At 40.7% G+C, this 72,089-nt stretch overlaps 3 protein-coding genes across 6 annotated transcripts in view; 1 reads left to right on the top strand and 2 right to left on the bottom strand.

The window, feature by feature from the left end:
- per1b (period circadian clock 1b) overlaps window positions 1-11,306 on the bottom strand; it is a 21,110-nt gene extending 9,804 nt beyond the window's left edge. The window contains exons 1-4 of one of the 4 annotated variants that reach the window (XM_006801727.3): window positions 11,117-11,306; window positions 1,640-2,576; window positions 436-689; window positions 201-322 (exon numbers count right to left, since the gene is read on the bottom strand). In XM_006801727.3, the coding sequence (XP_006801790.2) occupies window positions 201-322; window positions 436-689; window positions 1,640-2,052 (789 nt within the window). In that variant the 5' untranslated portion in view covers window positions 2,053-2,576; window positions 11,117-11,306. Of the gene's footprint in view, window positions 1-200; window positions 323-435; window positions 690-1,639; window positions 2,577-6,411; window positions 6,680-8,302; window positions 8,900-11,116 lie in introns of those variants that run through there. The other 3 variants (XM_006801724.3, XM_006801726.3, XM_006801725.3) reach the window with 3 other exon arrangements.
- A 15,787-nt stretch (window positions 11,307-27,093) lies between these two features.
- On the bottom strand, window positions 27,094-30,627 carry si:dkey-56d12.4 (uncharacterized). Its single transcript, XM_006801723.2, has 4 exons — window positions 29,846-30,627; window positions 29,509-29,700; window positions 29,144-29,413; window positions 27,094-28,480 (listed from the first exon to the last, which is right to left on the bottom strand). Exons 1-4 carry the CDS (start codon window positions 30,084-30,086, stop codon window positions 27,438-27,440), a joined length of 1,746 nt encoding a protein of 581 aa, XP_006801786.2. The 5' UTR covers window positions 30,087-30,627; the 3' UTR covers window positions 27,094-27,437.
- Window positions 30,628-34,379: 3,752 nt separating this feature from the next.
- On the top strand, window positions 34,380-71,013 carry rell1 (RELT like 1). Its single transcript, XM_006801722.3, has 8 exons — window positions 34,380-34,560; window positions 45,060-45,269; window positions 49,503-49,574; window positions 57,668-57,722; window positions 62,431-62,679; window positions 64,697-64,829; window positions 67,884-67,927; window positions 68,006-71,013. The coding sequence occupies exons 1-7, from the start codon at window positions 34,536-34,538 to the stop codon at window positions 67,917-67,919; spliced, it is 780 nt and encodes a 259-aa protein (XP_006801785.2). The 5' UTR covers window positions 34,380-34,535; the 3' UTR covers window positions 67,920-67,927; window positions 68,006-71,013.
- Window positions 71,014-72,089: the final 1,076 nt, after the last annotated feature.

Genomic DNA, 72,089 nt, shown 5'->3' with positions numbered 1-72,089 from the left:
TATCAAATGCTCTGACAGTAACCAGGAGGCAACTCTCCTTTCCTCTGAGTTACGTGTTAAACACCGAGGTGCCAAAAGTCATAAAACAATAATGCCCATAGCTCATTAACAACAGTAATAGTGTACTAGCCCCACTCCTTTAAAAGCCTTTAAGAGTAGTTTTAAGATGCAGGAAGAAGTGGATAAGTATTTAAACTCACAGTGTTTTTGAGGGTGTACTCTGAGGTGATATTATCTAGCTCCTCAATCGTGAAGGTGGACAAGTCCAGACTGCAGCCGTGACACTCCTCCACACTCCACTGGTGATAGTACTCCTTGTTAGCTGGAAACATTAAACATTTCTCAGTTAAGATGGGCCTAAAATTCATCATCTGTGCTTTGCCTCCCACATAAGAACAGCCACCTTCTTAGAAAAGACAAAAAAAAGACCCTCACCTCGGACTTGTTTGACACACTGCAGGGCGTATTTGAGTGCATTCAGAGTGCTGAAGTGGCCCTTGGCCTTGCGCTCAGCTGGCAGTCGGAGCTTGAGCTCTTTGATGGCCTTCATGAGCTCCTTCTGCGTCTGGACCCTGGCTGACTGGTCACTGCTGCATCCGGAGGTGGAGGGGGGGTCGTGCTCCGAGCTGGACGACGGCAGGCTGTAGACCAGGGACCCGCTGGGAGGTGACAGGCTCTGGGAGTTGGAGCTGGGTAAGGAGGACAGTTTCAGACAATGATTATTCAGAGAGTGAGAGGTGAGTGCGTGAACACTGCTGCTGCTGACCAGCCAGACATAAGTGTCAATAAATAAAAAAAATGAAAAGAAACTATTTTAAATAGGCAGTTTCGGCTACTGATGTCCACTCTGACAGCTAGAAGAAGCTTTTCAGATGAAAATGGGTATAAGCAGAGAAGAAGTTTCTCGACAACTTCACCTATTCCAGGGCGCACCCCCCCATGGCAACGACACTCCCAACGGCAGCCGCCTCTCCCGGCAGGACAATGCGCCCTGCAACACCGCAAAAACTGCTCACAGCCAGTTCGACTACCGCAACAAAGAGCCCAAAGTGTGCACCCAGCCTCCAAACTCCCCAGACAGCAGTCCAATAAGGCAACAGTGGGATGCCCCGGAACAAGCTCGATCCTCGGAGGCTCGACTCTGCAACCCACACTCTGCCACAAGCCGACGCCACAGGACACCCTCGGGGGTCCTGTGTCCATGCCATTATTCGAAAGGGGCACCTGAGCAATATTAGGCAGGCAGTTTTAATGTTGTGGCACTTTTATGGCAAACATGAATAATACAATTACATTTCTGATTTTAAAGGACTTACATTGAAAACAGGTGCAATAAAAGCTGAAACATCCTTTCTGCATGCCACACAAAGTTGGTCCTCGCCAGCCACCGTACACGCCCAGTTAAACCAGAGTAGTAATCGTCAGCATTACTAATGCTGACATCTGTCTTATAATGAAAGCAACCAGCTATCTACCAGCTTAATCTTTCTCTACTCATTTCCAGCTTTTACTCTTAGACTCTTTAGGCCTGGCCTTGGTGCAGCCGCTCATTTCATTCACTGTAATCTGACTAAGATCATACTGATTTCACCCTGAACACACACACAAAAAAAAATGAGCTGTGGGTGACTTCTCTTACCTCTTGTTGCTCTCTGTAGTCTCCAGTATCATGCCAGAGTCCTTGCCATTTGAAGAGCTGTGGGAGCTGCGTGCGGACTGATGTCCGTGAGACCTGCTCTCCCTCTCCATCCCGCCCTCGCTCTCCCTCTCCCCGGAGTCGTTTCCGCTTGAGATTCCATCCATATCGTCTGAAGTCGGACACCTCTGATCTCCGGACGAACCTCCAGACCGAGATCCGTCGCTGGGGGATGAACCTCCTCCCTCTCCGCTCCCCTGGTCCTTGTGGGTGACACTGGCACCAAGCTGACCACTGCTGCAGATTTCGTGCACATTTAACCCCTGTGAATCCGCTTCCGGGTCTTTCCCGTTGGCCCCTGCCAATCGCCCCCGATTGCTGCTGCTAGGCATGGATTTAGAGTTGTCATAACTCATACTAGAGTAGGATGAGGCTGGTACAGCTTGATTGAGGGGGGGTCAGCCAAGGCGAAACAAAAAAATTGAACTTTGCTTTAAGTGGGACTACTATGTATGCACATGTGAATCATAGTTGTTGGCTGTTAGTTTAACAAATCAAACAAAGACCATATCATTGTTTGGTTTGGTTTTTTTGGGTGTGTGTGTGTGTGTGTGTGGGGGGGGGGGTGTGCTGTAGACCCCTCGTTGAGAATTTTCAGGAAGAAAAAAAAAAGGTGCAGGCTGCTACAAAGCTGCCTTTCTAAACAAACAGAACAGTAATTATCTCGGGGGAAAAAAAGTGTCACTCAAAACGCTGCAGACAAGACATGAATTTGTGGTTATGAAACAGCCTTGGCATAAGTGCTCCAACAGATGGGATGAGAGATTGTGAGGGAGAGTGAGAAAAACAGCTCTCGGTGAGAGCAAAAAACATTCCTTTCACTCAGTGTCTGGTTTTCTCGCTTCTTTAGAGATGTGGTGCTCTAGGCGCTAAAGGCCACCTGAAATGAAAGAATAAGAGCGAGATGGACAGAGAGAGGGAGAGAAAGGACAGAAATATTAGGATTATAAAACACTTGGTTGTCATGGTCTCTCTCAAGCATCTCTCCAGGACTGCGGCTTTAAAAAGCTTATCATCAGTTTATCATCATGTCAACTTCAGAAAACGAATCAAATACGGCGTGAAATATTCTCCCTGCCGAGCAATGCGGGCTGCGTGTCACGATATAAGAGTGTGTTCTTGTTTAGGGCCCAGCTGTTCTCCTTTTACTCAGATTATCTGGGAAACAAAAACAATCTCCTCATCCTGCCCACGGAATAACAGTAATCTCCTGTTTCTATTTGTATGTTGCAAGTGCGTACGCATAGATCTGAATATAGATCAGGTGAACGTGTGCTGGTGCCAAAGTGTGACATAGGACACTGGTCGCTCGTCAAAGCTCAGTCTCTTTTTACCCCTAAGACAGTCAAAACAAACATTGGCTGGGAGGAGAGAACAAAGCTCACATCAGAGAGCGCTAAGATTAATCGGGAAAGGTAACTCCAAGTATATATATACGGCCCACCTACGCAAGTGAGAGTCTAGTGCTATTTATTCCTTGAGCAGAGGTGATACCCCTTAATCCTTTAAGACCTGCAGACGCAACTAGGAAACGACACATCCTCGTATTCAGTCGCCAATCCTCTCAACTTTATACACCTGGCTGCCCCACAACCCTCTTTACCTGCCTCCGACAGGTGTGCAGTGATGCTCTGATGCTGCATTTGTTCAGGACGGCTTTAAATATGCTCAGATATACCTGTGCTGACGCAACGGCCCTTTACAGCTGAGGGGACAGGAGGCGATAACAAGTGAGGAGGGCCTGTGACGAGGGTAACTCATAAATAACTTAAAACGCAACAAACAGTGGTTGGGGAGAAGAGATTAACAAATTCATGCGCTGCGCCTAAGCTCCCTCCTTTCTGGACATGAAATGCTAATCAGCATTATGTTTGGTCAGATGGATGATGCACACTTGCACATGACAATCTGTATGCGCTATGGCCAGACTGGGCGGAGGGAAGGGACCAATTATGATGAAGAAATATGCAAGCAGGGAGTGAGTGGGTGTGAGGCAGGCTGGCATCCATGCATGCTTCCACAGGTGATGGCAGAGACGCACACAAAGGTGGTGGTGAAGAACTGTGCTCAGGCTATTACAGTACCTGCCTGCACCATCCCAGTCCACTAACTGGACTCTTTAAAGCTCAGCTTTAAACCTCAGCTCTGTTTCCGCAGCCAATCAGATGCCGAGTAAAAACACAGGCTGATAGAGAGTCAGGATTGGGGCGCATGCATGGCTTTGGACTGTGGGAGGAAAGCAAAAACCCACGCAGACACGAGAATAACATGCAAACTCCACACTGCAATGCTAGATCGCTTTTGAACCCATGACCACTAGCTAACGCTGCAAAAACCACTGAGCCAGTATGCCACCCACCTTTTTCGAATTATTCACAGGAAATACACGCTGTAGGACCAAGCTCTGATTATGCAAGATATGTCTGTCGTGCTGTGGGAAAGAATATGTAACAAGGCGTGCTGACTACAGGACTAACACGTTACTTGGAAAAAAACATGTCTTCGGTTTCTTCTTATTTTCTGTATCTGATTTGCGCTGCTCACGACTGCCCCGTGTTGTACACATTTAGCAGAAAGGTTAAATGAATCATTCTGTCTCTGTCTGCGTGACACAGAGGCAAAAATCACTCGCCTACCCCTGTGACACCCGAGTCTCTAAGACATCCAGAGCCGGGTCATAGGAGCTGGGATGAGATTCATTTAATTTAGATTTCTGTCAAATGCAAATGATATGTAGATATACCACAATACTGTAGATAAAACTTCTTCTTTTTTTTCTTTTTTTTTTTTTAAATCTGCTTTATTTTTATATGTAAACATATTAGTTAACCACAGCGCAAAGCAGAAACTACGTCGTCCCAGATTTTTATGAATCAAAGGCTGCATTTGCTGACAGGCCAGTAACAATGTTCGGCTGATATACTGGTACACGCCTAGTGTGAAGACCGGCAGTCACCACATTATATCAGATGAACAATCGCTTTGAATGACAGGTAAAGCTGGAAAAGTGTGATAATAATCACAGCAGCACTTGTTTCTGCGTAATTTCCTGTCCAATTTAGGTGAACTAGCACGTCCTGATCTTGTACCTGTCAAGTGGCATGACTGATAAAAAGACACAAGAATGTCAAAGATCTGGAAATGCAGAAGTGTTGGTATTCAACAGTTTGCATTTATCTTCATTCACACAGCGTTACATAACCAGACCTTAAAGAACAGCATTAATCCTACTGGGACTGCTCTGAACAGGACACATGTTGAAGAGAAAGTAGGAAAAAATGTCAGACACACCCTAATTTGAATTTCTCAGTTGCTTTTCTCTGTCTTAAATCACTGCACATTGATCACCTTTGATGTTTGGACCAACAAAAATACTTCTGAGATGTCACCTTCTACGGGCAGCATGGCTGTGTTCACAATCCTTCAGGCAAAGTGCACGGGCAGAAAATAACTGCTAATGATAAACTGTAAACAAAAATGCAAAGAACTCATGTCTGCACGGGATAAATACACCACACGCTCACTATGGTGACAAATATAGATCAGCCAATGAAAGGAGCGTTGCAGCTTTTCTGCCAGTAAAACAGCACTTCTCCACTTGACACTGGCTGGGCTCTGCTCCAACAGTTGGCCATAAATCTGTTCACTGTGATCGTAATGAAGCAAGTGATCTGATTCAAACACTGTAACTGTAAGGCTTTACACTAAAGACACACTGACATGTCAAACAAACCATAAACCTGTCTGTAGTTTTTATGACAAAGATTTGTTTATTCATATGGAGAATGAATAACGCATCCTGAATAAAGCTTTTTTTGAAAGCATCAGATGCTGTCCAAATTCTTATTTGAAGCATCAGCACAACAATCTCACACTTTGGCCATCTGAACAAGATGAGCTGCCTAAAACATTCAATCACATCTCTAACAAAACCTGCAAATATTTAACACCTGTGGCTGTAAAAGCAAACAGTTGACAACAATGTGTTGAGCCTGAAACTGAACACCAGAGGAGGCTTCTTTGTTGCATTCATGAAGTGCACTGCAGGTAGGGTATGGTGCAGGTTCAAGTTCAAACTGAAACAATAATTATCTACAACAAGCCGGATTTAAGGGAAAGAAATGCACACAGCTCAATGCTTGCTCCTCCTCAAATGTGAATATTTGCTCATTTGGATGCCTGCCTGCACCAAACTAACAATCTGAAACTGTCAGCTTCTAAGAAAATGTTTACAATTTTCTGTCATTTTAACTAAACAAAGAAAAAATATATATCAGCACTTGTTCTTGTAACTGCATTACTGTTTCCAACAGTAGACTATAGAGAGAAAATTCATATCCTAAAGACTCTATAAAACTCCTCAAATTAAGCCAGCAGCTCTAACGTGCATGAGAACCTCTGATGCTGTATATTAACCAAACTAGCTACCCAACAAATGATGCACACAACTACCATATGACACTCCAAGCTATGCACTGGGACAATATCACAAGACACAGACCAGCGCATCTACCAAACAAAAGCCGCCTGACGCAAGCTGGCAGTAACATGAAATACTTCCCTGCTGTAAAGCACAGATGGAGGCTGCAGGAAGGTGTGGCGACGCTCCGTGCACGGACATGTGTGAACTACTCCTCTGGGCTCAAGCTAACAGCTCCATCACTGCAAACCCAGCGAGCGCGTTAAATAAGTGTGTTAGTTCAATTTCCCCTCACCGGCATGAGCGCCCACTGCTCCACATCTCAGCACAGTGCAGTGTGACAGCGCTGGCTCAGCATCCCCGCTTCTCTTGGCTTTTCTGTGTACATGCGGCACGTGTACACGGCGGTGTTTTCCGCAGGTCTCGCCGGCCGCTGATTGGTCGAGCGAGCTGACCAATCGCAGAGCGCGCTACTCAGAGGCTGGGCTGCAGCGTAGGGAGTCCGGGCTCCCAGACGGCCTGCCAGACACTGGTCTCAGCTCCGCCCACAAAGGTTTGCCTATTAAATATGCAACACTGCGAGCAGACGCGCGAGCTGATTCTAGACCAGCGGTTATGAGCGACAGTGATAAACGTACATGGTGTACATCTGTGAGGCATGGGGAAGCACGAGAGAGACGGGCACACCCCTTCACATCACTGCCACACGATCGCATTATAATATAATAACTTCATTACACTAATAATACAGAAATATGGGCTTTCGTTACGTTTATTTACATTTGCTGTACCTCTTGAAGTATGTTTATTTAATAAAAGTATTTCACCATTAGCTGATTTAAACAACAGCAACAATATCAAATAATAAAAAATAAAAAACCTTTCAGGTTAAGCCTATAATTGAAAGGCATATTCGGACTGCATTTCCAAGCTGCAAAGTCTGCAGGGGACTTTAAAATTCAAGCTGTGCAAAACTATGTTGCAATAACCTAGTTGGAAGGTTATAAATGTGCAATAAAGTGGTTCAGCAACAGCTGAACAAATGGAAATAAAGCCTGATAAATATTCTGTAAACTAGTTTGATTTTCCTTCTGCTTATTTTCTTTTTAATCTTGGCATTACATGCACAACATCTGGCTACTTTCTCACTGGGTCTTGCTTACATTGCAAGCTTCATCATTCTCCAAGATACTGTCAGTCTATTGTCAACAAATGGCAGGAAGCTCAATTAGCACTCGTTGTTTTGGCTAGTACTACCCAACCACAAAGAAGGCTCATGTTCTTCTTATGCCGGACCACACCTGTACTACTAGTATGTTTCCCTCTAATATAATATGTGCCAACCAAATAAAAAAACAAACAAAAAAAACACACACAAAAAAAAAACACAACAACAGCCAGCCATGAACTTACTCAAACTGCATCTGCATGAACAGGTTTTCATTTTAAAACACTGTTTTCAGAAGAGCTGATGGGCAATAATGGCCAAAGCCATCACATTAACCAATTATGCACACTTTCCTTGCACACTGGTGTACACAGGAAGTAGTCAGTGGGTTGATTCATGGCACAATGGCACAAAGTATGATCTGAGATATCTCTGCTTAGACCTACAAATAAGTCAAACTGTGTATGGGGGTCATGACAGTAAAAAACATGGAATGGGACTAGTTGGAATCAAATACTGCAAAATAATAGAGCAGTACTGCACAGAATCAACATGTACTTTTTTATGATTCCATTATCCTTTCCAAGCAAACTTTCACAAAAATGTACATAAAAAGACAAAGAAAATGTCATAAGTCTTGCATAAGTTTTGCAGCCTTAACATCAAATCCGGGCCCCTTATCTAACAAAATTGATTGCCAAACACTTGTTCATGGATTTCAGTAAATCTTCTATGCAGTGATCTGCGGCCTGGATTCAGCTGGAAATATTTCCATTTATGAGCTAAGACGCTTTTGAAAATAAATTTTATAACAACCCAAAAAGAGAGTCATGAGGTTTTCCAGAAACAAATCCAGCCTGCCTTAAATCCTTCTTGCTGATGGTGTTACTGCAGGTTCCCAGTGTTTCTATGCAGTAACGTGATCCTTAAGGTACAAATGCTATTGATTTTATTTTATTTTTTATTCTTGGACTCTATTGTCTTTTTTGCATGATACACAGCTCAAAATAATTCTTACTCATATTCCTGGCCTTGATCCAGTCCCTCACTTCCTTCTCTGAACTTTCTTCCTGCTGGAAAAGATAAGATTTTAACAGCAGGTGGTGGGGTTGTCATACTCCAACACAGGACCATATAAAGGATATCCCCTCTCTCTGACATCACACAGAGCAAAGAGTAAAAAAAACTTAAATAGAAAACAGACTCAATCCATGTGTTAAGTACGGTCTGTAGCCCAAGCTTTTGGCTCACAGCGATTACATCCACATCCATCAACATCATTATTTAAATTCTGGCCATGTTTAATATGAGCATCCTCCATTGTAACAACCTATATGTGACAGAAAATAAGGAAAAGCATAATAGGTCCACTTAAATCCCCAAAACAAAAATGCTTTTCATTAGTGTCACTGGCTAACATTAAAAAAATCAAGTGTCTGGTGTAAATTACTACATTCAGACATCAACATGTGGCAACTTGATCATTTAATAACAGCACCGGTTGCATGAATATATGCATGACTGCACACACTCTGGACCGCCTGCCAACAAACCTCAGCACATAAGCTCCTGAAGAGGGTAAAATAAAAGCCTGTAAGAAGCAGGTAAAAAACACTACATCCACAGACTTGTCCACGTGTCTGTTGTGAACATCCTCTGTAACAAGTTCAGCTGGAAACTTTAACAATGAACATGTAATACAAGAGTGAAAAAAACCTTCTGAGGCAATGGCAGCTTTTAGTGTAAAACCTCAAAACCAAATCAGAAACAGAGACATTTAAAAAGAAAACCTGAGACATTTCCCAGCAGCTTGCGGTCAGTCTAGTAACCTTGATGTTTTTTGTTTTTTCTTCTCTTATCCAAAACTAAGACAGACACACTCCCTCTATCTGCTCATATCCAAACCCTCTTTGTCTTTCCAAACATACGTGACCATTTTAAAAGTGTATAGTTCAAATAAAGAAATAACTTACATCGAACTAAAGATTCATCTCAAACATTTTTATTTTTTGTGAAGTCATAACGGGAAGAACGTGGTGCTCTGTTTCTGCTGACTAAACCGCTGGTAAATTAGTCATTCGTGCTTTGATGTATCACTGCGAGGGAAACTAAAGATTGTTTACTTGTCTCATGAGTTGAGTCATTACCCCACATATATGTGATCAAATGATTGCAGCACGAAGAAAATTACCCCTGCTGCCACTGCATGTTTCTCTGCCTCTATCAACCTCGTGCAACATTAGCACAGCTCGCTGCTGCCAAAAATCAAGTTTGATTTTTCTTTATGAGCTAGGAGAGTCATTGTTTCCTGCCCGCTCACCGACTTTCTGATAGGTCACTTATTGGGTGAAAGACATTGATATTGGAGTCTTCTTTCTCTACATTTTCTTCTGGAATAATAAGTAGTTTACACATTTGCCTAAAAAGCAAAAGATTCCTGGTTTGATCCTGGAAAGAGACACCAATTCTTTTAGGGTTGTGTCATAAAGGGCATTCCATGTAAAAATCTACCCACTGTGGCAACCCCTTGTGAATAAGGGAGCGGCTCAGAGTAGATTCTGTGCAGCTTTTTTGCACTCTCAGTCACTCAGGAGGGTAAGAGTGCACAGAAGCTGCAGGTTTGCATTGTGCAGGCTCATGTTTAACCCTCAAGCCTCTGCGGTGTGGTAACAACGATCTGGTGTGCGCCACACTGTTTATGGAAGATTTACTGTAAAACTACTCAGCGGGGATTACAAGCCTGGGACAGGACACCATCGCAAATGTCACAAGGTTTTGGCACAGGTGCCAACTGAAACTGGTTGAGTGAAAACACCAACTCCGTGTGATGGTTTCTTATATTATTATGATGCAATGATAAAGTTATGCAGCCTCTGGGGGCGACAAAATACAATTCACAGGCATGAGTGGATCGCCACTGTTCAGTCACAGGAGCAGTGGCATGCAATTGTCTACAGTGAATACACAAGTCAAATAGTCCTACATCAAATGAGAACAGAGCTGTAAAAACTGTGTTTGGCTTTCAGTAAAATCTGCCAGCACCAAGAACAGTATGTGTACATTAGGAGAGAGGCCTCTAAGAATCCCTTTTAGCTGGACGTGCAGTTTACATTAGCCTGGCTAAAACACAGAGTAAACATTTGCTATGTTGCTTTAGTACCTCAATCAGAGCCCAAACGTAATGCTTAACATAACTAACATATCTGCCAGACGACCACCGCACGTCACAAACCCCTCCCTTAAAGTAATAAAAAAGGAGGGGGATTACTTTGGGAATCATGAAAATATGGGTAGTTAATGAAGCTACGTATGACTAAACTGATGATCAGTCACAATATATCTTAAAAACAATTAATGCAACATCGCTAGCAAGCATATCGTAAACACATGGGGGCAAATTTCCTCCCCTTTTAGCACACGGTGCAATATTCGTGTATGCAAGTCCACCACGCACAAACCAAAGGGGCCAGGTTCACACAGTTCACAAAAAATAGGTCTTGGAAACTGGGTGGGATGTAGTAGATGTAGATTACTGCTGTGTTACATTAGTTCAAAGTGTTGGCCTCTTCTTCTAAATACATTTACACTGCGAAGTCATCAGTTCACATCAAGTTAGCCGAGGAGGTTAAAAGAAAAAAGCTCGCGTATGATCTGTGAGATGAACAGACTGTAGTTGATATTAAGTTATGTACAGTAGCTATAATGTGAGGCAGTTAAATGTATTAATCTCTCCAATTTGTACACTGATGCTCAGTAATCATAAAAACAGCTCATATGCTAGCTACAAAGCTTCACAGACTTGTAAAACAAAGTGCCAAAGGCGCCAGCTTACCTTAAATATGCTTCAAAATAACAATAACGCAAGTGCTTCAATATCCCACGGTGGGGAACTCAAAATTCTTGAAAGAGACGGCATAAATCCAGGTAGCAACGACAGCCTTCGCTTAGCGGTCTGTACTGAATGTCCAGACATTTTTTTTATTCTTCCCCCAACTGTAGTTTACACGCAGGGACACACGTGCAAGTACATGGTCTGGTAACTAATATTGAAATAGCCGTTGTGATTGGACAACAGGTGACGGTTTCTCCGCCCAAAGCCCGCCTCGACTCGATATGATTGGTTATGAGGGGCGTGGTTAGCGGCACGGGGCCTGGCGGTCACGTTGCAGAGTGACTGGTCCTGAGTTCCTTTCAAAAACACATTGGAACACGAGAGGGCGTAGCCCCTGCCCACAGTTGGTGCAGTTGGCCGTAATGGATGCCGTAGAAGCGCAATTATAGTTTCAGCACGCAGCTGGTTAAGAGATTACCTGTTTTTAATAAGTAATTTTGTGTAGTTCCAGAAATATTATGCTTGTGATTTTTTGTAATTGTTTATTAAATTCACTGCTGCTACCAACAGAAATTAATCCTCATCATCTGTAGGCATCTGTGTAGTAATAGTTTTATATTATTATTATATTTAGATATATTTTTTGTTATACTATGAAAGTTACTTTTTTACAAGTGAAGAGTTCAGCCCTACAGTCAATACCGCTTAATCCTGGAAACAGACAACTAACTGAACCCAAGTTACTTTTATCCAGTATCAATCAATAACATCATATCTATTTTTCTTTCCATTTAAGTCATAATGAACTTTGAACAGCAGATCAAACAAAGTCCAGGCTATAGTGGAGCATCTAATAAAAGATTTATTTATGAAAGTGTCGCCACAAAACTAAAAAAAAAAAAGATTCAGCTTTGTTGTTTGTTTGTTTTGTCAGATTGCAGGCGAATATCAAATGACTTGGCAAATGAGTTATAAACCACTGACAGCCCGAGTTGAGCAACAATTCTACCTCTGCAAATATATTAAAGATGCAATAAAAGTTTAACTGCCCAAGTTATTTGCACCCAACGCTGAGAAACGCGAATCGCCTTTCATGGTGCGCTTTTGTTTCGTATCTACGGCTGCGGCAAGGCCCAGACATGTACACTTCAACGTGCTCCATGTACGATGACGTCATTCGCTCCGTATGCCCTCTCCAGCGGCACGAGGCTGCGGGATGGTGTGTCGGTGTCTGTAAACAGCGCAGATGTAGGGCACAGGTCCGTGTGCAGCTCCCATAAATCAGAGACGAATTCAAAGGAAAACACACGATAAAGCGTGTAAGTGAGACTTTACATGTCACCAGAACAGCCTGCTGCTGACCAGTGACCACTCCCAGCCAGGCAATCACAAAACAAAAAGCTATCATTTACACAGTATTTACAAAAAATCAGACAGAGCCCTTCATCTAGTGTCACTCAGATTATTAGTAAACAAGCAACAAACAGTGTATTAAGGCTTTAACATCATATTTATCCCATCTTCGTATGGAAAATGTATTTAAATATTAATTCACTACCCATATCTTCATAGCTCAGTAAGACAGTTTAAAATGGATCTTTAACACAACTCAAAGAATGTATTTTAATACAAGTTACACCTTTGTGCATTGCACAGATCAACAACCCCCCACACAATCCTGCTGTTGAAATGCTCCACTTTTCGTCCTCAGTCACTGGTTTAGTTGGCCTCTCTGCCTGGCTGCCTCTGGTGGAAAGAAACATGCACATGTCCTGTGTGAGCTCATTTGCTGGGAACGTCAGAGGAGCTGTGCAGCTGGAGAGAGCAGCAGAACTGCGTGCCGTATACCTATATTAAATATGCATTCATGAGTGCTCTTCTGTATGTTACATATCAGCAAAAAATTTATTTGATTCCACTGAGGTTTTATTTATAATGTTTTTATATTTCCCAGACTGTGGCTGTCAGCATTGCACTACAGCAGCAAGAGTTTCAGTCTGGCCTCCATCGCTTTAGATTTGCAAATAAATCTGATTCATCACAACCAAATGCAACTAGGAATGTGTCCTACAGAGGGCAACGATGCATAACAATTATAATGTATGAGGAAAAACTCCAAGAAGCACTGAACCAGTAACATCAACATACTTTTTAGAAGTATAAGCACTTACCAGGGACTTTATCAGGTACACTGTGCTACCGTCATACTAGACCCCCTTGTCCCTACAGAACTGTTTTGATGCTTCATGGCACAGATTTAACAAGTTGCTGGAAAGATTCCTCTGAGATTTGGTCCATGTTGACAGGATAGCATCACGCAGTTGCTTTGTTGGCTGCACATCCATTAGATAGGGGTTTGTGTTGGTGTGTGAGGCTGTAGCCTGTAGGTTTATGTTGTTATGTGGTAATTATGAGACAGTGTGTTTCAAATCATTTTACAGAGTAACATGAAGAAAACATAACAGATGTCTTTCTCCTGTGTGTAATTAAGTAATGTAATGCATTATTTTAAGAAAAGTGTTCTGTGTAATATACACATATTACACAGAACACTATAAGATATACATACACATAGTTAAATACATTAGGTTGATGCCATGTGACTGGCTGTTGAGACATAATGAACAATAGACAGGTATACCTAATAAAGTGGTCTGTGGGTGTACACAGTCTTAAAAATAGTAATGTCATTAATAAATAACCTCAGAGACAGTCTCTTTCAGCAAATGATGAAATCTTTTATTTATTCCTTTGGCCCAGCCTTTTTCTTGGCTGGTATTACCTCAAAGAGGTGGTGTACGTAAAAATAAAAGAAGAAAAAAATGTGTTGCTGCAGATCTGTGTCCAGACTCTCTGAAGCCTTTATAGTGCTGCAAAGAAAATACAAATGAACTCAGTGTGAGTGTTTTATTTCAAAATTTTGGCTATTTTAGATTTTACCTTTGTATTTCACCTTTAATTTTTGTTGTCCCTGCCTTGTTTGGTATCATTCTTTTCAGCACAATCTCACATGTCTGAATTTACAGTTATTTTTTCAATGACATGCTGAATTAACACAACTGATCTGAAATCACACAGAAAGATTAAAACTGAGTATGAAAATGTTACTACCAAAGCTTTCCCCCCTTCCTACATAACCAAATTCCACGTGTTACCAAATCCTTTCTGTTGGTCAACAGTGTTGGGACTAACGCGTTATTAAGTAACGCGTTACAGTAACTACGTTATTCTTGTGGTAACGAGCACGGTAACTAGTTATTATGCCAAAACCAGGAACGCGTTACTCGTTACTGGCATTTAGATAGGCTCGTTATTCGTTACTTCGTGTGGTGGCATCGCGGAGCTTCCACAGATTCAGTAACATTAGCAAGTGGTGGAAGCCAGCAGGTGGATGAAGGAAAAGGGAGGCAAGAGGAGAGACCCGAAGCGGCCGCTGGTCCGAGAGTGTCAGGTGAACTGAATTTCAGGTAAGAAGTTATAACCTGCAGTCCATCTGGGTCAGATATGAACCAAGTTTAGGTGGAGTTTATTTTCGTTATGCTGACTTTTTCGTACTGCGTGCTAGCTAGCATGACGGAGTTTTTATACAGCTGGGTGGGTGCTATGTTACTGATGTTGAACTTTATTTTGTTCATAAGGTTAATTATTAGAGTTGCCAACCGTCCGTAAAAAACGGAATCGTCTCGTATTCAGAGAAAATATTACGCGTTTCGTATTGAGGTGAAAAGGAACACAGTTTGTCCCGGACTTCAGCTACAATGAAAAAGACACAAAGTTGGAGTTATTCTGTGTTTACGCTGCACAGCTGCCTCGTCTTCTCTCATCCTCTCACCCCCCCTCTCCTGTTTCTACTTCAATCATGAAACTGATCAATGATCAGCTGATCGGCTTTTCTCTCTTGTTTATTTATCGCCCACTCACCAAAAAGAGGAAACCAGTGGATGTCGCGGTAAACAACAGCAGCACTTTTAAGCTTGATCAGCTGTTGTTAGAATTTATTTAATATTAATTAAGTATCAGCTGATGTTTGCTGGAGCCACAGCTGTAAACCTGCTGGTCATGATATCGGTTTGAATATGTGGTGAGAGGGAAACATGAAGATGAAACCAGGAGATGACAGCTGGTAACTGTGCAGGGGCGGGTCTAGCAAGGTGTTGCCAGGGTTCCATGTAGGGCATTAAAAAGGAAAGGGGGGCACAAGGAAATACTTTCTTATTCTCATTTAAAATGTCTCACTTTTAAAAAAATAATTATCTGAGTCTTACAACAAACGATTGATAGATTGATACATATATACCATCAGAACAGTGTACATCACTGTCACAACAGTGTTTATTTTCATTCAAAGGCTTTATGATTTTTCCTATAATGGTGGGCCGGTCTCCAGTCAAAATGCCCGGGACGATTTTTTGTCCCAGTCCAGCCCTGTATGCAGCTCATCTGCAGTCTGGTGTTGCCTACATCTTCCTATTCAGAAGGCAGAATTTCCGAGTTCTGAGTACAATCGAAAGCACCACGACTGCAGTTTTTGTGTTGGATGTAAAAAGCAGGCTAGGATAGAATCAGGTGTGGGATTTCTCTCGTGGAAATGTGCACATTATTTTTTCCTTTCTATTGGTAGGTGGCACAGTGCACTTGTGGCAAGTAAGCAAGCTAGAAGACTGGCAATCTTGCTGGGTATCCAGTTACGGAAGCAACACATTAACAAGAGAATTCTGAGTAAAACCAAAGTTACTTTCCCTAGTAACTAGTTACTCTGAAAGTAACGAGTAACTTGAAGTAACTGAGTTACTTTTGATAGAAGTAACTAGTAATGTAACTAAGTTACTAATTTAAAGTAACTTACCCAACACTGTTGGTCAACATGGTACACTTTTACACCAATAGGAAAGGGGCGGCATTTTTTTTTTCTTTTCATTTTTTCTTGCATTGTTTTATGCAAGTTTTATGTGATTTACTGGTGAAATGGTATCCAAAAGAAAATCATACAGTGATAAGGAAGTTGCTCTGTTGAATATGATCTGGAATGATAGTGGGACACAGCTTTGTGTGGAAGATTCATCTTCTACACTCTTCTGTGACCTATACCAAAAAAAAAAAAAAGGCTGTTGTGGCACCATTAGAATTTAATTTATTTTTATTTAGAAAGAGGGACAATACATATTAATGAACATTTTAACAAAGGTAAAGAAAAAAACAGACTGGCTTTCCGCGCACAAGCAAAAACGGCTTTCCTAAGAAGGCAGAGAGGGGAGATGTGCGCTGGATAAGGAAAGACGAACTGCTGTTTGGGAAGTGGACTGACACTCGAGAGGTCACAATGTGCTCCACGGTGCACAAGGCCGGAAAGAACATGGGTGGTGTTGATTTGTCCGCTCCTCTGATTGGTTATTACACTGTCCTCCATAAAACTATGAAATGGTATAAAACTTCTTTTTTTTTTATAATTCCTTAGACATTGCTGTCGTTAACAGTTTTCTTTTGCATATGGAGTTATGCGAGAGCTAGGGGTAAGGAGACAATGACACAAAAAAGTTCCGGGAGCACGTTGCCAAGGAGATGCTTGACTTTGCTGTTACCTCAGCATCACCAACACCAATGCCTAAACCCAAATGCATGTCACGTTATTTTGGCAGCAATGCAACAGTTTCAAGGAGATATTGCAGGACGTGCCAGGATGCTGGCATCCCGAGGGTGAAAACCCCAATTTATTGTAAGGCTTTATTTCTCTGTTCATGTAAACAGTCATCCAATAATATTTAATATTCAATTATGGTGAGTAACCATTAACAATTTAGAGGTATCAAAGCCATGTGCTTAACTTCTCCAACTCTACAGACCTATTCATGACAGAGAACTGCTCCAAAAATGACCCCTTAGTTACGTTAGACTCACTTGGAAATGAAATAAATTCTTTTTAATAATTTGCATACACACCCAGAGACGCAGAGGCTTGGAAGGACCTTTGATGATAATGTCATAAGGCCAGGGAACTCATCACTGTAAAAAACAAGTTTATGTTATGGTTCTGAGTCTGAGGACTCAGTGTTTTGTTTTAATTAATATTATTTTATGTTTCGGTTTAATTCTGGTTATGTCTTCTGCTAAGATTTTTAGTTCTTAGGTTTTGGTTCCCGTGCTCCCTCTGTTCTGCATCTAGTCTGTGTCTCTGTGCCTGTCGTGTGCTTCGTGTTTTATTTCGACAGTGCCTGCTCTGCATTCAATCCTGAAGTTTGTTTTCGACCAAGTCTTTGACGAGAGTTGACATTTTTGGAACACCATATTGGAGAAGAACACGGATACTGATTCGTTTGAAAACGTGAATCAGTCCCTGGAGGCTGATTTAACTCCAGATCCTCCAAGTACCAAATCTGAACTCTCCTTGGAGAAGGGTCTTATGGCACAGTTGCAAAATGTGTCAGAATGGCTGACAAAAAGACTGTAGCTATTAAAATAATGAAACATCAAAACCCAAAAGACCCGTTGGAAAACCAAGAGGTAAAAACAGCTGCCAAAAATTTCAGCTAGAAAGAGTGAATGTAAGGACTGTGATGAAATGCCTGTAAAATGTTTGTTTCTGTTACACTAATGTAAAACCCATCTGTAACCTATTCTAGCTCACTGCCCTGTGAAAACTTAACACCTGTAACTCCAACAAACACAATATACTTGATTGGTACCAAGCTTTTGCAGACAGTGGATGTCTATGCCTTGAGTTTGAATATCTTGAAAAAGGTCTTTTTGACTTTATGAAAGAAAGAAATTCAAATGGCTCAGTTTCAAGGCAGTTTGTCCCATTGTCATGCAGGTATGTTTAACTCCATGGTTCTCTACATTAATAAATGCGATACTGATCAAATTTGATCATAACATGACATATTCTTTGATACCTTTCAGATTGCAACAGCTCTTAGTCACCTCAAGTCTATTGGAACAGTATACGCAGACCTGAAATTAGAAAATGAAATGTTGGTGAAACATCACCAAGAGCCGTACTGAATTAAAGTAATTGACTTCGGCCTGGCCTGTGACACCTCAGCTGCCAAAGTGGGCTCTTACATTCAGACCCATCCGTACCGGCAAGTAGCTGGAATCAAATTTGATCTCTTCCTCGCACTATGACACAAAATCCAGTGTTTGTGCTTTCTGTTATGGGTTTGTCAGCTGTAGTACAAATCATACTCATCCAAATGGTCAATAATAACAAAAAATGTAACAATCATTTCTCTTTGTCATCCACCAGGTCTCCGGAGATTATTCCAGGGCTTCCGTTTACAGAAGCCATAGACGTATGGTCTCTGGGCTGAATGGCACTGGTTTCTTGCTGTACCCTTGATACAGTGAATAAGTAAAACAATATGACTAAATGCTGCTTTGTATTTCTTCTGAAGAACTTGATTTCAAGCTTTATTGAAATGATTGACAACAAACTTTTAGTGTTAATCCCTGTGATGGCATCAGACATGTCTTCCCAGGACAAGTTAGTCCCTAGAGGCTGATTCACCTCCAGATCCTCCAAGTACCAGATTTGAACTCTCCTTGGAGAAGGGTCTTATGGCACAGTCGCAAAATGAAAACAAAATTTCAAGCTTTATTGAAATGATTGACAACAATTGTATGTCACTTAAAAGTCTGTGTTTGACTCCCAGTTTGATTAAATGTTCTGCTGTCCTCTCAGCTGAGATACATAATCGACACCCAAGGACAACCCCCAGAGAAAATGTTAGACTCTGGGCAAAAGACTGTCCAGTTTTTCTGCAGAGAGTTAAATTCCTGTCACAAATACCACTAGAAACTCACGGTAACTACCACTTCACCACTGCTCTGGTTAATCCTGTATACCAGTCTTTAAACTTATTAGCATATTTCTTATTTTCTAACCTTTAATTTTTAACATGTTGTAAAACATAAATCTTGTTGCTGGTTTGGCCAGAGCCAAATATGAAGATGGCAAGAGCCACATCTCTGTTAACACCTTCAATGACAGTCGGGCTGAGGACCACTGCTGCAGAAAAGCAAAAGGAGGACAAGCAGAGTAACACGTGATTTTTCTTAAGTGACATGAGTGCCTCACTTCATCAAATTTATAAATTTTGGCTAATGAAAAACATACACTGTTAAAATTCATATCTGCAGTAATGAGGTCAGTAAAGCTAATACTGAATTAGTGTGTTATGTCACTAACACTGCCACACTCTATGGGTTTCTCTGGTCTCTTCGTCTCTTCCTCAAACTTGTCCCTCAGTGCTGCCACCACTGCACGTCATTAACATCCATCTTCTCTTTCCAGTAGTTTTTCCTCATCTCTATGCTCCCCTCCCCCTTCCCCCCCACTACTGGTTGCAGTAGATGGCTGCCCCGTAAAAGGTAGCTTTTCCTTTCGAATGTCGCAAAATGCTTGTGCAGGGGGTCACTTGATTGTTGGGGGTTTAGTGCTTTCAGCTGACTTTTGTTGTGAATTGGCATTTTTATTGAATATTTTTTTCCCACACTGATAGGCATAGAATGGCACAGCACATATTCATCTGATTTCTGGAAATATAATTTTCACTAGTTACTTAGAAATGATAACATCAGAACCCATTTCAAAAAATTCCCCAACAACTTTACACCAGATGCCCTTACTGACACAACCCTCAAATTTCCAGCTCTAAAGTATGGCAACAGTGTGAAGTTTCAGGAGGGGAATGACACTCACGGGTGTTTGGATTTCACAAGGAAACGGGCAGATCTAAAGAAATTTTCTTTAGGTGGCATAAGGGTGGCAATTAAAATCAAATGGGGTGGCAAAATCAAAGCCATGTTTTTACACGCTGGTGTTACGTCCTGCAATATGCATTATATGTGGTTAAAAACACCAAATGCAGTAAGTATACACATTTCAAATAAATATAGTCTATAACTTTATGTCATTTGGCCCAGATAGTTATACATTTCAGTTACATAAAAGATGTGAATTTTGATTTTATGTACTGTACAGCCTATATAATAAATAAGTGTGTAGCCCAATTAATATAAAATCCAGAAAGCTACACAAAATGGGGCAATTCATTTGGTTCAAACCCAACTCGTTTTATTAGAAATAATTAAATTGTTGTCTAAATTTACACAAAATGCAGGAAATCTGCACTGTCATGAAAAATTCTTGACCAAAATATTAAACCTATTTTTTTTATGATTTACTGGGTAAAACCTCTGGGGTCCAGGGTATAACTAGCCATTTTGACTACTTTTGATTTTACCTTTGTATTTCAACTTTAAGATTGTTTTTTGTCCCTGCCTTTTTTGTCATTCTTTGCAGCACAATCTCATATGCCTTAATTAACAGGGTTTTTTTTTCCCCATTAACAACCTGAATGAACACAATTGATCTGAAATCACACAAAAACATAAAAACTGAGCTTAAAAACAGCAACAAGCTGCTAGCATCTTAAATCGGTCACGTGATTTGGAGGTGCGGCGTGTCCATTGACCCCAGAGGGCTAATAACACTTGTGTTGAAATATAAAAATGCCCATGGTATTGATTCAGAATGTGCTCTGGCACAATTATAAACATTGGTTTCTATGGGCGGGGGACTTTAAAGGGTTTAAAATCAAAGAATATATATAATAGTTGATGTTTATGGTTCAGCAGGCTGAAATTGTTGTAAGAGACAGTCATTTAAAGTGGAAAAAATTATTGCTATATTTTTTACAGTATCTTTGTTTTAAATTTGACAGTTTTGTAGAAACTACCATCTTTTGGTCCTCAGGATCACGAATTCCAGTTTTATTTTAAATTTGACGTAACAGAAAAAATAAAAATGCATTGAAAGTCTATGTTACTGCCAATCCTTGACCCATCTTAGGGTCTAATAAAATAATAATCATATACTTTACTATACTAATAGTAGTAGTTTACAAATTTTAATGACATTTTTGGGAGGTTTTTTCGAGTAAAAAAAAAAAATCCCTAGGCCTTTAAAGGGTTAAAATTCCCCAAACTATAAATACTATTTGATATTTCTAGTTCAGCCTGAAAGTATTTTAAAATACTGAGTCATTTAAAGTGGAAAAAAATAGTGCGATGTAATATTTTTACAGCAGTTTTATGGAAACTACCATTTATTGGTCAACAGGATCATGAATACCAGTTTAATTTTAAATTTGATGAAACAGAAAAAATAAAAATACATGAAAATCAATGTTACTGCCAATCCTTGACTCGTCTTAGGGTCTAATAAAGTAATAATCATATGCTTTACTATACACTAATAGTAGTAGTTTACAAATTTTAATGACATTTTTTGGGAGATTTTTTCAAGAAAAAAACAAACAGGCCTTTAAAGGGTTAAAACCCCAAAACTATAAATATTATTTGATATTTATAGTTTGGGCTGAAAGAGTTTTAAAAGACTGAGTTATTTAAAGTGGGAAAAAAAACCCCAGTAAGATGTAATAATTTTATAGCAGTTTTGTGGAAACTGCCATTTATCGGTCCTCAGGATCACAAATGCCCTTTTTTTAAAAAATTTGACATAACAGAAAGACTAAAAATGCATTGAAAATCTATGTTACTGCCAAACCTTGACCCATCTTAGGGTCAAATGAAATAATAATCATATACTTTACTATACTAACAGTAGTAGTTTACAAATTTTAATGACATTATTTGGGAGGGTTGTTTTTTTTTTTGTTTTTTTTAAAATACTGAGTCATTTAAAGTGGAAAAAAATAGTACAATGTACTATTTTTACAGCAGTTTTGTGGAAACAGCCATTTTTTTGTCCTTAGAATCACAAATGTCAGTTTCATTTAAAAAATGATGTAACAGAAAAAAATAAAAATGTATGAAAATCAATGTTGCTGCCAATTCTTGACCCCAAAAAACCCATGCCTTTAAAGGGTTAAAAACCCAAAACTATAAATAATATTTAATATTTATAGTTCAGGCTGAACGGGATTTAAAAGACAGAGTCATTTAAAGTGGAAAACAATGGTACGATATAATACTTTTAAAAGCAGTTTTGTGGAAACTGCCATTTTTTTGTCCTTAGATCACAAATGTTAGTTTTACATTTGAGATAACAGAAAAAATAAAAATGCACGAAAATCAATGTTGCTGCCAATCATTGACACATCTAGGGCCTAATAAAAAACAATAATTATAAAATCTATGAAATGTGTTTTATGGAAATTTTTATAAATTAACAAAAGCAAGCTATCTAAACATACCAGCCTTTAAAGTGTTAAAAATACATTTTTATATGTAAATTTCAGGCTGAAATAATTTTAAAAGACATTCAAAGTGGAAAAGAATATTACTATATAACATTTTTACAGGTGGAAAAAGAGTCAGCATTTTCAACGTTTTTAACCTCTAATGGTGTTTTTTTTTTTTAGGCTAACCAGTAATGGCCTTAGGCTACGTCCACACGTACCCGGGTACTTTTTGAAAACTGAGATTTTTCTATGCGTTTGCACCTTTCGTCCACACGAAAACTGCGTTTTCGGTCACTGAAAACTGAGATTTTTAAAAATGCCTGCCAGGGTGGATATTTTCGAAAACTCAGTTTTTGCATTTACGTGTGGATGAAGAAAACGCAGCGTCAAAGGTGTTTTGACGTCACACAGTGCGCCACACTATTGTTTCGGTGAAATGAATTTCTACAATACGGTTACTGTTAATTGTACTCTCTGCAGTGTTTAAATGCTTACATATACACACACAGTTACTGTCCCTCCACACATACGACTCGGTTCTACTTCTATGCCCCAGCTTTGTTTACTATTTCCCACCTAGGCTTCTAGACTTCTGATTGGCCAACATGGTTAGGAATATATCGCCACCTGTTGCCTTGGGATGTTCCTAGCAGCGTTTTTGCTTCATTTTTGCGTTTACGTGTGGATGGGATTATTTTTTAAAACGAAAATGGAAAATCTCAGTTTTCAAAAATACCCGTGTACGTGTGGATGTAGTCTTAGTTGGCTAGGTAGGATGAGTAGTTGGCTCTCAGGGAAAGCCGTGGCCGTGAATTTACCATGACTAAGGAAATTGCTCTGAGCTTAAACGTAATTCAGAAATTGGCTCTGCTGATCTGACTGAACTGAACTGAAGGATTTTCAGACATGCAGTTGAAGTTGAGGCACTAAAATATTATATATTAATATTATTATTATTATATTAAAAAATATTAAAGATTTAATTTCATTTTTTTATGCTGTTACGTTCCATATGTCTGTTCAGTAAGTCCTCTAACACTATAATATGCCAAAAAACGATACCTACCTACCTTAGTTTAATCAAAAACACTCAAAATATGTTGGATGTTTTTTTTTATTTCTGACTTCCTGGTTGGGAGAGGGGAAGAAGAACCAACTGTTTACATTTACAGTGCCATCTGGAGGATTTTTTTCAGCATTACATACCTTAACCAAGTAATACAGATGGCTCAATTAGTTGGATTGAGGTTAGGCACTCTTCTTATTGAAATATAGGGACTCAAAGGCATCTCTAAAGGTGGTCAGGGTGTCTGCGTTGTACCTGATCAACCAGCCCCAGTCTTAAACTCCACAGCTGCAGCTTGCTGTGGAGCTCCTCAGTAAAGAGTCTGAGAGTTAGCAGAGGTTGCAGGATGGAGTTCATGTATCACGTCTGCTTCTGGTTAGTAAATTCTTAAACATGAGCACAAAGAGGATGAAGTCAGATTTTCTCCTCCTTGTATATGTTCCTGTTGCTCTTCAAATCACTGACTTTAACCTGATATTTGGCTCAAAACTGGCAGGAACGATTTATCTGTCACGGCTTCTTTCTCAGGTACAGCTTTTAGGGTTAGGAGATTTTAGGCTCAGGCGCTGAAGTGACGAAGCAGCAGAGTCTTCTTCCGGAAAAGCCCAAAGCACTTTCTCTTCTTTTTCAGGCACTGTTCCTGCAGATCCTTGTTCTGTACTAAGGTTGGTCATCTCACTGAAAAGTTCCTCATGCTGCAGCTCCAGTGTGTGGGACCGTTTCTCCAGTTCTTTCAGTGCTTCTTGCTTCTCTTGGTCCTTTTCTTGAAGTTCTTTGTTTTTCTTCCAGTTCTTTATAATTCTTATCCTGTGCTTTCTTTGATGTTGTCATTTTTAGTTGTAATTTCTGACATCTCTTCTGTATTTCTTCAAGCATGTATTTGTGTTTTTTCTCCCGACATTGTTTCTCCTCCCACATTTCAGTATTTGTGTACTGACTTTATTGCAAATGTGTATTTTTGGTCACCATTTCTTGGGTACTGCACTCAATTTCTGTGCATTTTGTCTCCAATTGTTTCTCTTGCTCAAATCCAATGTTTTTCTCCTTTTCTTCATTATAAAATACCTCCAAGTCAGAATTCTTCTTGTCAAACTTGTGGAGAAGATCCTGCAACTCTCTCCGTGTCTCTTCCAGTTGTTCCTTCTCTTTCAACATCTCTGTGTTTCTTCTGAGTGCTTCATCAAACATCACTCTCAGCTGTTCATATTTTTTTCTCCATGTCTTCATCTTGTTGTGTTGCCTCTTGCTTTTCCTTCTCTTTCAGCATTTGTGAGTTTTTTTTGAAGATCTGCATCAAACATTGCGTGAAAGCCTTGATTTTTCTTTTCCATGTGTTGGAGCTTGCATTGCATCTCTTGATTTATAGCTTCCATTTCTTGAATTTTGTACTTCATCAGCTGGCATGTTGCCTCCTGCTGTTCTTTGTCTTTCAGTGTTTGTGTATTTTGTCCTTCATCCAACATTACTCTCAAGCCTTTCACTATTTTTTCTCTGTGGCTTGGAGTTTGCAATGCATCTGTTGTTGTATTGCCTCCTGGTCTTCCTTCTCTTGGAACAATTGTGTATTTTTTGTTCCACGGTGTCATCTCTCTCTCTCTCTCCCTTTTCCTTCCAACTGCTGTCAGATTCTACAACATGGTCTCTGCAGATGACCACACATGTGCAACACACACAAACATCCAATACACCATGATAGCCTTCGCCCAGTCTCCCTTGTATGCGATATTAGGTCCAATACCAAGTGCGTTTTTTTTTTCCTGCTATAACAGTTACTGTTTAATTTTATTTTATACAGTATTTTATTCATGTTGTAAAGTCTGTTATTCTATTTTATCTTATTCTATTATGTTTTTCTTAACTTTTACTGCTCTTTAACTTGTACTTTCTGCCGTGAACAAGAAATTTTCCACACATGGAACTAACAAAGATTTGTCTTTTCTTATCCACAGTATTCCTGAGTTCGCACCATTACCCCTGATTCATAGCAGAAGATGGCTTTTTACTTCCGCTTGCACTATTGTTGACAATTGCGGGGTTACACCTTCACTGTCGATAAAGGTTTCTCTCACTGCAGTTACTCAGCATCAATGGCAACACGTGGTTGGTGGATATGTTTTAAAAGCAGTGAGGACAGTGCAGTAGTATGGCGTTATTTTTGTGCCACTATTCTGAGCGCACATAAAAAAAATGTGAGCCCACGTAAAAAAAATTTGCAGGTGCAAGTGTTGCATTTTAAGGAGAGCAAAGTTTGAGCAAAGAAAAGCTAAATTTGAGTGAACAAAATGCATTGCTGCGTGCAAAAAATGTATTTCAGTGTTTGCTATTATCCGTACACACCAAGCCTCTTCAAATGGTGGCCTGCGGGCCACATGCGGCCCAGAAGCAACCTCCAAGTGGGCCTGCCCATGGTCCTAGCAGAAACACAGAGAAAACAAAAAAATATATATATAGAAAATACATTACAGAAAATACAGCATAGTGTGGACAATGAATGCAACACTCCTAGTAGCCTAGCAATATTACACCCACAATGCACCGTGTTGTAAACATATCAAGCTATCATCGTAATGTATGATGCGACATTAGCATGTCGTTTTCAATCCACAAGCGTAAAATTGACAATGAAAACCGTCGGTTTAACCCTGCCTAGACTGACAAGTACTTATTCATTTTACCGCAAAATCCAAATGCCAAACCAATGTGTTTAATTTGCAGTGAGTGTGTTGCTGTACTTAAAGATTACAATTTACGAAGACACCACAATGACAAACACCAGACTTTCTGCAAAAACTTTCCAGAGGGATCTCAGGAGAGAGCTGCAAAAGTACGGAGTTTAATTGCATCTTACAACCGGAGCTGTACTACCATGGTGAGGTCATGTACAGCCCAAGAGAGAGCTGCAGCAGCTTTCCTTCGTGTTTGCTGGATCCTGGCAAAGAAGAAAAGACGTTACACAGATTCTGAAAGAGTGCATGCTGAGGTGGATGAGGTTAGCTTAATTATAAATAAATTATTTCTCCTAATTATGTCCTGGGTTTTAAGTAATTAATAATACAAAAGGAAAAATCACAAAAAACACTTAAGGTCATGAAAATTAATTGCGATATGCAAATTCAATGACACATCCACCTTATTTATTGAAAAGTATCAGTATTGGTATCGTTTCACTTCATCTGAGAAGCTTCTTCAGTTCTAGGGTCAAATGGTGAAGAGTCCCAGATTAAAGCCTGTGGGAGTGTCCCCCTGAGAGGGACAACGGACCCCCTAATGATCCTCAAACTAATCACATAAGCCAAGGTGTGAAAACGAGTGTGGGTCACAATCAGCCAGGGTTTTGGGTGAACCCATTGCGAAACCTAGCCCCACCCTATCATTTGACTTATCGGGTCAAATGGCCCAGGATGTGAGTGGGCGTTAAGGCATCTGGGAAGGGATCTCAAAACTGGATTATAGATGGCAGACAACCGTTGTCATAAACCACCGCCTCTGTTCCACTGGTCGCTCACTGTCCCGTCAGTTTTAACTGCTCTTAAATTAACACAAGAAACATTTTTCACCACCAAATTCAGTTCAGTGATTGGGTCAATGGGTCGTTCAGTAGGTCGTAAAACTGGGTCTTTCATTTTGTCATTTAGTGGCAACAACAACTACATTTTAACATATGGTGGGATATAAATAACAAACTGACAACACTAACTGTTGAAAATAATTCTGTATTTCTGTAATTTTCCAAGACAATAACAAAATGTCAAGAATGCACAACTAATTATTGTAGTTTTGAGAAAAACATTTGTTTCCACTTGAAGAGCACGTTGTGGTTGAATAAAAAAAAGTACTAATTGTTCAGTTGATTGCACTATATGTGCACTTTTTATCACATAACCTTTCTTCTACAAAAATATTTACATCGTGTAGAACAGAAGATAAAAACAGAGACCTGGAATCATTTACTCTCTCCAAATATGTACATCAAATTTCTACCTTAAAATAAAATTACATTGGGTAACGATCTTGATATCCCTGAGTTTACACTTGTTTACAACATGCACAGTTATTCTGTATCACGGATGAGATCCTCTCGCAAGTTGACTAGAGCAGCACATATCCTCAGAATCTTGTCTATTTTAGGAGCCATGCTTATGGGAACGATTTGTGAGAGTATTTTGTAGACTTTCAAACGTCTGATTGCTCGTTCAACGTGGATTCTTACATTTGCAATCCGACGCGTGTCTGTTACCTGTTCCTTAGTTAGCTGTCCATGTTTTTTTGTGAAAGAGGGTATTACTAATCCAACTTCTCTCTCAAAGAGCAAGTCTTTTAATGTTAAATCTCCACCTGTCATGACTTCATCACCAGGTTTAAGGTATGTTAACATTCCAGAGTCCATTGTAATAAATTTGTCACTACATTGACTGCCATATGCCGCAGACACAAACATGATTAGACCAGATGGTGCAACAGCAACCAAATATTTGACTGTGTTGCGTGAGTAGTAATGGCTGTACGATCGCCTTCTTGAGCCCAGATTTCTGGGTTTCTGCAAAATGGTCTCACTGCAGTCTATAATGCATGTAGTATTTGGAAAGGTCTTCTTGAAGGCTGCAGGCATAGTTGCTTGAATAGTTTCTCTTGGCAGCCATGGAATTAATGGCCGGAAAACCTCCTCCAGTTTGTCCAACCAGTGTAAGATGATCTTGCTGGCCATGCTCTGTGATATACGAAACTGGCGGCTTAGGTCGCCTATTACACGGTTACTCTTTAATTTCATAAGAGTCATGAGGACTTGATCTCGCACAGGCATGGTAAATTCATTGTCGTCACATCCTTCCAGTGTCGACACAAGAGTGTTAAATGTTTCCAAGGGTATTCCAGTGTACAGCAAAGCGTCTGCATCATTTTGAAGAATGAAATATGCAACTTCATCACACTGAGTCATCTGATCCTGCACTTCTTTTCTGGGAGACCTGCTGCAGTATTGGTGATCTTGTTGTGAAGGATCCTCCCACTGTGTGTGGACTGAGTGCACATGTGGCTCAGGGGGTTGTTTGGAGATGCTGGCCTGGTCTAAGATGACTGAAGGTGCCACTGCACAGTCTGAATGACACAAAAATTTGATCAGATGTGCACTCAAAAAAACTGTAAGCATAAGAGAAACTGTCGAGTTGCACGTATTGTATTTTTGAGGGAAATTTCTCATTCTACAATCTCTCACACACATGCAAAATCAGAAACATTTTATGTTGACATTTATAAATCCCCTGAAAATGTGTCAGAATTTTATTAAATTGTGACTGTGATTAGATTTTAGTTTTCATTTTTAAATGAAAAAAAAAAAAAAAAAAAAATCACAAACTTTGGTTTGCAAAGGTTGCATTTAAATTATTTTACTTGGGTTTTCATACAGTTGCAGTTGCTTTAAATACACGATAAAATAACTGCCTCTAATAACTCATTAGCATGTTCTTTATAAACCCAAACCTGAGACTTTTACAGCCATTGGGGCTAATCTCTATGGGACAAATAAACGAAGACATAGTTTTGTCAGCATGCGGCTGGTCTTGATTACTAACCATTGGCCTAAACTTTCTTTAAAATTAAGAATTAGCTGCTAATAACCTGCTAACATCCAGCCTAACACACTTGTTACTGCAACCAGCTAGTGCCGACTAACGCCATTCACCATAGCCTATTATTTAGGAAAAATAAAGAATTGCATGATTAAAATGTGAAACGTGGACACACCACATTTACACTCACCAGGTAAAGATTCTGTGTCTTTGTTTGTGTTGCTGGAAGCTGTCTGACTCACAGTGGTCTGAGTGAGCTTTCTTTTCTTAGGTGGGGGCCGATCATAGCCCAGACAATGCTGCGTTGCTGCTACTACCTCTGCCTCCACTTGTCCAACACAACTCTTGCCCACAGCCTCCATCACGTGGTGATTATGGTGTTGGTCTTCTGTGGTGTCCATCTCTGGCAGCTCTTGTGCGCAGGCCTTACCCTCAGACTCTGCTTCTTCATTACCAAAGCCTGTGAGATATAATAAGTGCATACATATGAGGCAAATGTTCACCAGAAGTCCAATGAAAAGTGCATGAATCGTCAAAAAGCTATGTGCTGATTACCGGACAGTGAGAGAATTTTCTCTATCTTTGAAGTGGGGGGGTTGTATCTTCCTCCGACTGCTGCTCTTTGTTGTTTTCGTTGCATTCGCCGACGGTGCCGGTCCAAGCTTGAAGCAGGGATTTCAGAGTGCCCCATGCGTAGCGTTGGAACCCAGTCAGGATTAGTTTCATCCATTTCATAGGCTGGTTTTCCTGCAATAATGCCAAATAATTAGCAACTCTAGAAATAGAACGTCGTTCTGCGAAAATAGTAATTCATTGTTCTAATTTGCTATGTCCTCGGAGCGCATCGAAAATAAAACCATTAGGCTATAAAAAGTACTTATTTAGAACTTACCCGAATGAAAATGTCTGGAACACACCAGCAGATATCTGGGGATGGTAGAGAATTGGATATCAGCTCGTCCCACAGCTGCTATCCAGGCTTGACGCCTTCTTTTGGTAACATCCGATACATGAGCTCCCTCATGTTGCTTCCAGGCGGGGAAAGAATGAAAAGAAAGCCCATTTTCAAGCTTATTCCCTTGTCGGTCATGCGATCGAACATTACAGAAGACCACGCAGCAAGTACGAACCATAGCTGATGTTATTCGTGTGCTTTAGCTTCTCTTAATTGTTAGCACGTTGTTTGGCCTACACAAATGGCGCCTCAACCAAAACTCCCGTCTACGCCCCCTCCCGCGACGTCACGCTCAAAGCCCTATAAAATGAAGGGAGCAACCATGGGGGCTGTCTCGTACGTACTTGCGTTCACGTGTACTCGTGATACGTCATCAGTCGGAAACTAAGTACTGTTACGAGAACGCGAAAAATTTCCGGATGTGTTCTCAATTCTCTTCGGAGGGTGTTTGAGTCTTAAAGCTTCCAGCCACGCTAGTTTCCGATACTCCTTCCGAGGCATAGCGTGCAGTGTGTATGGCGCTGGGCACGGCCAGACCTTTCGAAGTTGTTGATGCTCTAAGCAAAATATTTCTAACGCGTTTTTCAGTTTTCTTGAATTACTGTGGCAGCCGATAACAGCACACCTTGAACACGATATCATCCTCGAATAGGTAAAGCCGCTAATTACAGCACAGAGTAACCGAATGTGTTGTTAGCAACGAGTGAACGCTAGCTCTCGCTTTGAGTAACCGGAAGTATTAAAGCGAACGGCGGAAGTACTTGTCTGTTGTGGCAGCTTACATACGCTCTTACAGAAATCTGTGGATTTAAGAAAGCCATTGCCAAAGTGAATAATGCGGAGGCCAATTAAAAATCTGACGGAGCCCACCAAAACTAAAACTTTATTTATTCAAAACAAATGTAAATGTTCCCAAAGATACTTATTTCAAGCCACAGATTTGACTCACATGTCCTGAATGTGCAGAAAGTTTTGAACATAAGCAGAGACATATCCCAGACATAACCCCAGCTAGAAGTATCTCGCCTCCTTTACAGCTGGAAATGGACAGGATGTCATAAAAAGCTCCTGGAGGTGTAACGTGTTGGTGGTCTAATACTTCTGTTTCAAATTGTGCACGTGTACGTATAATCTAACATCTTAATGTACCAGAAATGGAAGTCAGGTTAATAAAAGTGACTTTTCTGCTGCTTTCTGCAAACCTACTGTATACCCAGACCCCGCCCCTTGGGAGGCACTGCAGTTCATTACTAATTAATTAAACGTGAATTGTAATTGGTTGTTTGAATTCAAGATACGGTCAAATAGTCAGTTTTCCAAGTGCTGCAACCAGCTGCTCTCTTACTGTATCACGTATTTGGAGTCAGTGCTTTAAATTTGCATGTAAATATGTGTCAGAAATGTGCAATTGACAAAACACCATGTTATCACACAGAGCAAATCTGTATTGTGTTTTATTTCTTGTTAAGAAATGCTGATTGTATTTTTTTTAAATAAAAGAATCTGTAAATGAAGTAATAACCGCATCGGTTCTGTTTATTCTGCTTTTTAGTTTAAGTACCTTTTTCAGTGTTCATTCATTATGGGTAAAGTGCGCCACCTTGTGTACAGTCATTTGCAGTTCTATTTGAAAATGAACATTAGAAGGGATAGTTTATGCTCACTGGATCGGGGTTGGGCTTTTTTAGTGATCGGTTAAACAATACTGAAGTGTCTGTGTGGACCAAAATCTTTAGGTAGATCATTGACTGATGTGTACAGTAGCGAGGTACTAAATTATGTTTATTGGAAAGGGGAACTTTCAACCCATTTGCATTTGTGCTCAGGGGAAGGGGGAGACTGTCTTTGGTGCTGTTTGTGTGTTTACATTTTTGTCACTGTACAATAGAACCAACAAGAAAAAGGACATTTTCACCAATCTGTAAACATTTTGATCTCATAATGCCAAATAAGGTTGGTGTTTTCCCTTTCCTGTTTCCATTTTTGCTCACTTGTCTTTGGAGTGAATTATGTTCCAATTCCTCCCTGAAGGAATCTTCAGGAATGAATATTATTATTTAGTTTATTATTAATTGATTATTCATTTTAGAATATCACAGAAATAAACTTAATTTAAACTCATTCAAACCGCTCATCCTTAATATACATAAACCCTGCCCTCACATACATGTACACAAGCACTCCCACTGTCACGAGAACTTATATTTCACGTTTTTCACTTTTACTTCCTTGCAAAGATGATTTTTTTTTATAAATTTTGCATTTGATGCTGTGTTAGTCAATGATATATTTTTTGTTAAGATCAAATTCATTGGAATATAGACACAATATAGCACTTCATCACAACCTGGTAATGTGAAGCATTCATCACTCATTTGGTGTCCAGACATCAGAATGAATGAACTTAGTTCAGTCTCTCCCCATGCTCTTTATCCAGGTTGCCTGCAGTGGTTTTTGAACTCCTGCAGATGTCGCTCTTGAGCGACACACCAACACAGTGTCGACACAGCATGGGGAATGTGCCACAAACTCCACGAGGCGTCATCTACCCGTCACTAGCTGTTACTGTCATGTGGGGAACAACACAGAGATGAACAGAGTGCATTGACTCATTGTCACCGATACCCAATTTACATTCTGGACCAGTGTGTCCCAATCTTGTACAATAAGGCTAATTTGAGTTTTTGAACACAAAACAGGCTCTTGACCTGCAACTCAGAGGAACACATTCAAAGCACATGAGTTCATGTATGTGCTTGATGGATTTCTATACTCTTTCCACCACTGAAAGCCAGTGTTCAAAAATGAACAGCAGAATTATGCACATTTGGTCAGATCTTCTGTACATTTATGATTTATTTTCTGGTGGTTTTCTACATGCATGTGCCTATAGAGACACTGTGGATGTGTACGAGGATGAGTAATAAGCACTTAACTGCAGTTAATAAAAGTATAAGGAGTTTATAACAAAAACAAAATGCCTGAAAAACTAAATCAAAAACTGATTAAACAGGTTGTGTTTGATAGTAGTAAAGAAAATTGGCTCCATCTGCGAGGATGAAATGACCTGGAAGAGGGTGACAGACCTAATGGTACAGTGGGATGTTGCGGAGCACCCTGGAGTCATGCACTGACCCAGGAGGCAAAACCAGGCCAGCCCACATATGTATCCATGAAGCAGCCCTGATGGTCACAAACTGCCCGCAGGATTATGGAGGGGAACAATTTCCTGTTCCTGTAGCACTGACCATCAGGGCCACTGGGAGGCTTGATGCAGACATGGCAGCCGTCAATTGCATCAGCAGCTTTCAAAAAGACTCTGTGTCTTGCCAGCCCTGCTAACTCATGAGACACGACATCTAGTTCTTCAGGTGTCTGAGGGAGGTTGATGACCCGATGACGAACAGCATACCACCCCCGTCTATGACCCCGTGGATGATGCAGTGAACTGTGTAATGAGCTATTGCAAACACTCTGGAAACAACTCTGTAGGACGCTCCACATGTCAGTCAGAAAAGAAAAACAAGACCTCAATTGTGGCACCCCAACCATGTGTCCCATCCTGGTTAATCAGATTCAGCAGCACTTTTAGAGACTCCCTGCCCAGGCGAAAATCAGGTCTAGTGTCCTCATTATTAAAAAAATCTGTCCAGGACTGGGACACTCAGTTTAATCCTGCAGTACAGTGGTCCGTAGTCACTTAGTAGTCACTCTTCAAAAAAATAAAACACACACACACAGTGTACTGAGCGTTTTGTTTTATTGCAATCCCTTTTGGGTTGGAACACACTTCTGACTTTAGCTTTCTTCCGGTGTTCTGAAGGAAAAACCTCCCATCCTCTCCACTCCAGCTTCACTAAAAGCAGTAGAGAGCTTCTCAGTGCCATCACCACCACCTGTTCTCTTACCTGCCTGGCACCGCCTCTTAAACTCACGGCCACCCCTCCTCTGCAGCTGAGCCAGGGGCCACACCTCTGTCACAAATACATTTTGTCAAATGAATTTTTTTTTACCTCAAACATGCGCTATGAACATTTTTTTTTAACCTTTTTGTATTGTTTTTGTGACCCATCTTTTTTTATTTGTAGCCAAAAACACATTTAAAGTTGACCCAAAGTGCTTCAGAGACAGGCACATTTACATTTCAGGTTTTACAACAAACAAAAAACAACAACAACAAACCCAGTTTCAAAATACACGAAAAGGTGAAAGGTGCGTTTTGTTGTGTTAACTTATAATTGTGGGGAAAAAATAAACCAGTGATTTTGTGGTCACTAAGTGTGTTTAAAGCTTGCAAATTGATGATGATTCATCTCATAAATCATGACACATCAGTAGTTATTGGTATCGGCATTTTAAAAAATGTGCAATTAGGCACGGCATCGCTTAAGGCGACAACGAAGGCGGAAGTGTCGGTGAGTGAGTGCTCTCGCTCCAGCTTGACTCTCTGTCGGGGACAGAATACAGACTACAGGGCGTATCCGCTCTCTGAGAATCAGGAAACACGTTGATATTCGCTGCAACTTTCCGCTTTATTTTGATCAGTGTAATCGCTCCGTAGTGCTGACCGTCAGCTGCTGCCTACAACATCGACACCGACACCAGCCTGCTGGATATCAGCCCAGCAATGAGCAACACGACCCCTTCTAACGGTTGGTTTCTGAGCTTTCTGTAACTTGTGTGGGAATGAAACCGTGTTTCATCGCTGCAGCTCATGGTATATGGTACATATATTGCGAAAAGACCTCTGTAGTTTTCCATGTCGTGACATTGATGTCAGCCCTCCTGGAAAACGAACTTGTTAAGCCCGCGTGTAAAGTTTCAGGAGGATATTGCGCACCTACATCAGATGCGCTGCAGGGCAGAGGAAAAGGAAAAGCTAGTAGAGTCTCGTCAGAGGCTTTGGGAAAACTATTGCTTTTGAATAATCAGACATACCTTATTAAGCTTTATTGAGCTATAATGACTTACATGCTGTCCCATTGTCACAGAAAGACTGTTAAACTTTGGGTTTGAGCGATTGAAATATGTTTTTGCAGGTTTGTGGTATTTCGGCATCATTTCGGCGCTTGCAAAGTTAACGTGTTATGTTAAGTTAACTCTTTGTATTACTTATTCTATTCTGCTTTTTAATATAATAACTCTTTCAAGATGTCTCTGTAAGGGGGCGATCGTGGCTCAAGAGTTTGCCTTGTAATCGGAAGGTTGCCGGTTTGAGCCCCGGCTCCGACAGTCTCGGTCGTTGTGTCCTTGTGCAAGACAAGACACTTCACCCGCTGCCTACTGGTGGTGGTCAGAGGGCCCGTTGGCGCCAGTGCCCGGCAGCCTCGCTTCTGTCAGTGCGCCCCAGGGTGGCTGTGGCTACAGTGTAGCTTGCCATCACCAGTGTGTGAATGTGTGGATGATTGTGTATAGTGTAAAGCGCTTTGGGGTCCTTAGGAGCAAGTAAAGCGCTATACAAATACAGACCATTCATTTACCATTTAAATGTACTCACTGTTTGTCCTGCTGCAGATTTTCCATCACAAAACTAATATTGCTCAAAGCTGACTGAATAACCTGTAAGATTAAACTAAGTACTGATAAAATGAGTGTGTCGTTGAATATTTGCTCATCAGATAAGGACTCTTCCAGCTGTTAATAACGGTTTCACAATGTCAGATCACGCTTTACTGCTTCCCGTGAGAAAATGTTTATTTCTTTCTTCTTCTGGTTTAAAACAGAAAAGCATGAGTTTTGTGGTTTACTGTATTAATCAGCAGATTAAGAAATATTAACCATAAATGTCAGCTGCTTCTCCAAAAGTTTAATTTTATGTCAGAATGTCTGTGCCTAAATGTGTGAAGGTTGCTTTAAAAGCTCAAAACCAGAGCCAGACTGACCCTGGATGTTTGAGGGCTGAGATCAACACTGAACTGCCATCAGTGCGATGCCGTCACATCTAAATAAACCGAAGCAATTATTGTTGCTTGGGGCAAATATAAATCATTGCTGCAAAAGGGATGGGGAAAAAGCAAATAAGAATTTGGAGTTTCTCATTGGCTCTGCTTTCAGAGTTTCTAAGCAGCATATAAAGACATTACATTCGCTTAAATAATTTGCACGTAGTAAAATGTTTGTGCATGTTGGCGATATTTCCCCTCTGTGTTGTGATCAGTGTTGGAGTCATTACTACGCAAAATGATTTTTCTTTTTAAAAAATAATGCAGTACCTCACTTAATTTCTCCCAGGACAAAGTCTGCAAATGTATTACTCCTTAGATTACTTTCATGTTTTGCCATAAAATAACCTGAAAGGCATTATGCATAATTACCACTAACATAAATCCCTATCCTAATGAGGACACGTGTGATCTTGTATGAGCACAAAGCCGACAACAAAAAGGAAAAATGAAAACGAGCACAGAGACTTCAAAGTGATCTCCACGGTGATTCTACCTTAGAAACATAGACGAGTAGAAATAGATGCCTGACTGCTCATCAGTTTGTTACCTGTTGAAGTTCATGGTCTGGCTGCTGGGCAGCGGTCGGATTTACTTGACTTTCACCCTGGGTTTTTGGCTAGCTTAGCATTAGCATGCTATCTGTGCAAGGTGCTTGCAAAGAGCTGATTTTGTATTAACAGCATAATGCAGCTGTTTCTGTCTTGGATGTTTGCACCATACAATTACTCTGTCCTCCTTTTGTGCAATAAAATATAAATGTCCATATGCACGCTGCAGACTGTGCCCCGATTTTCCTCGAATCAATAGGCAGGCAAACTTACAATTCCAAGGAACTGAGCTACTGGAAATTGTCTCTCTGTAAGAACTGGTTCTCAGTTGCCATCTCTACCCGTAATATTGGGCAACATAGGAAGACATCTCATTTGGTTAACCAAAGCTGTTTAGAAAAATACCCTTCTACCCGTGGGAAATTTCAGTGAATATCAGTGTTTGGGTTTGTGCCCATGACTGAGATGGTTACCCCGCCTTCCAGAAAGACCAGAAAGTCCAGGTGGGAGCTTTGCAGCAAGCAGGAGTGCTTAGTTAGTAGGTTGCCCCTAGATCAATGTGCAGCTGCTTCTCTGAACTTTATCTGAATTTGTTAGCATATACCAATAATCTGTGCTTTTAAAATGGATCTCTGTTGTTATATGTTTGCTGACTTCACCCCTCTGAAGTTGCCTTACATAAGTGTGGCGTTGACCGCCTGATTGAAGCTTTGTTCGGGCTTGCCCTCACAGCCACAAGGAGGGTTCAGTTACGGTAGACAGTAGAAGTTGTTTTTTTAATTCTTTTTGTTCCACATTATTTATAGTTTTTGACGTTAGATGAAAACACACAAAACGGCACAAAACCCTGATACAAATCAGAGGTGCAGTTCACTATCCTCCAACACTGTACAACCATGAAGCTCCTTATTTACAGTGTCAGAGACTAGATGTGAGTAGGAAGAAAACAGCTGATCTGTCTTACATAAACTTTTATGTATAATCTTTAAAATATTGACTGTTTGACTGCAACAGCTTCTGAGGCATTTCCTTAGACCGATAATGAGCTTGGGTTTTTGTTTTTGTCACTTTAGTCTTCACAATCTGATCTGTGCATTTCATTATGCTAACTCTGATAGTATTCTGTTTTTTTATGAGGATCGATGGAGATAAATAACTTATAAGCAGTGATTATTGCGATGCCTGTTGAACGACAGAGTACTGTAGTGTCAGTCTCGCTCATTTAGTTCCAGACGATGTCTTCATAACCTTTAAAAAGTGGGGACTATTTCCATTTTTCCATAAGAGGTCTGTGGCTTGAAGAAGGCCAAAGCTCATTCAATTAGACCCACTCATCCAGTCCCTTAGTTTGGAGACAGGAAAACACTCGTATCACATGTGTTTGTTTATGTGTGTGTGAGTGTGCAGTACAAGTGTATGTCTTGGGGTAATTTAAGCTGTCGCCATGTCTTAATCCTGTCCTAATTACCAGGCAGAATGTAAACTCACTCCAGATTCAGCTGGACACTCAGGCAGTCACTGGTGTGTGTGAGTCTGAGAGTGGTTCCCAGTTTAGTCGAGCAAACTCCCCCAAAGTGATTCAAAGAAAAGAAAAGTTTGTCTCAAAAGCTAGAAGGAAAAAATGAGACTGGACTTTTTTAGATTTTTGAAGATGTTTCACCCAAGAGGTTTCTTTATTTCTTTTTTCTTCTTTAACTGAACTTGATTTAATTAATCATTTGTGTCCTCACATGAGCCAGCGTGTGCAAACAAAAGCGCCACCAGAGGTTTGGAGTGAAACCATTGTGACACCTTGCTCCACACTATTGATGTCACCTGAAGTAAAGTGTTAGTGAGGGTTGAAGGGCCTGGGAAGGAACCTCAACGCTGCACTGTAGGAGGACATAGATTGCCTTCTTTACTCCTCTTTCACACCGTTGGTCTTCTCGAGCTAATATGTGAACACTGGCAAACTCAAACGTGTGCAGGTGCAGGTGTACAGTGTTGAGTACACCTGAGAGTTGAGTGTTGTCCTGTCGAGGTGGCTCTTCTCGCTGTCAGCCACAGAGTTTAAACGACCTCCTAGTGATCTTTCAAATTAAAAGTGACTTATAAGTTGTACTACATACATAGCTGGTCTCTAGCCACGTACATCAGAGAAGATTAGGTTGAACGGCAATGTCCATCTTGGCCACTGTGTTAAAGATGGCGTGGCAACCTGGTGGCTTCCACGCGCGCGCACACACACACACACACACACACACACACACACACACACACACACACACACACACACACACACACACACACACACACACACACACACACACACACACACACACACACACACACACACACACACACACACAAATAAATGTCACCACCTGGATTTAACTAAGCAAATACTTAAAACCCTTCCACTGGTTTGGAGGTCTAAGTTTGGGTAATGTTATGTCGTTGTGTGCTTGAATAATGTGGTCAGCTGACTGCCTGAATATACTGAATGACCAGGTTTTTCCGTCAGCCATATTATTCCAAGATGTAATTGCCAGGATTCATCTGGCTTAAATTGTGAAAGAGTGGCTCAGGGACAATGAGGCAACCCTCCAGTGTATTTATCATCTCTTCACATGTCAACGATGAGCATCCTTCAATCCAGCTGGGTAAGCTTGAGCCAAGATGTTGGAAAGAGTGACTTTTGGTCAGCTAGAAGCTTCTTTTTTTTTTAAACACTTTGGTGTCAGTCAGGGGAGGAACAACAAATGCATTTTTTGTGTGTTAAACATTGGGAACTGGTTAAACTTTTTAAAAGTTCAGACTAAGCAGCTCAAATTGTTAGCCACGTCAGCAGCTCACCTTAAAGCTTGACTCTACCTGGCTGCTTTACATTGTTGAAGTTCATCAATACAAGTTGCTAAATTTCATTATCATCTGTCGCTGTCTGGTTGCCACATCGCAGCTCGTCACTTCCTGTGTGGACAGTCATGCATTTTCCTGAGTATGTGGAAATGAGAAGCCACAGTGAACTCTTTAATTTCCTGAACAGTAGCAGTACTGTGCTCTTTCTTTATTTTGCTGGGAAAATGGGAAATAGTTTCCACATTTGTTAAAACTTGTACAAACATACATGGTAGGGCTGTGCGATATGACCAAAATCTCATATCCCGGTATAAGAAATTTATCGTCCTGACGACGATATAAATCACAAAAATGTAACATTTTCTGTAAATGCTGTGAATCTCGGGCAAAACGATATATATTGGATGACGATATAAAAACGTCTGTAGTTTCATTTTAGCTATCGTTTGTTTCATGGTGTCGTAAAATAAACTGTTTATGGCAATATTTTTTCATCGTTTTGATGGTCACTGTAGTGGCTATATTAATTTTTTAAAGTTCTCTCTTTCTCTTATATTTAATATAACCACACTACGGACGGACAAGCGCCTGTTTTTACATGTTGTCGTTAGCAACAACGACGGTAACACCATCGCGTGGCTCCGCTGTCCACTTGTTTGTGACAGTACCAAAACGTCGGCTGCATCCTCCGGAGGCCGCATTTGAAGGCCAATTACGTCACAGCCAGGCGACGAAGGCTGTCGATAAACGATAAATGTCTTATACCGGGATATGAGATTTTGGTCAAATCGCACAGCCATATATATATATATATATATGTACCAATACATCTAAAATTGGTTCTTTGCTAAGTTGTCTCTTATGTGTAGACACAACACTGAGTCATCTGTTGAGTTAAGGTGACCTTTTAATACTTGAATGATTTACAGGTCAGTGTTAAGTGGTTTAATAAACAAGCGTTCCTCTTAAAATGATGGACTGAAAATGAGTGAAAATGCAGCCAATGTCCAAAGAAAAAGAGTAGGTAACCATGTTTATGGTCTCAGGCGATTACGTCCATGCATGTCAGTACCTCAGGACCAAAACCTAGTGAGGAAACATTACATATGGTGCATTTTCCTATTGTATCCATAATATTGTTGACATTTTTAGTTACTCCAATAAACGTATGACACTAATGTTATTTAGGAAAAACAAATGAATCCATTTGAGTGCAATCTGTGGAATTTCCCCCATTGAAAGAGAGGATATTTAAAGGTTAATGTACAACGTTGTGCTCCTTACTCATTGTGCTTTCACGAAATCCTGTGGACTTTTGAATACAATGAATCATCAAACATAGACAAAGTGCAAAGAGGAAGCGATGTGGAGTAAACGTCATTAGACTGAGAGGGCACCGAATCCACAGGAATAAATAGCAACAGAAGGCTGATTATTGCATGTGGTCGCCTGCCGTAAATATTTCCCTGTAGCTGGCATCCAATAGTATGAATATCCATAAATGGCATGAAAAGTGCTTTAATAATGTGCTTTTTTGCAATCTGATATTTGTTGAGGTGTTTGAATTCTTGGTTGAGTCAATATATAAAGTAAATACTTGTTAAAAACCTTATCATGACATCAGAAATGGGAGATTTGGATAGAGTTTGATTGGTGCATGCTGATTGCATTGTGTTTGCAATCAGGACAGAGTGAACAGGTGGAAGGAGCAGAGAAAATTAAGAGTGCAGCACATTGATGAGACACCAAAACAGCTGGAAAAGTGAGGAAGAGGTGAGCATCAATAAAAGGCAAGACAAAAGCGACTCGGCAGGAGCTGCGATAGCAGAGTTAGTAAAGTTTAAAAATTAAACTAACACGTCAGCATAAAGTCTGGGATACTCTCTGAGTGCTTCATAGACACGGTTTTAATGTTTTTCTCAAGGTTTAGTCCCTGCTGCTTAACAACAAAGCTGAAGAACTCAAAAAGACATCATGAAATGTCTCTTTAGACTCTTTCTTAACTAACTTCAATCATTTCTTCCTGTAATGATCCACGTGTCTCGTAGGCTGTTCAACAAAGTCTTGCTATTAATTAATGCTACAATATTACATACAATAGAGTTATCTCTATCAGCAGAGTGTGCGCCATAGACTTCCAAGGTGGCTGTAATTACAGCACTACTTTAAAGTCTGTCATGGAGCCACCTGTTTTAGTGGATGTTCACAAGCCGAACAAGGGTCAGCAATCAGATGACACGCACTTTACATTTCCACCCGTGTGAGGGTGTTGCACACAAAGGGTCAGATTACTAACTGAATGTAGCTGAGTGCTTTAAATCTTGCAGCCGTCTCCGATTCCCTAGCTTACACTTTTTAATGCCCAGTTGCCAAGAGGTGACTCACAGAGTTTGACATTAAAACGAAAAACTAAAATGAAACTAAAAATATCAGCCCATGTAATAGCAGGGCTCAATGAATGCAGCGACAGCCAGCGCGCTGCTCTTTTGTACAAATGACCCCAATTTAATGGCCTGTTCTTGGTCCCTCGTTGCCCTCCACATCTGCACCATTAATCATGAAAATTGAATATGTTTTGGTCTGCACAGCCGGTTGGATAAAAGGAGAAACTTTTAGATATCAGCTTGAGTTCTTGTAAATGGTTATCGCTGCTGATATTTTATCAGTAATTTAAAAAAAAAAAAAAAAAAAAAAAAAATCAAGAACAAAAAGAAAACGACCTCTTCATTCTACAGAAAATCCAAAAAGTCCAAATGTTTCTTAGAAGTTGTAGCTGGAAACAAATGTAACCCCCGCCCCGCTGTTGTTGCCGTTTAAATTCATTTTGTTAATCCACCTCTGTGAAGTGCTCATGTCTCTAGCTTTAGTTTGTAGTTCTCTCTCTTTTATAGGAGCTCCACCACAGCACCAGCTGTGGTTACAGAAAAGATGTCTGGCTCCAATTCAGAAACTCCTCAGTGATCAAGCCATTTGCTAGTCTCCAGTCTTATTTTATTTTAAAACAGTCATCTAATTGGCCCGTGATTACTTCTGAGTCATTTTAGAGGCGCACAGGACCGTGCTGTTCCCACAGTGTGGTTGCCACTGTTATTGCAAGCTCATAGACATGCAACTTTTGGTAACAGGCTGGTCAGTCAGCAGACAATGATCAGTGTGTTCAGGCTTGGGCACCAGGGAACTGGGACAATGGAGGAGCACAAATGTGTTTATGCATCGGGTGCACATAAGCTAGTATTTAGATACATGTCTCCGCGCGTGGTGCTGTTCTATAGTTCGTGCAGATTAGCTGTCGTGCAGCCCTCTCTGTCTGCGTCTCTCTATCAGACCCACCCCGAGTCTCTTTGTGCTGTGCACACACAGACCTGAGCAGACAAAAGCACTATTGTTTGTAGAGCTGGAATGCGTCATGTGGTACCTCACCTTTGAACTTTGACCTGATCGAGATGTTTGGTTCAAAATGTAATATTTCATAGTATCATCTGATTTATTCACACTTACGCTTTTTTTTTGTTTTTGTTTTTACATTCAAACATTTACAGTTTTAGTCATTTTACAGTTTTACAAAAGTTGTGTTCTGAAAATATTGGCATCAGTAGCATTATTGACATTTCATATTTCCTCCATGGCTTAAAATGGGGAGTGGAGTAGTTAAGGTAGTGATATTACTTTACTGTAATAGTCATACTGCAGTAGGCCTATGTTGCTGGGGTTGCCCCATGATGCACCTAATGTATTCACCTAATGTATATAATATATATATATAATGTTCTTCCTCTAGCGCCCCCCCCCCCCCCCCCCCCCCCCCCATTTTCACACATGTCGAGGAGCGTGTCAGGTTACATTTCATTGTGTTATACTTGTATAACTATGCATGTGACAAATAAAAGTGAGCATTTCTTTTTCACTCTCTGTTGTATTATACACCAGTATTGCAGTTATTCATTACTGAACTGTGGCTCTGTCACACATAGTGTGTCTTTTGTCCTGTTCTTCTCTGTGCTCGCTTCCCCCTCCCATCAACCCCAACCGGTTGTGGCAGATGGCTGTCCCTTCCTGAGCCTAGTTTTGCCGGAGGTTTCTTCCTGCTTGCTCATAGGGGGTGATGTGACCGCCGGTGTTTCTATCTAATATTGTAGCGTCTTTACCTTTACGATATAATAAAAACCTTGAGGGGACTGCTGTTGTAAACTGGTGCTATATAAGCTGAATTGAATTGAATTGAAGGGACTTGTATTGTACTTGCAACAGCAAATCTAATGGAAGTCAGGTTAAAAGTTATTTTGCTCATGGTGTATTTTATTTATCATAATTAGCGGTGACACCATGGGTGCAGTGGGTGGCTGGTTTGATGAGCATCCCTGCTGTCACAGATTAGTGCAAGCAGTCCTCTGTTGACCGTGCAGCGTAAATACAATGAATTATGATTTTTAAGCAATTTTTTTTCCCCATGAGCTTTGGGTGAGCTTATAAGTTCATTCAGTGGAAGAGTCATCACTTGCTATCATGTGAATACTACAGTAAAAACTTACTTAGATCAGGTAAACATTAACACTGTTTACCTGCTTCAAGTACAGGCCTACCACCACTAAGGTAAATGTTACTGTTCGAGGAAATGTGGTATCTCTGTGTCTTTTAACAAAGTAATTAAGTAATGAATACACAACTAAATGACAGATGGGTGCCTGTTTTTCACAATCTACTTTAGAAAGCTCTGTTTTTTACAATAAGTCCACAGTTTTGGGGAAAAGGACTTTTTTTTTTTGTGAAGAACAAAAACGTTCTGTTTTATAATTACTTAAAAATCTGGGCACCGAGCTACCAGCACATCTTCTTAAATTTTGCACATTTATTTCTTACAATTTAAATGTAAGAAATACACGTGCAAGGCCTGCTGACAGGTTTCCTTGATTTACTGCAGCAATATTTCTTTGTCATGTAGAAAAACGGAGACATTCTGTTGAGTGCACTTCTTTTTTTCTGATATGAAGACGTCTCAGGGTTTGAATGTGTAGTAAACTGGTTTGGGATTTGAGATCAAAGTAGGCTGTGTGTGGCCAATGATGTAAAGTGAGTTTGACATCCCTGGATGACAGTGGCAAGACCTCCGGAAATTTTTTTTATCTTCAAAATATATTTTTGTTGTTTTAATTGAAAGTACAGGATTTGGAGCCCAGGAGATGTTTATTGTACCCAATCCAATAATCTGGACTTTAGACCCCCGCGTAAGCAGGTAGGAGTGGGAGCAGAGGCAGATTGAGCTAAAATGGTGAGATGTTTATGGTCCTTGCGTCTGCTTTCTGCAGTAGTCTGTCTGATGATGTAACCGCCCCCTACGCCCAGGTTGGGTTACATCTGTTATGTTTAACATGCATTAAAGTCACCTTAAATAAAACATGTGACTGACTGCTATCACAGTTTATGGGACCCTTGTAAAGCTGGCTTACAGCAGCCTTACAGGAGTACCTGCTCTCCTCTCTCACTCAGAAATAAATCAATAAAAGGGGGAAAAAACAGTCGAAGACAGAAACTAAAAACCTTGGAAAACATTCCCAGTGTTCTTCACAGCTTTTTTGTTTTTTTTGAAGTTTGCTTCCTAAATGCGTGCTCAAAGTTGTAAATGCGTCAAGTTCATGTTGCAGCGGATAACATTTGAATCCCATCAGCTGCTCGGCTCACCCTTCATGTGTTCCCCTCACACCCTTCGTAGAGATCAGGTTGCAGTGAAAGGTGCTGTGAGGACAAGGGTTTTGTTTTTCTGCGCCGCCTTACAAAAATGTATTGAATTACTGCTTTTTTTTTTTTTCTTTTTTCTTTAAATAGTTTCTCATCCTCCAGCTGGTGACAATGGAAAGAGCGGCGGGACCAATCCGTACTACATCGCCTTTGTGCTGGTGCCTATTCTCTTCCTTCTGGGCCTGCTCGGTGTGGTGATCTGTCATGTGTTGAAAAGGAAGGGCTACCGGTGCACCACAGACCATGATGACGAGGAGGAGTGTAAGGAAGAGGTCAAAGATCCCGAGTTGGGCGGAGGTAACGTTTCAGAGATTCTGGTGGTCATTGGAGGTTCTGAGAAATTTGACAGTATCGTTGGATTTATGTTTTTATTGAGTCTAAGGCTTAAATCATCCATCGCCTATATACAATACAAGCCAAAGATTATCCCACAGCCATGTCATATTAATCCAAGTGGACGTGAGGGAGGACAAAGACGATTGTTACATCGTGTCGTTGTGTTGCTGATGTGTCTTCTCAGAAAAAAAGGCCTTTTTTTCTCTTCTTTAAATAAGCCAAGGTAACACCAGTTCATTGTCAAAGATAGGACCGGTTAAATTAAAACAAGCCTTACAGATTCAATTTAGTTTTGACTCAGTTTTAACAGGAAGAAACCTCCAGCAAAACCAGTCTCAGGGAGGGCCTCGATCATTTGGTGGATGCAGGGGAAAGGAGGGGGGAAAAGAAAGAGAAGACAAAAGAGAGCGCAGGGAGACGGGACAAAAACCCAGACTGATGGAGACAGAGGGCAAAAATGTAATGATATGTTGCAGTGATGCATAAACACGCAGGCAGTTTGAAGAGGTGAGTGGAGGAGTACCGCTCGGTGCGTCACGTGAAGTCCCGCAGTGGACCGAGCCTGTCGCAGCATAACAAAGGCAGGCTTCTGATTCAGCCCTGACTATCAATTTTATCAAAGAAGAAAGTTTCAAGCCTAATCTTAAATGTAGAGATTGTGTCTGTCTCTCAAATTCAAAACTGGGACCTGGCTTCACAGTTTCAATAGCAGAACATGACTATGATGCAGATCCAGGTGTACCCGGCCTCCTGCAGGCAGTGTCAGTGTTGTCGGTCCTTTAGCTTAGCCTCTGCACAACCGAGAAAACAATGAAATCATTTCTCTTCACCCACTGTCTCTATTTCCCCTTTCTTTTGTTTTAAACATTTGTCATCTTTTTGGACCCCGCTGACGCTCCATTTTCAGCATGAGACCGTGATTCAGGTCTCATGACATGTTGAGCTGGCAGCAGATTAGAGCTGTAAACCGAGAGGCTCTATTGTGTGCATTGTTTACCTCAAATCTCTTACTCATCCAACGTCCACATGATTCAAGGCACTGCGTAATTACGCATTGCTCGTCATAAATACTATCGTTAACTATTTCATAATCTAAAGGATTTAAAGTATTTATGATCACGCCTGTCCACGTCTCAGTAAATCCACTGTGATGCTGTCGCACAGCAGATGATTTTTTTTTTTTTTGCACGAGTTTCCAAATTAGTCATCGGCCCATGTGAACTTTTCCATTTGCCTGTCATGTGGTAATAAGACGTCTAGAAGGCAGAAATCACCTTCGTTCTGGTGCTTTCAACCCTAGACTACATTCCTGAATCTAATTACTTCGTGTGTGTTACTTAACGTAGACGCAGGCGGTGGCGTGTGACGTGAATGGCATCTCAAAGCAATAGCATTTCAAGCTCTTCCTGTATAACAGACAAACAGACTGAACTTATTACGTTATTCAGTGTTTATGCTTTCAGAAGAGAAATAGACAAACGTGAGCTTAGAAATGCTTTTTTGGAGGTTGGGGTGCATTTTTAGAACGTCTCTGTCATTTTATTTGGAAGCAGGCCAGCAGAAACCAGGAAGACTTTTCCCTTCATCCATTCATGTGGAGTTCAGTGAGGTGGAACGTAATTACTGTGGGATTTGTGTGCGCACTTCACTCAGTTTTCCTCCTCCTACATCTGCCGTGCCTGCTCGTCTGTCTTTCTAGTAATTCTTGAGCGCATATGTGAAATCTCTGCAATCACCCTGGCTCTGTCGCAGGCATGAGAAATGTTATGGAAAGAATAAGCTGTTTACTCTGCGCTGTCCAACTTCCTGTCATCACGCAATGCACCGCACGCCAGTGTTTTCCCTTACATATGATGTCCCCACCATTCCCACTAATCTTTCCAGTTAACTGTGTGAATTACAACAGCGGTCTCCAACCTTTTTTGCGCCACGGACCGGTTTATGCCCAACAATATTTTCACGGACCGGCCTTTAAGGTGTTGCGGATAAATACAACAAAATAAAACTAGTACCAGTACCGAAAAAAAAGAAGATTTATTCATAATACACGTGAAAAGACCCAGGAAAACCGACTTAACGATAAAAACGATAACAAAATAACGCTGAAAACCGATAAAAACCCTGAAAACCATACATTTCACACCTGAGCCTCAACTCTCGCGGCCCAGTGCCAAACGACTCACGGACCGGTACCGGTCCGAGGCCCAGGGGGTTGGGCACCGCTGGATTACAACTCAGTTTCTTACGTCAAGCGCTGGTATTGGAAAAGTACAGGCGTGAAGTGAGTTTCGCTCATTGAGTAAGTGCAAGCTCCCTCCCTGCCGGCAGCACAATAGTCATGAGTCCATTAGGGTTTTTCCTGCCATCTATTTGTTTGTGTGTGTTTGTTTCTTCAAAAAGCCCTACCCTATCGTACGTCAGAACAAAAACACAACACTGCTTTTGTGTTGCGGCCTCGCTCGGTCAGTCAGTCAAGTGTTCCATTTTTTTTTCTCCTCAGTGTCAGGTTTCCTGTTTGCAGTCAGCCTCGGCATACCAGAGGATTCCAATTTACGTTTATCAGTAGCGAGGAAAAACTGAGGAAGCGATCAAAAGGAAACTCCAGGAAGTGCCTCACAGGGGTGTGTGCTGACCAGTGGATTTGTTCTGCATAGTTGAATGATTAGTGCGACAAATTTGCAATATTATAGAAATCGGACAATTTCCTTCTGAGAAATGGCAGGAAGTATCGTCCGGGGACGGCGTGAGCGAGGGACAGTCATTGATTCTTCCTGGCAATAATCACTCAAAAGGAACATTTTAGCTCTGTGTGTGGTCGATAAACATCTGCCACAGAAGCGTTACAGTTGTGCTAAAACATATTTCTGATGTCAACAATGGATCAAAGTGCGATACAGTATAAGGGCCACAAACAATCCACTATGAATTTTCCCCTTCCCTTTAGCTGCACGGAGGCTTTTAGCATCAGCTTGGCTTTACTTTGCTGTTTCGAATGCTGACTTTAGACATAAAGAAATATGGAAACCAGAATTCAGTCCTAAAGAATGACCCGTTTTAGGTTATAGGCAACCTAAATGCGCCCTGTGCATCATTTTCCTGTGCCATTAAGCTCAACCCCAACCGCCTGAGCTGAGCTGTTTTTAGCTCCTTTTCCTTTAAGGCCACCTTCCCCTTTAAGCAGACTTTCTTCTTCTTTTTTCTTCCTCTTCTTCTTCTTCTTACAAACGCAAAGCTTTATTCCTGAGAAGTTATAGAAATCCACTAACTTCTCTTTGTGCCATCCTGTAAAGCTAAGAATAGAAGACCATGCATGAAGAGAGTATTTTTACTAAAGTCTGCGCTTCTAATTCTCTCTATGCATACTCTACACACAACATTGTCGTGTGTAATGTGTATATATATGTAAATCTGTATATTAAAATCCGATCAGTAAAGTAAAGGAGAAAGTGACTGGAATTAGTTCAGTGCAGCGTGAGCAGGAGACTGCACTGACTGAACTGGTGCTGTGCTTTTACCAGCCTTGATTTGTTTATTGCTGACCACTACTTACCCACGATTTAAATACCAGCTTTTATATGAAAATTTACTGAAGCGCCATCCATTTTTTATCCTCTGATCCAACTCAAGGATGCCGCCTACCCCAGCTGTCACTACTCACTTACATGGACCAGTTTCTCTTTTCTGATCGTCTCCATAATTTTCCTTATAACTGCTTTGATCGTTTGCTCATACCGAGGCTGCTTGTGGCTAGCTCTGAGCTCTGGATAGCTTTAGCTTCAGCCACGTTGCCTTTGTTAAAATTCTGGGTGAGGGTGATTTAGGTGTCTGATTAAGATTAGGATTTTCACTTTGGAGATTTTTTCCGTTTTCACTCATGTAGAAAACTTCTAAACAGTGGAAATCAGATGATATCGGCCTCTAGCCAGTCAATCAGTGCATCTCTGCAGGAGGTTATTAATATAATTCAGGGTGAGGTTGGATGTTGGGTCCTCAGGAAACACCTTTAGACTTTTTTCCTCTTCAGACGCAGGATTTTAGGTTTTAAGCTGCAGGAGTTGTTTGCTCCTCAGTGCCTGGCATAGTTGTGTGAGGCTGACTTTCTTTCAACATGTATCATGTTTCTGTAGCGGGCGACCCTTCAGCTCAATGCCTAATAATACTGATGTTTCTATTCCTGTGTGTTTGTTTTTCCAGAGCTCAATGACACCTTCAGTGACAACAATGACACGGTTGGACAGATTGTCCACTACATCATGAAAAATCAAGGTATGTATTCAAGGCTTTGTGTTTGTTTTTTACATAAGAGCACCTGCCATTTCTGGTTGAAGGTGTGAACCTGTGACTTTGGGGAAATGGCCCCTGTTTGTCCTCCTTCCCTGAAGCGATTACAGCTGGCATTATTGTTTGGTACATTGTCACACGCTACTTGGGAAGGAAGTCAGTTGTGGATTCTGAGCTGTGTGTGTTTTCTCAGACGAGTCTGGCTCAGAAATGAAGCTTTTAGTGGAAGTTCACATTCAGGACAACGGCAGAAGAATCTGAGACCATTTGTTATGACGTAGGTGTTTTCACGCTTTCGAGTACAAGTCACACGAGTGTTTCATCTGCGATTTCATCCCATTCCTTCCCTTTGCAGGAAGCTAAATTCATGATAAATCACTGCAAACGCTTTGTAGCGTGTTATCCTCTGTAATCCTTTGTTGAGCCGCGTTCAAACGCGGCAGCAGGAGAGACGAGGATCGATGGCAGCATTGTGCGAAACACAAACCAGCTTGATTTGTGGCATCCTATGTCTTTACTGACAGTGTGGATTGTTTTCCACAGCACCAATTAACTTCCCATAACTGTGAAGCGATGTTGAACTCAAAGAAGGGTAACAGCTGTCTGTGACTTGACTCCTTAAGAGAGGATGCTTTCATGTAATAGAAGACGTCCTGTTCCACTTGTTCACCCCCACCAAAGTCAAATATGCTCATTTTTTTTCCACTGGCCTGCAGAGCAGTTCATCCATCTTGATTATTTAGTTTTGAGTTGCTCCGGTTTTGTAAATACTGGCTGTAGATGTTTGCCTGCTTGTGAATAAAATGAAACTAAATTGCAGGAGCACTTTGCATTGTTGTGCTCAAGAACACAGCACCTCTTCAAGAAGTCACGACCCCATTACTCAGGGAAAAAGGAATGCACAAGGTAGCGTTAGCATTATTTTCTTTCTTTTGGACTGAGCAGTGTTTCTATCCTGGCATAGCTTGAGCCTCGTTTCACAGGTAGATGGACGCTTTCTTGTGCACAGTGATGTGACTGGTGAAAGACAGCAGTTCCTATATATTTAGTAACCAGGTCAGGCTTCTGCAAGGAGACATTGCTGCAAGAAAGGTGTCATTTAGTTCCATTATGTTCAAGAGAAGACAGCTGATGGCTCCAAAACTTGGCATCTCACACCGATCTATGGATGGCAACTAGCACCACAGGGCAAAGGAAAAAAAAGTTTTGGGGTTGTTTGGTTTTTTTTTCACGATGTGGTCTCTTTAAAAAGTTGAAAAAATGCAGATGACTCAGTCTAAAGTTCAGTTTTAGGTCATTTTTAATCTGGAATTTTTCAAACGAAATATTTACTTCATAGGTTTTCTATTTTTTTTCTCTCTCATGCTACAAACAGACCAGCTGAGACATTTATTTGCCGTTAGCCGTGATCAGCATTTTAAGAATTAGGTGTTTAACACAGAAGTGGCACTACCTCTTGCAGCGGAGGAGGACAAAAGGATTTATTCAAGTGTTTTTGCGGAGCCCAGTCTGAGTTCAGGATATATGTCTGTACAAACTAAGAGTCAAAACAGGCTTTTAAATGCTAAGGTCGAGAATTATACTGAGGCAGGAAAGGAAAGAGAAGAAAGAGACGGTTATACTTTGAAGATTATACAGTAAAATTTAGCAGCGTTCTGCACCAGCTGTTAGGACGCTGTGTGTAGTCTGAGAGGCTGGAAAAGTAGCTGTTCACCCCGGTGTTTGGAGGGTTGAGGGCAGACAGAGGACTCGGTCTTTGACAGCGCTGCTCAAACTTTCCACCAACACTGTTACCTCACACCTCTGTCCAAACGTACTGGTAGCAGGACACAGCGCTTAACACATTTATCAGAACGCCACCATAACTGAGACAATTATTTACTTGAATTCTCGAACACGAAAAATTAGTCTTATTGGTTTAATGTTGTGCTTAATTAATTACTGACAAGAATTCCAGTGTGCCTGCTCAAATTTGGTATAAAATGCATATTTGCCTAATGAATAATAATAATATTATTATTATCAGTGGAACCCCGACTTACGAATACCCCGTTTCATGAAAAATTCAAGTTACGAAGGCACTGAGCGGCAATATTTTTGCCCGCGTTACGGCAAAATGCTCGTGTAACAAAATCTGCTGGCTCTGATTGGCTGAGCCTACAATGCCCACAATGCCTTCCAAATCATGTGACAACCCCTTCGCTGTTCCACTTGAACAACGTATTGTTGTTGTAGTTAGCAATTAGCCTGTAGCCTATCGTTCAGCATCGCCTCAGTCAAAACGCGCTATGGGTGCTTCGACTTACGAAAGACCCTCGGGAACGAATTAATTTCGTAAGTCGGGGTTCCACTCAGGGGCGATTCTAGGATTAGAGCTTTGGGGGTGCTGAGCACCCAGAGAGCTGGCCAGCCAGGCAAGATAAATCATATGATTCTTAAATTCATCAAGTCTCTCTGTGCCTGGGTCCTTGTCTCAAAACATGACATCACTGTTTTGTACATTTTAACACAATTTAATCCCACATTTGTGAAAGAAAAGCAAAACACTTTTTTTGAAAAGTCTGTAACAAAACCATCAAATCTGATAAAGGTTATTTAAATGCTGCTAAAGAAGAATGGATTGGAATAAAAAAATACATATCCTAACCTTAATTACTGGGGGAGAATAATGAATGATGCTCATAGTAAAAAGTAAACTGAGTGCATTTTTTGGACAGAGATTCACTTTTAATGTGTGTGTATAATATAATACAGATACATAAAAAACAGAATAAATTATTACAAATAAAAATCTTTACTGCAGATACTAATTTTACTAATTTAATAATACTAATTTTGTGTTGTAAGATTTATGGGTTTCATGCTTTCATAGTGGTACTTGGGAGAGCCTGACATTTTTATCAGGTGGTACACACTGTAAAAAGTTTAAGAAACACTGATAAGTGTATGTGTGCTTTTGGAAAACATTTAAAGCTGCAGTACAGAATCTTTGAAACAAGCTTAAAACATTTTTAGAATATAAACAGAGCACTCTGCTTCTCTTTACAGCTCCTCACTCCACCAGGGCTGTTTGGCACCTTCTGATAGTGTGCAAATGTGATGTACGTACTGCGGCAGTCATACAGACAACTGGACGGTCCAAAAGTTGGCCGACCTATTACTGGCTGAGGTTTCAGTAGAGTTGTGGCTGAACCACATAAAAATATATTATTAATTTTAATCTCCCCAATCCATTATAATTTTATGTTGGAATGTTGTTAAAGAGGGTCAAAAATGTTTCAACCCAGTTTGTTTAGCAGATTCTGTACAGCAGCTTTAATATAGGGAGGACACAACTTCCAGATTGTGTGAGTAAAATAAGTTTTTTTCTCTTTGTCAGTTTAATAGTTTCTGTTTTGCCTGTCACTGTTCCCTGTCTGTTTTCTTACCTGGTTCTTCCTGACCTTGTACTTTCTCCTCACGTTCCCCTCTTTCCTCTCTCCCTCTTTGGACTGACAATCATACACAAATAGATTGTATTCAATTAGATGATAAATTACATTAATATGAAAAAATTCTATTAAGATCACTAACAAAAAGTCCTCTCTCAGTTTACTTTCAACCAAAAGGCAAATAACCAAACAACATGAACATCTAATAAAAGATATAAATATTGAAACACTGATCCAACATTATTCTTGATTGACGGATCATTTGATTTTACACTTTTACCTGAATGTGGCTCCTTTTTAAAAAAAACAAAAAACAAAACTACCTTATATCCATTATGAACCTGGCTGTCTGTACAAAAAAATGGTAAATGGCCTGTATTTGTATAGCGCTTTACTAGTCCCTAAGGACCCCAAAGCACTTTACACATCCAGTCATCCACCCATTCACACACACATTCACACACTGGTGTTGGCAAGCTACATTGTAGCCACAGCCACCCTGGGGCGCACTGACATGTGTGCGCCCCAGGGTGGCCCCAAAACACACACACACACAACAGGAGTTATAAGGTTAATGGGCATTTGGTCAGTTAGCTAGTTAGTATCCATTTAAAACAGGACAGTGGTAACAACAGTAGGCTACGGACAATTTTAAGTTTTAGATTTTAAATAGGTTATATACATTTCAATGGGAGCAACACGATGGTCAAATGTCGCTGACCATCGCTACTACAGAGCAGGACGGATTGTAGGGTAGCAAACATCGTTGGAAAACACGTTTTCAACACTGCAGGTTACCTGGTGTAATGTTTTTCAGCTAAAAAGAAACATGGCCTGACTCCTACCTAACTATATAAAGAGTAACTGAAGGTTAAATGCAGCTAATATGTCCTGTTTTAGGCCAGGCACTTACAACTCCGCTCCTCTGCGTTTCAGCCACCATCGCTCTGGCAGCAACGGCGCTAGAGCCAGAGCAGGGAAGAGGGGAGCTGGAACAAACCATTTTGGGAGAGGGGGGGAATCTATACTTTTGTTGTTAAAATGTTACGTCTCAACGAAGTACTGTATGCTTTTTATATTTTTAGCAGTGTGTCACACAAACAGCAAATATTGTCAAAAAAAGTAAGAAATCTTTGGGGGTGCTTTGATTCATTTTTGGGGGTGCTGAAGCACCCCCAAAAATGGGCTAAAATCGCCCCTGGTTCCACTGTAATATGATTTTTTTTGTTTGAAAGAAGTTTTTGACAGGCTTGTAAAATATTTCTGTTTTATTGGTTTTATGACAGGTTGTTTGCTAAATGTAAGCTCTGTATAGAGAATTTATAAATACTGTATAGCAGCAATCCCCGGGCCACAGACCGGTACCAGTCCGTGAGTCTCGAGAGTCGAGGCGTGAAATTTATGGTTTTCAGGGTTTTTATTGTTAACTCTGTTTCCCTGGGTCTTTTCCCGAATTGTAGTTGTGTGTCTTATTTTAAAGAAATATTTACACGTTACCATAGCGACCAGAGAGCATTAAGGGGCGGAGAGGAGGATGTTACTCTCAATGCTGTTGGCGCATTTTCAGGAGGACGCTGCTAATGAAGTTACACAATTACACAGTGAAATGACGTTTATTATTATATTTACAAAATACCACAGTTTTTGTCTTGGTCGTATCATTTTATTTTGCTGTATTTATCCGCGACACCTTAAAGGCCTGTGAAAATATTGTCTGACATTAAACCGGTCCGTTGTGCAAAAAAGGTTGGGGACCGCTGCCGTATAGCACCCATCTATAAGAAGTTATATCATATAAGACTTGAAAATGTGCCATGTCACTGTTGATTCTTTAAGTGTAATTCAATATTGCACTTTGACCCAATCCTGTGATACACAAAGCCTGTATCGTCCCATGGTGGTGACTGGCCATCATTGTCCTGAGCTGTACGTTTGCTCTGGGCTGATTCACGGCTGTTTTATGAAGCAGTCATGCTCGCAGGATTCTGATTATCGTGACTCGCCTACACGCTGTCAGTCTGCTGTAGAGTCAGCACGTCATCGTGCTCTCTTTTTTATAAATATCTGTTTTACTACACCTTCTCTCACCCTTCAACATTGCTCAACTGATGGAAACTTGGCCGATGGTTAAGATTTAAAAAATAAATCTCTGTAGCTGTTTTTTTTCCTCTCTCTAATGAAAACAGGAAGTTATTGTGTCCACTCAACATTTTTGCAGCAACAGCCGTTTCAGTCTAAATAAAGAGAGGAGGAATTGAATGCTATAGCATGCACCGCTCTGATGGCTGATCAGACGAAGGAAAACACTGCCCTCTACTGATCAAACAAAGGAAAAGTCACTACCATGTTTGCAACCAGTGGGAAGTACTTGAACATGTATAGTGTGGAAAAACTTTACTCATTATTATTGGTATTGTTGGTCAGATATCATTTAAAAGTAAAGTTCTTCATTATTTGAAGTTAATTTCACTTTATATTTTCCACCTGGTTTTCCACGCCCAGTAGTGCGTCCCACTCAACAGTTTAAGAACCACTCAGCTACACTATTAAGACAAGTAAAGAAGAGAAGAAGATGTTTGAGAGTTTGAAAGCTAAAGAGTTGCTAAAATGTTTACTGCAGTTTGCTTCAGCAGTGTCACATACCTCACATTTAGGCACATAACTGCATGTTTTTAACCTCAAGATTATGTTCTAGGAATATTTCAGAGAGTTTTTCAGGGAAAGTTGCCTTGAAGTTGAAATCTTCAAAATGATCTTCAGGGAATGATTTGTAAAGGGTTACAATAACATCTACAAGGATAATTTCCTCAAAATTATCCTTTTTCATCCAATAGTTTACTTTGTAAAAGACGTAAAGGAACATTATCCGTTTCTAAAGTGATGACATAGTGACCCCTTTTTCCAGGTTAGTTTCACTTGGTTTCCAGAGTGGGTGTCATTATTTAGTTAGCAAAAATTAAGCTAAAATTCAGGAGCAGTACACAGTTCACTACTTCCACGAGTTTAGAGGTTAGCCAACTGCTGCTAGTCAAATACACATGATTAATTTATCATCAGCAAGTGTGAGCACCTGTATAAAAGCAGAGGTTTTGATAGTTTGCTGCTCTGGAGCATTCAGGTGTGTTTAACTATTTGTTAGCACAGTAGCAAGGAGGAAGGATGACGATTTTAAAGAAGCAACTGTTCCTGTCCATCCATCTGAGAAGGGTTATGAGGGCATTTCCAAACAATTTGATATCCATCAAAGATGATTAACAAATGGAAAACATTCAGCTGTCAGTGATCCCGGGTGTGGGCGACCCGGTAAATTCACTCTGAGGTCAGACCCTCAGAGAAACAAAAACCCAGAAGCTGTATCTGAGACTCTACAGGCCTCAGTTGGCATGTTAAATGTTAAAGTTCATGACAACACAATTACAATTAGTTACAATAGAAAAACTGAATAAGGTTGCCAGGGGAAACCCTCTTCTTTCTAAAAAGCACATGACAACAATGTTTAACTTTTGTAAAGTTGCATCTTAACAAACCACAAGACCTAGCTAGCGCTATGTTTGGAGGAAACCAAATCGACCATATCACCACAAACACCTCATACCAGCTGTGAAGCACGATGGAGCAGGGGTGATGATTTGGGCTTGTTTTGCAGCCACAGGACCCGGACACCTGGCAGCCACTGAGTCGACCAAGAACTCCTCTGAATACCAAATTACAATGACAAAATACTGTCTGACAGCTAAAGCTTGGCTCAAACTGGTCATGCACAATGATCCCACAGTAGCAAATCTACAACAGAATGACTGAAAAAGAAAAGGAAGGACTAAAATTAAGAGAGCTGTGCATGAACCAACAATAGGCCAACATTTTATTTTCTTTCTTCTGACCACTACTCATGCTAGGGCCGCCTTCTGGCAAAAACAAGTAGATAATGTTTATGCACTAAAATTAACATCCGTTCACCGAGGCTTCCTTCATGACACGAGGAGGAAGTTTGAAGCAGACGTTTGTGAATGCTGATGTGAAATCTTAACATGAAACTCCTACGTCCACCTACATGAGTCATCTGTGTTTGTTTGTCTGTGTGTGCAGCTCATTTGTCACAAACTCTGCACAGATTTCTTTATCTGTGTACACAGCGGGCTGTCAGTGAAGTCAGTGAATGCATCGAGGCCGGGCCTTGGGGAAATGTGTCTCTGGGAGCAAATTATGTACATCTACGCCTGAGCTACTTTGTCTGCAAGCAGAGGTCGGGCGCTGTTGATCGTGCGCACTGTGAGAATTTTTCAAACTTTACTTCCGAAGGCTGCGTTCTCGACGGTTATGTGGAAGTTTGAAACTTTTCAGAGTCACACTCTGAAGCAACTTTGCTCCAGACAAAAGTTTTCACGGTCTGGCAGATTCCTCCCACCCAGCCGAGGTTTTCTGTGTACAGTTGTTATGTGTTCAGTGATTGCATGTGATGTGCCGTTTCGCTGTGTTAAAGAGTTAATCTGCTCGAGCCATCTTTCAATAAGCACTCTGCTTTTGAAGTCACTGGAGCGTACTCCTCACTAATTCCCAACACGACTTTTATCTCCCCCCGTCTCTCTCCCTTTTTTTCCCGTCTTTATAAGCGTGTAACTTTCTCTCTCTCTCTCTGTCCCTCTTTAGCAAACTCTGATGCCCTAAATGCCATGATTCATGAAAACAGCATTGATTCGGATGGGTAAGTGTGATCTCACGCTGTGAAGAACAAATCCATCTGTTATTAAAAAGGCTTTCTGTCTGTTAATTGGGCAAAGACTCTGTGTACTAACTGGCTTGACCACCAGGTGGCACCATAAGCCTCCTTGAGACTCTATGTGTCTGAGTGTGTCTGAACTGAAAGCATTCAGAGCAGGACAAGAGGCAATGAGGCCACAGTTTCCTCCTGATCCTATCCACATTGGCAGGGTCCGATTGGGGACACGTAGCTGGGGACCATTCACAAAAAGCCACTGTGCGCCACTTCACTGTATTGTGGGATTATTAAAACATAGTAACTGGAGCTGCTGACATATTTCCTCATAAGATTCTTGGCTGTAAAATCAAGTAATTAAACAGAGTGAAAATATAAGAAATGCTGGAGGCTTAAGAACAGCAGAAGCGTTGGATGGTTAGTCAGTCGAGTCACTTATCACTTGTTAGAAGAATAATGTTCACTGTAGACTTTGAACTTCTGGTCAAATATAGAACTATAGACATTTATAGATCAAATCTACAGTTAATTGTTGGTTAACAAAAACTTGGCCTTAGCAGATGGCTGCCTCTCTCTTAGCCTGGGTCTGCTGGAAGTTTCTTCCTCTTAAAGGTAAGTTCTTCTTCCCCACTGTCACCAAGTGCTTGACCAAAAGGGATTGTTGGGATTTTCTCTCTAGTATCGAAGGGACTTGACTAAGCAATACAAAGCATCTTGATGTGTTTATTTATGTGAATTGACTTTATATAAATAAAATGGTATTGAACTAAATTAAATTAACTGACAAAATAAGTGAGAGTAACTTTTGAAGTTAGTAAACCTTAGAAGGTCTTTCATATATATAGTGTCTAATCTGTTAAGCTGAGTTATTAGCATATTGGCTGTATAACTTTCTAGTTTGGCTAAGGGTATTTGTAATTTATACAGTTAAAAATGTGTATTATGTAGCATTATTAAAACAGTTTTATGACAACTAAACTCATCATCATAAATGTCTTTTCTATAAAAAGTAGTTTGAAAATAGAATAGAATAAATATTAGATTTTGTTGCACATGTACAATGATAGTAAAGGGCCATTCTAATCTGAAATGTGATGTTACCTTTGTTTGTGGTTCCCCTTGTGTGTAAATCAGGCTGCCAAGCAAACTCCAATCTGATTTAAACTTTTGTTTGGTATTAGCTTTAGCTTGATGTCGCAAATATAGAAATCTAGTTCCCGTTTTAAAAACCTTTAAGTTGTTTTAGGGTCAGTTGAAAATATAAAGAAACTTACATAACATAATGCTAACTTGCTTAAGATAGCTTAAGTTGGCTAGCTAAAGCCAAAGTCCTTTGAGTCTTGCCACTTAGCAGTGCTATGAAATACCTGAAGTTCCTTATTTGGTGGTCATTTTGGACTATTTGAATTAACTTTACTTTTGAAGGTCACCACAGCATAAAAGCTATATCTAAAGAATCGGCAGTCAAAACTTGTTTAGCCATTTGATCTGAGCTGCCTCAAATAACATTCAAAATGTTTTTCGTAAGATGTTTTGACCAGTAAATGTGGAAAGAATACTGTTGTGTATTCATCACCCACTTTCACAACGTAGATGGTGGTAAAAGATATATTTCTGCTACATAATTTTTCTCCCATAGATTATCATTATTCATTGAATAGCGGGTCTCCATGTTAAACGTGTGTTGCGGCTAACAAAACACGAAGCTGTTGGTCTGCTAGAAATCACACTATATACAGTATGTGACAAGAATTATTACATTAAATCACTTCTAATAGCTGCTCTTGAGATTAAATGGCATGTCTAGTATACCATGTGAAAACTGGGCAGCTATGCGCTAAAGCAGCTTTAGCTTGCTGCCTGTGGCCAGGATCACCCAGTAGTATAAAACCTGATGGCCTGAATGCATATGGAGTGTCTCCCACCACCCGTAAAAGAGCTATGACACGGTGGAGCGTGGAGGTGACGTAAAGACATTACTGGGAGTTCATAAGAGCTTGTTGTGTAGCTTTAAGTGCAATAAAAGCTGCTGATAGCGTTACAACTGGACTCCCCCAACCAGCAAACACAGGATGATGGGCTTTGGCCTAATACTCCTCTATAATCTAGCAGACTTATTTTGATGAGGTCGCATGCAAGCCTGTAACTTAATGTCTTTACTCCTTGGAGCAATCATACCTCAAACAGAGAAAATCAGTGCAGGGGAAACACCGCTCACCGTCCCACCTCCGTCCATACAGAGCCATGAGCTGAGGAGTGTACATTAACAACTGTAGTGGTGCTTTGCCTCTAATACAAGGGGAGAAGGAGTTGGGCAGATAGATGGATTAGAGGAGGAGATGCTTGTGACAGTAGGAGTCTAAGTAAATAGAGTTAGTGGAGTATGTTTCCCCCCTCTCTGTATCTCTCTCTCTCCTGCTGTCATCTTTCTCTCTCCGCTTCATATTGTGCTGGGCGGAAAGGAGATAAGAGAGGAAAGGTGTTTTCTTTTGTTGGGAGAAAACAGTGTGGATAAATGGTAGCCGTGTTGCATCTGCCAAGGATTAGGTACTGAGGTATTCTGCTGTGTCACACAGAGTGTCCTGTAAAAAACGTATTAATACATAAAGGGGAAAAAAACTAGAAAAATCTGAATTCACACACAATCCCCAGCGTCACTTTCATGTGTCTCACTTCTTCAGTTCTCTCTCCAAATGTTTTCCTTCACATATTTCCACCCCTAGTTTGCCTTTCACTTTTTCATTTTGTTCAGATGGCTCTCTGTGGCAGTTTCTCCTGCTGTTATGTCCCGCATCTGTCTTTCTCTCTCGCGCTCTCTCAGCCAGGATGGGCAGCCTGCCAGTGGATCACTTAGAGATGGCAGAATAGGAGGGGAAGAAAAGATATCAGTGGGGGTAATTTATTGGATACTTGGGGAAGGAGAGAGGGAGGAAGCAGGAGAGAGGGATGGAGAAAAGGCTTCAAGGAGGAGAGTGACTGACTGTAGTGTCGCCAGGGCTCGCTATCTGCCTCTCCAGATTCAGTGCTTAACTTCCGTTCTCCTGCCATCAGTCCTCCACCACCTCTCTACCGTCCTTTAGTCCCTCTCATCATCTTTCCACAGCAGTCCCTGTTCTCGTCACTTTATCTCCAACATCATGTCTTTGGTTCTTCCGGTGGACCAAAATCACATTTCATACCCTATTATTGGCCAATGACTCCATCTGCAGTGGCTGTATATGTTTATGAGCTGTCACATTTCTTGGAATAATTTTTAAAAGGCATTAAAGGCTTTCAATGTCCCAATAACCAGATTTGTTGAGGCTTAAAAGTACATAGTGCTCATTAAATTCGATTTAATTTTATTTATATAGTGCAATATCAACATCAACAATAACAACTCTCGTCTAAAGACTCTTTTTTATCCATCCATCTATTCTCTTCCGCTGTCCTTATCAGGGTCGTGGGGGGCTGAAGCCTATCATAGCTACCAGAGCACTGAGCACAGGTATGAGCACAAAGCAAAGATGACGATTGATTCTACTATAGAAACATGAAGAGGTAGAAGCTGAGGCTTTAAGCTTCATCACTGCCTTTGTTACCTGTTGAGGTTCAGGCTCTGGCTGCTGGGCTGGGGTCTGCATGTGCTCGGCTTTACCATCACTCTGGGTTCTTGGCTAGCTTAGTGTTAGCGTGCTGTCTGTGCAGAGGCTTGCAAAGAGCTGAAGCAGTAGAATGCAGCTGTTCCTGTCCTGGACACACACGAACTGAAATCAGCTGATTGTAGCAAGTACACGTTTTTTTTCTTTTCTATTTGCCAGGCACGGATAATCTTTGTAATACCAGTCACCACGTAATTTTAACTGTAGCATAATTACTGAATTTAGTAAGATAACGCATTACAATACTGCATTACTCAAATATGTAACTTTGTTGCAGTAATGCCACCTATGCACCCAGCACTGGTAAAGACTCCACAGTATTAGAAAAAAAAAACCTAAACAAAGATGGCCTCCTTTAAGCACTTTTAAACTACTTTTAAAACCTCTAGCAGAACCAGGCTCAGGGAGGAGCAGCTATCTGAGGCGATGGGCTGGATGTGAGGGGAGGGAGGACAAAAGTCACGCTGTGGAAGAGAGCCAGAGATTAATAATAACTAATGATTAAATGCAAAGTGGTGTGTGAACACACGGGGAGTGAATGAAGAAGAAACTCTCAGAGGAGGAAGCTGGAGACAAACATCATGTGACGCGACACCCTTCGTGTCTGCGTTGCTTCTATTTGTGGGCTTATCTAATTGTTTACTTATGGTGTGTCTGAAACTTCACCTGCAGCCGAACTCTGTGCAGAAAACTGCTTCTATTTTTCTTTAAAGATAATCACTGAGGGTGATTGTTCTCAAAGAGCTTGTCAGTAATTGTTTTGAAGTATGAAATATTGATGTGTCATTTCTGCAGCGGCGGGCTGCGATAAGGGAAGCACTGCAGAATTCAGCGAGCTTAAATGCTCTGGGTAAAATGGACTGAAGTCTTTAGCTCGTGTTGGGGTTTGTTCCTCTTACCTCACATTTTGGATGTTTACAGTTGTTGACCTATAAAAGATTTTAGTTCACTTCACAATATTAATATTGTATAATTAATTCATGAAGGCTTTTAAAAAGTGGCAATCTGAAGAAAGAGCTGCGAGGATCACACATTTCTCCTTCTTTATCTTCAAGTCCTCCGCTCACACCCACCTCCCCCGGCACTCCCACTCCTCCAATGACACCTGTATCGCCGGGGGCGCCCCCGGGAGCACCCAAGCACACCTGTAACCACCTGCACACCATCGGGGGCCTGGGAGGCAACAAGAACATCTGCACCCGCTGCAACCAGAAGAAATGGCCGCTAATGAGGAAGCCGTCGGCCCGCAAAGCAGAGCTGCGGCACAGTCACTGTGTGGAGGTCACAGTCCTGGCTGTAGGCAGGTGGGCAAGTGTGTGTGTGTGTGTGTTTGAATCATAACTGAAGGACAAGACTGGGTGTATTACTGCCTTTTGATGATTTTCCTGCCTTTAAAATGTTCTCAGAATCGCATCACGAGGTGGTTTAATTAGCAGAAGTAAATGAAAAATGACACACTGTTTGCCCCAGAGCGACACTAGGCTTGAGTGCACACAGACACACACCCGGCGCTAACAATCAAACATTAACTCTTGAAAATATTCACACTTCATTTAAAACGCACAAGCATTTCCTGCACTTTGATACCACACTGGGAGGTCAGAAACTTGTGGTCAGACTGCTCCACGTGCAACTGTTAGCAGCACAGGTCCTCACAAAACTGAGACACGAACATTAATAAGCAGCCTTCTAATATCTTATTCAGGATATCACCAGGACTGTAATGTTGACTAGTGAGTGTTCACCTAACTCTAAAGCTTTAATCAATGACAGGAGCTATTCTTACAATTTAATAGACATCAAGCTGCTTGCAGAAAGCATGTGTATTTGGTCCCCTTGTAGAAAATCATCACAACCACAGACAGTATAAAACATGACCTAGCTTCAGGTTGGAAAAACAAATCCTCAAGTACCTGCATTCTCTCTTAAAGCCACCAGATGGCGATAGCTGTGGTTCCAAAAAGAGTTCTGGTCCTGTAGAAGTGTGTGAGAAAATTAGTTTCTGATATCACATGCTTATTGGCTAATGAGTTGTGGCTGACAAGTCATTAACCAGCGAGCGACCCGCCCCTCTCCATCACATTTGTTTTTTGCAAATAAAATGGTGTTAGCAAAAACGCTTTCTTAAACCAGCGGACAATGTTGTAACAAATGTGAGGGTACCATAGACAGATAAAACGGTGGAATCACAGTGATGTCACTGGTTAGTGTCTTATTTTAAAAAAAAAAAATAAAAGTATCAAGCATTTTCGCTCTCGCCTGCTTGTTGTTTAGAAACTGGACATGGCAAGGAGCAGCTCTGACTGAGCTCTGAGAAACCATAGACACTGCATGTTCATTGGCGAACAACTTTTGATTGAAAAGCTCTTAGCCAATGAACATAATCCTATTTTCTGGCTCTGGTATTGACCTGAAACTGGCAACTGAGCCCATAATGTAATCAGAAAGAGAGCCGAGGGCTGTTGAGGAGGACAAGTCGCCCCCTACTGGTCATGAGTGCAAAGGATGCAGCTTTAAGGCACTTCTCCATCGGGTTCACCTATGTCCATCTTTTACAATGTCTGTGCAGGGAATTTGGACACCCTCATCATCAACCCAATGATCCTGCAGTGTGCAGGAATTTTTCTGGTTCTTCTTGTGTTTGTGTTCAATGTCCAGACTTTTAGTTTCAGTAATTATAAGAAGCATTCACCACAGTGAGAATTAAATCCTGGCTGTGTACTCCCATCATAAATCTAGTCCCGCTGTGTCCTAGATCCAGTTTAAAGTAAAGAGACCATTTCTCAATCCACCAGTGAGGCCGGGAAAGTGTGCAGCCTCTTCGCCGTCACGCAGCCTTCCTCAATGTCCCGCTGAGAGCTGATTGGGATGCGAAGAGGTTTCTTTTCATTTGCGCACTTAGATGAATGCTGCCGTATGCAGAGGGGTCAGCATGACCTGGATACAAATATTCATTTGCTGATTTAATTAAAGCTTTAGAGTGGGCGGATGAGAGAGATGTCATGTTTAGGTGAGTAAGAAACCAAGAAAGAGTGTGTGTGTGTGTGTGTGTGTGTGTGTGTGTGTGTGTGTGTGTGTGGCTCTAAGAATGTTTTTAACTTGGTCTTTTTCCATGTAAATATAATATTTATGAAGTGCCACCTAAATTCTCTTTTATTTTTAGGTAAAAATATGATTCTTCATGCACTCTACTGTATATATGTAGTCACTGTCATGACAGCTGCTTAAGAACAGGGGTTTGAGCCAGCTCTGCGACCTGGACCAGCTCTCTCATTCGGATCGCAGGCTGCACAAACATTCAAACCCTTCTATCGTTCTCAGGTTCCGCGTGACAAAGTGTGAAAAACCAACCAGGGAGCGGCGAACTCTGCTGATATTAGATTCTAACGGGAGCGTCCCCGCATCACCCACAGCGGTGGACCCGAAGAGTCGACCAACATTCAAGTTCCCTCAGGTGTGTGTGTGTGATGAAAATGTTACCTGTTTCTGCTTTTGTCTTCCCTGCACAAGAGCTCCGTTTCTTATGTATTTATAAATATTTGTGTGCACATATCTCACATTCCTCTCTTTATAATATGCACTATATTACTCAACCATCCACATCATTGCATTTAGTTGTTTCGGTCACTTCAATAACAAAAGGTTTATAAAATCAAGCACCTCACTGCTATGATGTGGGGCTGATTTTCAGCATTTGGTCTCAGCCCTTTAATGCTTCAACATAGCGAGATATCTTGGACAAGTTCACGCTCCCAACTTTGTGGGAACGGTTTGGGGATGACCCTTTCCTGTTCCAACATCACTGCACACCAGTGCACCAAAGAAAGGTCCATAATGACATGGATAAGAGAATTTGGTGTGGAAGACCTGAGAGTCCTGACCTCATCTTGATTCAACACCTTTGGGGTGAATTAGAGTAGAGACAGTGAGACAGGCCTTCTACAACATCAGTGTCTGACTTCACAAATGTGCTTCTGGAAGAACAGTAAAAAATTCCCATGAACACTCCTAACCCTTGTGGAAAGCTTTAGAAAATGCCTGAAGGTACTGAACTATACGCGACCTGTCATTTCGGCTCTAATTTTGTGCTTTTAGGTAACAAGTCAGTAAAATGCCTGCAACACTTACAGTAGAAGTCTGCAAACACTCAGGTCCAGATGGAGATTTGACCTCAAATGCAGCGTCTTCTAGTGAATAAATATAAACACATGGCACTACAGAGAAATATTACTTCTAGTATTTTCAATAAGAATAAATGCGATAGAGTAAAAGCTGCATTCATGGACAGTAGTTTTTAGTTTCTGTTCACTGATGCTGTTTATTGCAGTGGCTGTAAGAAAAAAACGAATAAACGAGTCTTTAAAAAATTCATCACACAGAGGTGGAGAAAAAAAGAAGACCAGCCTCCGGCCTGCTGTCTTCTGTTTACATCACAGGAAGTCTGGTTTATGAAATGCTGTGCTCCAGGTGATCGTGAGCAGCATTCGCTCGTCTCTCCTCGATGTCTAATTTAGTGTTTACAGGAACAGGAAGCTGCGTTGTCCTGTAGCTGCCGTTAAACAAAAGAAATTTCCTCACAGATAACGTGTTTTCATATTCTTCAAACAAAAACAAACAGTGAACAACAAAAAAAAGGTGCTTTCAGGCGCTTTGCAGCAAACTGCATAGGTCTTGGTGCTCCTGCTGTGAAATTAGCCATCAAGGTGAATCCTTGATCATCACATTTAATGTTCATTCACACATGTGAGCATTTCTTCTTGATGGATGCTAGCTGTAAACAGCTTGTCCTAATCGTCGCGCGACTCTGTTTTACGTGGCTGTGTTTTTGGTTTTTTGCTTGTTTGCAAAGCCAGAGAGAGTGAAAGATACCGCCGAGTGACATATGACATGGGTGGTAAATACTTTACAGGGTTACCTAGGCAACCAGAGACTGGAATGTCTGCTAGTGACCGACAATCGGCTTCAAAGCGATGTGCCTAATTTAGCTTTGCTTAGGTTCAGTCTCAGGCTCTACTTTTACAAGATGAACACTTACAGGGAAGCTCTTATTGCATGAACAGCAACCTGACGAGTTGTTCTCTACTCCAGGAGCATTGAGGTTGGCAGCAGACCGTGAGAACTGGACGGGTAACCAGCTCTGACGGGGGCAGTTGGCTCAAGTTGCTATTTAAAAAAGAAAGCTACGTATATGTTCTGTATATTTACAGCCATATACAGACAATGCACTCTCTGAGAAATGTTGCCAGAGACACAAAAGTGCAGAAATATCAATTCAATATCAGTTGCAGAGGCAACGCCAGAGATGAAAAGGAGAGACGTTTTTTCCTTCTGCATTAGTGGATCAGTGAACTCGCCACACACTGAGTGCAGTCCTCAACACTTTTTTGTTTTGAAGTCTTTGAGTACGGTCATTCTTTAAAAGTGGCTGCACATGCTGATGAATGAGACATGAGGGCTACTTCACAAAGCACTAAACTAGAAGGTGTCAAACATAAGGGCCCGGGGCCAGGATTGGCCCAGGAAAGACTCCATTCTGTCCCAGCGGACAGCTTTGGAAATGTGAAAGAGGGTATACATTTTTAAAATTTAACCGTATTTTCATAAATTTTACAGTTTTTCCTGCTGATAAAGGTCATTCACACAACACCAACATGATCCAGTAATAGATAAACAATTAAATGACATGAAAAAAATCAAGTTTTTCATTATTATTTTTTTCACACTGGGTAAAATAATAACAAAAATAATATTCAAATAAAATAGGACATTTTCTGTGAATAAACAACATCTGTGTTTTATAATGACAGGACATTGTGGGTAGTGAATTCCCAAAACATTTACTGTAATTTTACTCATTTATTTCTTACAGTGTAGGCCCAACAGGTTTCTTTCATACAGTCCACAGACAGCCCACAGCGACCAAAGTGGGCTGTATGTGCCTGACAGTGTAAGCGGACTGTGACATTTCTTCACTATGACTGCGAACCCAATAACTTGCACTTTATTTCATGTTAACTGTTATTTTCCCTGGTTTCCCATTTGGCAGTTTAAGCTATTTCCTTGACTTTTTTGGCTTCAAAATATGTTTAATGAATCATTTGACTAATTCTAATTCCTTTTAAGATGCACTTCAAAAGGGTGTAGACTGGTTTTACTCTCGTTAAACTTTGTGATGCAGAGTTCCTTAAATTTGTCTTTCACAAGAGTTCACCCTTCAGTCATAGTGAAAATCCCCAGCAGATCCTGGGTTATTTAATATGAGAGTCTTTGCTTCAGGCTTTAGTACGCGCCTTACACTGAATTGACATCCTAACCAAATTTGTTTTAGGGTAGAGAAACGTCCAGAGATGTTCAATTTGAAGCCTTAGAAAACGTTTAGCATCCGTGTTTGTTTCATTTTCTGTCAGCTTTCATGTTGACTTTTACCTTTCTTGGATGGATTTTATAATTTTTTATTATTTTATTTGTTTAATGTGTTAATTAGTCTGTGTATTTTTCTCTCTACCAGGAGCAGACAGACAGCGTGGACCAGGGGAAACGATAGAAAACCAGGTAAAGTGTGTTTGCATCGGCTGCACACGTGTCTTAATTTTTCAGAGCTGTTTACATATTCTTTTATATTTCTTACAGCTATTAAAAAAGCAGAAGAGGAGCAACATCTGGACACTTTTTAAACCCAAATAAGAACTTTCAACATCAGTGCAGGAGGGACAGATGGATCCGGGAATCGTCCCCCTGTCCTGTCGCTCCACAGGGAGTGATGCGCTGCTGCTGCTGCTGATGGTGGTGATGATTTTACAAGTAGAGATGGCTCAGGTGTGTCTACTTGAAATGGTAGCTGGACAGCAGTGCCTTGCCCAGTAGTGTCAAAAAGTAAACGGGGAAAAAAAAAAAGCCGGGCAACTGCTTGATGTAACGATGGAGGCTCGACCAGCGCTGTCCCTCCCAAAAACTACAGTCGTACTCCTCAAAAAGCAACTGGTCCGTGATGTTTGTGCATTACAGGTTAACAAGGAGGTTTTAAACACGTCATCACTTGGTTTATTTGTAGAACTAAATCCCAGGAACAGGTAGAGCCAGTCTGTGAACCAGTTCAGGTCATCATTTACCAAATAGGAAGGAGTATATCGTGGCCAGACGCTAACTGGGAACATTAGCAGGCGTGACCAAAGTAAGGTTCTCACATCCTGTAATCATATGAACAGGATGATAAACTGTCCTCACAGTGCATGTCAACCTGATTGTCCTTTTTAATAAGAACTCCGGGTCAAAGAGCAAATCGGTTCAAATATTCAGACACGAGCCAGTCGCTGAATGTTTTCTGTTAGTCTGTTATTTCTGTTCTTTTTTGTCCTGTGCAGTATCCTGCTAATACATTCAACTTAGAAGATATTAGCATACATTTGGAGTCCTAATTCTGACTATCTAGCCTCCTTTTAGCTCTGTTTTTGGTCTCCACCACCGTGACAGAGAATTAAATTGAAAAAGCAAAACCTAAAAGACAAACTGAAAGCAGCTGATACACATACTGCACTGGTCCCACTCTAGATTTGTTTTGTTTTTGCTATAATGTATCCTTAATAACAAAAATACAGTTTGTATCAGTGTTGTGTTATATTAGCGTAGAGAACACGTCTGAAACACATTCTGAGTTAAAACCTTTTGTAAACACATTTAAGTAAAAAGGGCAACGCTGTGATGTAGTGAGCCTCAATATGAACCGTTGATTTTTTTTTGAGGCTGTTTGTTTCCTTATCGACTTCGTTCTGCCTTGACTTAATTTATCAAAGCCTTTTTTTTTTTTTTAAATTTAGCCTGGATTTATCGTATTTTAGCTTGAGCTGCCTTTATTATATTCCATCCTGAGAGCAGATACTGCACAAATGGTTTAATCCATTGTGGATTATGTTATCAACGGGCCCACCAGGATGTAAGCCTTATTTTCTCTTTCTAATGAGATGTGCCTTTCGTTTCTAAACGTGCTTGTGCTCGCACAGGTGCGTCAAGGCAAAGGTCAGATGGTAGGTGCTGTGATTCATTCTGTTTTTTGTATCAAGAATCGTTTACTGTGCAGAGCAGTGTACTGAGTGAGTTACATCTTTAAGGAAATGGTCTTATTGTGAATGTAACCTCTTAAAGTGAGTACGTGTGGATAGACTAGTGCCATGGGCTGATGCAAGATGAGGTGTGTACTCATTTTTACTCTTTATCCTATCACTTTTGTGGCCATGCTAACTTTGCTCTTAACCTCTAAGGAAGTGGGCAAAAAGCCTATAAACACAGTGGATCATGTTGCTTGTGGCCATAATTTCGGCAGGTTTGCTCTGTGGTCACCAAACCAAAGACATCTCTGGGAACATTGCACTAACGTAGATCAGCGTAAATATGATGTTATGTCAGAGTTTCATGTTATGTCATCAAATACAATATTTTAAAAATGTAAATGTAACGCTTTTCCATCGTGATTCTGTAATGGTGATCCTGGTCATGTACCAATCAGATGGTCGGCGGTTCTATCCCCGGCTCTTCTGGTCTGGATGTAAAAGTATCCTTGGACAGGATGCTGAACCCAGAGTTCCCCTTAAATAAGGTTAAAAGCACTTAAGCATAGAAAAAAGTGCTTACATGAAGGTTAAGCGGTGTCACAGGAAGTGCTCGCTACAACAGTTGGTCATGAGCAGCCGTTTCAGGCTCCTGTTGTAGAGGTAACACTGTTGTATGTTTTTACTAACTTATCTAATGTGAGTCAGCGGTTTCCTGTGCTCTCATTGGTAGTCGCTTCTCTCGCTAATGTCCAGGCGGAGAAAAGTTTAACTCAGGACCCGCCAACTTTTCAATGTGACTCTCATCTCTACGTCACTTTTAGTCACTTCCTGTGTGGACGCCCCTTAAAGAAAGATGTTATTAAGACGTTTTTCCCTGTGGTTAAAACGGTTGTATTGATTGGCTGATTTTTAGCACCTGATGTAGTCCTATAGCAACAATGTTTGTATCAGAGATGTTTCAGTTATAGTCTGGATTTTTTTTCGTCTTTTCTAAATCGTATTGCAGATGATGCAGGTGTCAGTGACTTAGTATTTACAACAATCTCAGCAGCATCTGCAGCTCATGTTGCAGGACAGCGTGATAGTAGAGTAGAGGCTCAGAGACGAGCGATCGCTCCAGTTGAGTTGTGTGCAGACTGGAAGCAATTAGCAGCGACCAAAAACTGTAGAAAGTGAATGCTACTTGGCAACTTCAGGAGATTACACGCAAAAGATCCAGGTGAGCAACTGAAACAACTACCAACGAGAATAAAGAATACCTATGACTGACATACTTCCTGGTAGCAAAGACATTAGGGGGTTACCTGGGTAACCATATCCTGAAATTACTGCTTGTGACCAATGATCAGCTTCAAAGTGATGAGCCGGTTGCGTCCTTTGTGGACGCAGTTTAAGCTTTTTGCTAGTTTCAGAATTTACTGCTGGATTGGCCCGTGAACTAACACTTATTTTTTACTTCAAAAATATGCATCTGCCCCAAAACTCCAGTATTGGTCTCACCCAAGTCAAAGGTTTCCCACCCAGTCAGCATCACTGACTGCCAGAGATGGGCAGTAACGCGTTACTTGTAACGCGTTACTGTAATCCGATTACTTTTTCAAGTAACGAGTAAAGTAAGGGATTACTATTGCAAAAACGGTAATTAGATTACCGTTACTTTCCCGTAGGAACGCTGCGTTACTGCGTTACTAAAACCATGATTTTCTTGCGAGAATGTCTCATGACAGTGACGTAAGCGAGTGCGACGTTCGTGACAACAGCTGTGTGCAGATCAACAATGGATAATATATCGAGTGCGGGAGAGAGTATGAGCGTGCAGCGTTTAAAGCGTGGAAGTACTGACCTTACTTTGAGTTTGATTCCGTAAAAAGTGACAAAAACATTAGTGTCCGCTGTGCGTGAGAAGAAAACTTCTTTTTACAGCGAAAAAACCCCCTAAACTTCCAAGCAAGCAACGAGTAGCTACGACGTAATGAGAAACTCACAGAGAAACTGCGGTATCCTTCCACTGACCGCTGCGGCACACCTGCACCAGGATAAACCTCCGCCTACTCTACTCCTGCTTTACAGGTGAAAATAGAGCAAAAGGACCGCTAGTCTTTGACTTTATTTATTTTCTGCTGTGTTTTACTTGCATCTGAAAGAGTGAGTGTAAACACAAAAAAATAAATAAATAAAAAAAAAATTATATATATATATATATATATATATATATATATATATATATATATATATATATAATTTTTTTTTTTTTATGTGCTGGAATGTGCAGAAAATAGGTTTAAATGAATTTCTTCAAGTCAGAGAATGGTGCATATAATTAAAATTTTGCTTCATGCATAAAGTTAAAAGATTAAAACTAACAAAACAAGTTTTAAAAAGAGACTTTTCCATTTGATTACATTTTGTATGATGGATTATGTAGAAAAAGTAGAATTGGGCTGAAAGATCTATCGCTTTATCACCTATTCAGGTTGTAAATCATGTTTTTAAAAAGTAACTAAGTAACTAAGTAACTAAGTAATTAATTACTCTTGAAAATAAGTAATCAGTAAAGTAACGGGATTACTTTTTTGGGGAAGTAATCAGTAATTAATTACTGATTACTTTTTTCAAGTAACTTGACCAACACTGCTGACTGCACCCAAAGTTTAATCATACTTCCCTAC

The sequence above is a fragment of the Neolamprologus brichardi genome, chromosome 3 (assembly GCF_056152115.1).
Source record: "Neolamprologus brichardi isolate AB-2024 chromosome 3, ASM5615211v1, whole genome shotgun sequence".
NCBI classification, from domain to species: domain Eukaryota; kingdom Metazoa; phylum Chordata; class Actinopteri; order Cichliformes; family Cichlidae; genus Neolamprologus; species Neolamprologus brichardi.
The sequence above is the reverse complement of the archived record's forward strand: the minus strand, read 5'-3'. Positions and strand labels throughout refer to the sequence as shown.

Bases quoted from the DNA above. Each gene is read 5' to 3' on its own strand.
- rell1 (XM_006801722.3), top strand. From the start codon at position 34,536: ATGAGCAACACGACCCCTTCTAACG. The intron at 49,575-57,667 runs GTATGTATTCAA...GTCCCTCTTTAG, and splicing joins CTACATCATGAAAAATCAAG to CAAACTCTGATGCCCTAAAT. The intron at 64,830-67,883 runs GTGTGTGTGTGT...TCTCTCTACCAG, and splicing joins CAACATTCAAGTTCCCTCAG to GAGCAGACAGACAGCGTGGA.
- si:dkey-56d12.4 (XM_006801723.2), bottom strand. From the start codon at position 30,086: ATGGTTCGTACTTGCTGCGTGGTCTTCTGTAATGTTCGATCGCATGAC. The intron at 29,701-29,845 runs GTAAGTTCTAAA...GCATTATTGCAG, and splicing joins TTCCAGACATTTTCATTCGG to GAAAACCAGCCTATGAAATG. The intron at 28,481-29,143 runs GTGAGTGTAAAT...TGTGTCATTCAG, and splicing joins AGACACAGAATCTTTACCTG to ACTGTGCAGTGGCACCTTCA.